General features: G+C 38.2%; 1 protein-coding gene across 1 annotated transcript; it reads right to left on the bottom strand.

Moving 5' to 3' along the window:
• Positions 1-1,880: 1,880 nt before the first annotated feature.
• On the bottom strand, positions 1,881-24,840 carry ZNF483 (zinc finger protein 483). Its single transcript, XM_072598041.1, has 7 exons — positions 24,661-24,840; positions 24,136-24,295; positions 22,231-22,781; positions 21,286-21,374; positions 13,192-13,318; positions 12,511-12,609; positions 1,881-4,546 (listed from the first exon to the last, which is right to left on the bottom strand). Exons 3-7 carry the CDS (start codon positions 22,625-22,627, stop codon positions 3,252-3,254), a joined length of 2,007 nt encoding a protein of 668 aa, XP_072454142.1. The 5' UTR covers positions 22,628-22,781; positions 24,136-24,295; positions 24,661-24,840; the 3' UTR covers positions 1,881-3,251.
• Between the last annotated feature and the right edge of the window lie 47,249 nt (positions 24,841-72,089).

Below are 72,089 nucleotides of genomic sequence, written 5' to 3' on the forward strand. Positions count from 1 at the left end.
TGCACAGCCCTCCCTCACTCAAAACAAAATAAAGTGCAAGTCATGTCATCATTTCTCTGATGGCATGGTCTTTTTCGGCAATGAAGGATGAACACAATATACACACAACCACACCTATATTTATCCCTACCCCTTCCAACCACACCATCCCATACCCCTCACACACACTCCCCCACTACTCCCCCACTCCCATACACACACCTCTCTCACACACACCAGCAATTCCACCACCACTTCACCCCCAACTCATTCCACTGAGACTGCTGCTGGGTCACAGAGAGGCCTTTCTTTTCATCTGTATTTTTTTTTTATTAAATTTATTTATTTAACTTTTAACATTCATTTTCACAAAATTTTGGGTTACAAATTTTCTCCCCTTTTATCCCCCCCCCCCCCCCCAAACACCAAGCATTCTAATTGCCCCTATGACCAATCTGCTCTCTCTTCTATCATCCCTCTCTGCCCTTGTCTCCGTCTTCTCTTTTGTCCTGTAGGGCCAGACAGCTTTCTATACCCCTTTACCTGTATTTCTTATTTCCTAGTGGCAAGAACATTACTCGACAGTTGATCCTAACACTTTGAGTTCCAACTTCTTTACCTCCCTCCCTCTCCACCCCTTCCCTTTGGAAGGCAAGCAATTCAATATAGGCCAAATCTGTGTAGTTTTGCAAATGACTTCCATAATAGTTGTGTTGTATAAGACTAACTATATTTCCCTCCATCCTATCCTGTCCCCCATTACTTCTATTCTCTTTTGATCCTATCCCTCCCCATGAGTGTTGACCTCAAATTGCACCCTCCTCCCCATGCCCTCCCTTCTATCATCCCCCCCACTCTGCTTATCCCCTTATCCCCCACTTTCCTGTATTGTAAGATAGGTTTTCATACCAAAATGAGTGTGCATTTTATTCTTTCCTTTAGTGGAATGTGATGAGAGTAGACTTCATGTTTTTCTCTCACCTCCCCTCTTTATCCCTCCACTAATGAGTTTTTTGCTTGCCTCTTTTATGAGAGATAATTTGCCCCATTCAATTTCTCCCTTTCTCCTCCCAATATATTTCTCTCTCACTGCTTGATTTCATTTTTTTTAAGATATGATCCCATCCTCTTCAATTCACTCTGTGCACTGTCTCTATGTGTGTGTGCGTGTGTGCATGTGTGTGTGTGTAATCCCACCCAGTACCCAGATACTGAAAAGTTTCAAGAGTTACAAATATTGTCTTTCCATGTAGGAATGTAAACAGTTCAACTTTAGTAAGTCCCTTATGACTTCTCTTTGCTGTTCACCTTTTCCTGGTTCTCTTCATTCTTGTGTTTGAAAGTCAAATTTTCTTTTCAGCTCTGGTCTTTTCATCAAGAATGCTTGAAAATCCTCTATTTCATTGAAAGACCAATTTTTCCCCTGAAGTATTATACTCAGTTTTGCTGAGTAGGTGATTCTTGGTTTTAGTCCTAGTTCCTTTGACTTCTGGAATATCCTATTCCATGCCCTTTGATCCCTTAATGTAGAGGCTGCTAGATCTTGTGTTATCCTGATTGTATTTCCACAATACTTGAATTGTTTCTTTCTAGCTGCTTGCAATATTTTCTCCTTGACCTGGGAACTCTGAAATTTGGCCACAATGTTCCTAGGAGTTTCTCTTTTTGGATCTCTTTCAGGCAGTGTTCTGTGGATTCCTTGAATATTTATTTTGCCCTCTGGTTCTAGAATCTCAGGGCAGTTTTCCTTGATAATTTCATGAAAGATGATGTCTAGGCTCTTTTTTTGATCATGGCTTTCAGGTAGTCCCATAATTTTTAAATTGTCTCTCCTGGATCTATTTTCCAGGTCAGTTGTTTTTCCAATGAGATATTTCACATTATCTTCCATTTTTCCATTCTTTTGGTTTTGTTTTGTGATTTCTTGCTTTCTCATAAAGTCATTAGCCTCCATCTGTGCCATTCTAATTTTGAAAGAACTATTTTCTTCAGTGAGCTTTTGAACCTCCTTTTCCATCTGGCTAATTCTGCTTTTGAAAGCATTCTTCTCCTCATTGGCTTCTTGAACCTCTTTTGCCAATTGAGTTAGCCTATTTTTCAAGGTGTTATTTTCTTCAACATTTTTTTGGGTCTCCTTTAGCAGGGTGCTGACCTGCTGTTCATGCTTTGACTTCATGTCTCTCATTTCTCTTCCCAGCTTTTCCTCCACTTCTCTAACTTGATTTTCAAAATTCTTTTTGAGTTCTTCCATGGCCTGAGCCCATTGGGTGGGCTGGGACACAGAAGCCTTTACTTCTGTGTCTTTGCCTGATGGTAAGCATTGTTCTTCCTCATCAGAAAGGAAGGGAGGAAATGTCTGTTCACCAAGAAAGTAACCTTCTATAGTCTTATTTCTTTTCCCTTTTCTGGGCATTTTCCCAGCCTGTGACTTGACCTCAGAATATTCTCCTCACACCCACCTCGCCTCCTGATCCTCCCAGCCAGCGTTTGGGGTCTGAGATTCAAATGCTGCTTCCAGCCTCAGGGCTTTTGGTGGGGGCAGGGCTGCTATTCAGTGTGAGATTAAGTTCAGGTGGTCAGGTCAGGGCAGGGCCGCCTCTCAGGCTCAGTTCCCCAGGGGGTTTATGCACAGACCTTCAACAATGGATCCAGGCTCCTGCCTGCTTAGGGAGCCCTGGTCTGCCACTGCCTCTCAGCTTCTGCCTCCCGAGGGGGCCTGAGTTATGGGGGCACCCCACTCCCCTCTTGACCTGCCAAAGAGACTCTCTCACCAACCCCCATCACCTGTGGGTGGAGGGACTTGTGCGGCCGCTGGAGATCCCGTCCCTGAAGCCTGCTCGGATCTGTTCCTCTCGGTGCCGCTGCCACGGCAGGTCTGGGCTGGGCTCCGCGTCTGCAGCACGACGGACCTTTTGCGAGAGGTTTGCAGGTCCCTCTGGAACGGAAATCTCCTTCGCTCCACTGTTCTGTGGCCTCACTGCTCCAGAATTCGCCGTGAGTTACTTTATATAGATGTTGTACGGGTTGTGGGTTCGGAGCTATGTGTATTTGCGTCTTTCTACTCCACCATCTTGGCTCCGCCCTGATCATCTGTATTTTTAATAATGTTAATCTATAATACGAATTCTTTGATGGTAAGTAAGATGTGACCTGGTGGGAAAGACTTTCCCAAATTCATAAAGTTGCTCTTTAGCATGAATTTTCTGATGTTCAGTAAGGCATGACTTGATAGTAAAGGCTTTCTCAAATGGATTACATTTATAGGATTTCTATCAAGAGTGAATTCTATGGTGCTGAGTAAGGCGAGACCTGATGGTGAAGGCTTTCCCACATTCACTACATTTGAAAGGTTTTTCTCCAGAATGAATTTTCTGATGTTGATTAAGATTTGCCTGTTTGGTGAAGGCTTTCTCACATTCACTACATTTATATGGTTTCTCTCCAGAATGAATTCTTTGATGAAGAATTAATTGTGAAATATAGCTAAAGGCTTTTGTACAATCACTACATTTAAATGGTTTCTCCCCAACATGAATATGCTGGTGTTGATTAAGGTTTGACCGCTTGGTAAAAGCTTTCCCACACTCATTACATTTATAAGGTTTTTCACCAGCATGAATTCTTTGATGTTCAGCAAGCCGTGATCTGACAGGGAAGGCTTTACCACATTCACTACATTTATAGGGATTCTCTCCAGAATGAATTCTCTGATGAAGATTAAGTTGTGAAATTAGACTAAATGCTTTTTCACATTCAGTACACTTAAATGGCTTTTCTCCAGTATGAGTATGTTTATGTTTATTAAGGTGTGCCTTCTGAGTAAAAGCTTTCCCACATTCATTACACTTATAGGGTTTCTCTCCAGAATGAATTCTCTGATGTTGAGTAAGGTGTGATCTGATGGAGAAGGCTTTTTCACATATACTACATTTATAGGGTTTCTCTCCAGAATGAATTTTCTGATGTTGAGTAAGGTTTGTCCGTTTATTAAAAGTTTTCTCACATTCATTACATTTATAGGGTTTTTCTCCAGAATGAATTTTTTGATGCCGAGTAAGATTTGCCCGCTTGGTGAAGGCTTTTCCACATTCATTACACTTATACAGTTTCTCTTCTGCATGAATTTTCTGATGAAGATTAAATTGTGAAATCTGGCTGAAGGTTTTCTCACATTCAGTATACTTAAAAGGTTTCTTTCCTGCATAGATTCTTGGGTATTTAATGAGGTACAAATCATTTTTTATATTCTTTCCATACATATCACACTTATTGAAACTCTTTACTGTAGGAACTCTCTCCTGTGTAACTAGGATTGACCTTAGACTGAAGTTCTTCCCAAATTCATTTCTTTCAAAGCTTCTCTCCTTATCTGATGTTTGTTCAGATGTGACTACTGATTGCTTTATCAGTTTCTCCTGGTGGATCTGTTGCTCTACTAATGTATCATATTCTTCCAGTTCAGAGTACCAAGAGCAATGCCTCGTGGATCTTTCCATTATCACCCCCGGAGATGATTCTTTCACAAAAGTATCCCATTTTGTAACTGACTCTTTGGCTTCTTCCCAGTCTGAAAGAAATAATATATATACATATTGTAGTGTTAATAGAATAGGAAGATCTTCCCCACCCATGAGTATGCCTTACACATGGAGCCTGTGATCACATGGAGCCTGTGGTCACACAGAGGCTGGGTCACATGAAGCTCAGACTGGGAGGAGCTTGCCCACATTGGAGAAAGAGAAAGAACACAGAGAGTGAAAGCAAGCAAAGCAGAGAGAGAGAAGCAATCTGTGAGTGGGTGGAAGGAGGAATTTGTCTAGGGGAACTTGTTTTTGTGTGGAGGTCTAACAGAAAGAAGATTTAAGATGGCAGCGCTCCCTGGATTAATGATAAGTACCCTGTTAAATCTTACCTCCTGGTATTCTAATGATGTCCTAAATAAATATCTTGGTTTTGCCTCTGAAGAAGAGAGTTTATCATATTTTATAAATTTACCCAGAAACATGCATACATATTCAAAGCAGCTGCTATGGGTATTGAATTGGCATTACAAATGGTGATGAGGATGTAGCAAAATATAAAACCTCTACCTGGAGACAGGAAGGCTGTAGGGAAGAAAATGGGTATCACAAGATGGGAGGATTTACCTTATTCCTTCCTGGCAAGAGAATGAGCTAAAAGCATAGGACTTTGTGAAAACTGGGAACCAAGGCTACAGAAGGAAGAACTCACAGATTTAGAAAGATGTTTGCAAGGAATACCAATAGAACCGGGGAAAGAAATGGCAGGAAAGAAATGTAGAAGAGAATGGATGTTGCTAACAAGTTATCATATTATATGTAAAAGTAGAGACAAACTGCTGGAGGAAAAGGTTCAGCTGGAAAAGGAGTTAGCTGATTTGCATGAGAAGTTTTCTATGCTACAGCATCAGAACTTCCCTTTAGAAGAGCAAGCTAGAAAGTATCAGGTGATAGCAGAAAAGACAGCTGTGAGTTTACCTCAGAAAAAAAAAGAGAAAAGTTAACAAGAGGAAAATGTATGCAACCCTTGCATGCATGGGACCTGATTGGGACCCAGACTCTGAGAGGCATATGTGTGGGAAGAAAATGAAACAAATTTAGATGAGCAGGCTTCTAGGAATGCGGACATTAATCTAATACTATGAAGGAAACAGGAGAACCAGGGGGGCCACATAGTATTTAAGGAAGTAACTAAGGATTTTACTTCGTAGGAGGTCACAAATATTTTAAGTCGATTCACCCAAAATATTGGAGAATCACTAGTATATTGGATGGTAAGAATCAGCGATGAGGGTGCTGGAGGTGTATGGGTAGATAACTTAGACTGTTTGAAATTTATAGCCTGTGGTCACATGGAGCTCAGACTGGGAGGAGCTTGCCCAAGGGTGACAGAGAGGGAGGGAAGGGGAGAGAGGGAGAGAGAGGGAGACAGAGAGAGAGAGAGAGAGAGAGAGAGAGAGAGAGAGAGAGAGAGAGAGAGAGAGAGAGAGAGAGAGAGAGAGAGAAGCAAGCTGTGGAAGAAGGAATCTGTCTAAAGGAACTTGTTTTTGTGGGGAGGCGTGACAGAAGGTTTACGATATCAGTGCTCCCTGGATTAGTGGTAAGTACCCTATTAAATCTTACCTCCTGGAATTCTAATCATATCCTAAATAAATATTTTGGTTTTACCTTTGAGGAAGAGAGATTATTATATTTTGCAAATTTACCCTGGAAATATGCGTGCTTATTCATAGCAGCTGCTATGGGTATTGCATTCCCATTACATACACACACACACACACACACACACACACACACACACACACATATGTATACATATGTATTTGTATATAATTTTTCCTCATGCCAGAAGGAAAAAAAAAAGCTGTTGCCACTGGAATGAAATAACAAATTGGAAAAAATATCTAAGACAGGAATTCTTAACTTGGTAGTCTATGAACTTGTTATTAACAATATTTTAATAATTATATTTTCATAAAATTGATTTCCTTTGTAATTCTATTCATTTTATTTTAGGTATTTAAAAATTTATTTGACAAGGTTTACAGGCTTCACTAGATTACCAAAAGAATCCATGGCACAGAAAGTGTTAAGAATCCTCGACCTAAAGTGAAATACTTTAAGTTTATTTAAATTCCTTAAAGTTAAAAAGAGTTCTGAAGAACGGGAATCTTTGATTACCTGATATGATAGTATAAGTGTTGTCACAATTGCCATTTTTTTCTTTTATGAGGAAAGTAAGACTTAGAGAGATTATATAACTTGCCCATAGTGTGGCAGAGACATGGAGCAGAACTTTAACTGCTATAGTCCTTCTGTCTGGTCTTTGGTTCCATACCCTTTAAATAATGTATATAAGGATATGCATACTATTTAGGATTTTTGTAACTTGAAGTAACAACCTTCTTCTATTTACATAAATGAATTCATACTGTTTGGGAGAGAATGTATACCTGCATCATGGCTATATTGCTAATTTGAGGCCCTTTTCTTTTTCACATTAGAATTCTTTAAGTTAGTATTCATAATGCATAATCCAAGAGGAAAATTTTAATTCTTTAAAACCAAGTCTTCATTGTTGTTCCTTGAGAAGCTTCAAGGCCTTTAACCTTGGCATAGATCGAGCTAGTTAGCAACAGAGGGGAAAAACAGCTTAGAATGCTTGGTCTTCTGCTTACCTATGTTATTTCACTATTTTCCCTTCAATCCATAAAACCCTTTAAAAAAACCTCTCTATTTCTGAAACTGTGATAATTTTCAGGCCAGTCCAATTTAAGAAATTTTTCTAGCACCCTAGTTCTCAAAGGCAATAGCTTTAATATGCTAAACATAGAGAAGACTGATGAGCTTTTTACTCCCACTCTACCCATCCCATTGAGATAATTACTATATTAGAATCTCTGGAAACTGGAAAACTGAAATATGTACCATAGAAGGAACTCTTTATGTATAAAAAGGGAAAACTCATGAGCTTTCTTCCATTCCTTCTCTACACTTTCTCACTTTCTGACCTCATCACATTCTATATGTTTAATTATCATCTCTAGGCCAATTAGTCTCATCTCTATATCTAAATCCAACCTAGCAGATTGAATTCACTACAAATTTATGTCATCTAGTCTAAACTGAGCCTTCACCACAGGAAGACAGTTAATTTACTTTTCTCTAACTGAGTCTCTATCTCACTTGCCTCAGCAACTGTTCCAAACTTTTCCTTCTATCCTTCAGATAATCCCTTCTCCCTCAGCTGGGGATGTTAACTCATACTTTAGTGAGAAAACAGACCATTCATCACAAACTCCCCTTTTCTATATCACAAAATCACTTGACATCATCATCCATTTTCTCCTTTATTCTAGTCTTAAATAAAAAGATTCCTTGTCAAGGCTAACCCCTTTACATGTGCCCTTGATTGCATCCTTCCTATATCCTCCAGCAGACTGCCCCCATTATCATCCCCTCTTGGTCTCTAATCTTCAATTTCTCCCTATATATTGGTTCCTTTCCTGCTGCCTTTAGGCAATCTTGAAAAGTTTCCACCTTGAAAAAAAAAACCTCACTAGACAATGCCAACTCTTAGATAATCCCTACATATTTTTTTCCTTTCACAGTCAAACTCCAAGCAAAATATTGATTGTCTCTACTTCCTCTCTACTTTACTTCTCAGCCTTCTGCAATCTGACCTTATCACTCAACTGAAACTGCTCTCCTCATGGACACCAAGGATCTCTTCATTACCCAATCTGTTGCCCTTTCCTCAATCCTCCTTCTTCTAGATTTCTCTGAAGCAATTAATACTGTTGATCTCTTAGTTTCTCCCTCTCTGGGTTTTCATGACATTGTTTTCTTGGTTTTCTTCTTACCTTTTTTTCAGTCCCTTTTGTTGGTTTATTAACCTTATCAACATTACTAACCTTGGGTTTTCTTTCTGTCCTGGGTCTTTTATTTTCTTTCTATTCTTTCATTTGGTGAACACTCGGGGTTCAGTTATCATCTGTATACAAATTACTGCTCAGTCCAATCGCAATCTCTCTTCTGAGTGTCAGTCATTCACCTCTAACAGCTTATTACATGTTTCAAACTAAATGTCCCATAGGCATCTCAAACTCAATATATCAACAAATGAGCTCATTATCTCTTACCGCCCTCCCCCAAACCTATCCCCTTTCCAAAATTTTCCATTTCTGTTGAGAGCTTCCTAACTTGTGTCTCTGCCTCAGGTTATTCCCCCTTTCAACCCATTCTCTGCATTAGTAACAAAATACTTTTCCTTAAATTGTTGTTTTTTCAGTCATATCTGACTCTTTGGAAATCAGAAAGACTCTTCACGACCCCATTTGGGGTTTTCTTGGCAAAGATACTGGAGTAGTTTCCCATTTACTTCTCCAGCTCATTTTGCTTGTAAGTGTCTGAGGCCAGATTTGAACTCAGGAAGATGAGTCTTTTTGATTCCCAGTCCAGTGTTCTATCCACCACAACACCTAGCTGCCCTTTTTCCTTAAGTATAGGTCTGACTACATTGCTCCCTCACTAAATGGACTCCAGCAGCACCTTCTTGCCTTTAGGATAGTGTTTTTGTTCAGCTTTCAAAGCCTCTTCCAACCTGGCCTCAAACTACTTTTCCAAACAAGATATATTACTCCTCTTCATGCCAAACTAGTTCCAGCCAAACCAGTCTCCTTGCTGTTCCTCACATATGAGACTGTATCTCCCACCTCTACAAGCTGGAGTAGTTGTGCCCCATGCCTGGAATATACTGCCTCACTTCTACCTCTTAGAATCCCTTAATCCCTTCTGTTCAGCAATACCTTCTACAAGAAGCCTTTCCTGATTCCTCCAGCTGCCTCCCCATTCTCCTTAATGGCCTTTGTATATTTTGTATGTACAATAAAGCCTTGGTTTATGAATTTAATTTGTTCTGAGTTTCTGTTCATTATGTGATTTGCTCATATTGCAAAGTGAATTTTCCCATAGGAAATAATGTGAAGTCAGATGATCAGTAACACATCCCCAAAAACATTCATATAAAAATAATGATTTATAATTTTAAGTAAGTTTTTGTCCCTAATGCGCCTGAAATACAATAGCAATAATTAGTAAACAATATAAACTGAAAATAAAATATATTAACTTCCACTTTACCTTTAAGAACAGTAGCGGCTGGTGTGAAGGAGACAAGAGGGAGGAGGAGGAAGGGTTATTGCTTGGAAGGAGAATCTCTTTCTATGAGAACGTTGGAGATTTCAACATCAGGAGTGTTCTCTCTTATGCTACTTTCACTAAAAGTAAGACTAACACTACTGCCTTCACTTATTTTTTGTTTTTTAGAGTCGCTTCCATGTTTTGACTCACTTTTTTTCCTTTATGTTTGCTTCTGACTAGGAATCTATCTAACGACACTTGTTTTTGACGTTTTTTCAGAATGTCATGAAAATGTGACATTGCATTATTTAAAAAAAACATTCGTGGCTCTCATTGCTACAGCCTTATTTGGGTAATGTTTTTCAACAAAATTTTGATGTTTGTACTGTGAATTTTTGTTCATCCTGCAAGACAAATTTTGTGAAAAATTTTTCCTCCTCCAGTAAACCAGGTTACTTGTAAACCAAGGTTCTATTGTATTTACTTATATATATGTTGTGTCTCTGTAATGGTAATGGATTTATGTTAACAGGAGTTAAAGATCTTTTCTGCCCATTAATACGACTCACATGGAGCCCATTGCGGGAGGAACTTGTTTAAATGGAGAGCTTGCTTTTCGGGAGGTTTGCTTGCTTGAAGGCTTTCCTACCTTTGGTTAATTAGGCACCAGAGCATGAAGGTTGTGATGCCTTCTCGTTCTGAAAAGTGTATATATATTCTGAGGTGAGGTTTTGCTTTGGGGCTCAGTCTTTGGAATAAGGTTCATGTGTCAGATGAGACTCTGGGTAGTCACTAAGGAGCCCCCAGCTTTGGGAACCCAGATGCTGGTGCTTCTCTCTCTCTCTCTCTCTCTTTATATATATATATATATACACACACAGACAGTTGGATCTGTCTGTTGATCTGTGATGTATGTATTGCTTATGGTAGGATAGTTAGAAGCCTTGTCTATTGGTCTTTATTTCTATGTATTTTTGTAATTAAAAAAGATTCTTGTCCTCCTCAAAAATTGCTTTCCTTTTAGAAAAGCAGATCCAAGAACCTGTGCCAGCAGGTCATCCTGTGTATGCTAGGGTGCTTGCTGATCCAGTCTCCCAAAAGAATCTAAGTTCTTGAGGAAAGGAACTGTTTCCTTTCTTTTTCTGTATCCCCAGGGCCTAGAACAGTGCTTAATTATTGGCTGGCTGCCATCTTTAGAAGAGTTTTTAACTGCTATTCTCCCTCTTCTTCCCTCTTCTTCCCTTTTCTTCATGCTGTCCAGACAGCAGAAGGAAACCCTTCTCTGGTCCTGCAACCTTCTTTGAAACCTATGGTGGTCACCATCCACTACTTTATCAGTAGAAATCCTTGAGGAACTGCTGCCCTCTCCCATCCTCCTTTCCTCTATTGGCTGATCTGGCATAGTGAGTTTCTGTGGTCTCAACTGGTAGAGACCAAACTTATCACACAGACCTGAGGAAGAAGTCATCTTAATTTTACCAGAGCTGAGGCCTCTATTGTCTACAAAGGACATCCTTCAGTAAAATTTAGATTTCTAAGGTTCATACATGTGGCCTGTTTTTTTTTCTTCATTAGGCTGAACTGGAGAGTTAATTATTACAAATGACTCACTTGGAGAATAATTGCTGTTAAATGGAGAAAGTAATGTGAATATAAGAATCTGATCAATTCTTAAAATTAATTATTTTCTACAAACTCCCAAAGTAACCCTGGCTCTTCTGGAAAAATGAGTACGGCACTAAAACACATGGTTACATTGAACAGAGCTAGAATTTATATGCATTTATATTATAGTGTCAAAAATTTAGAACAGAAAGGGACTTCAAAAGTCATATAGTCCATTCCCTTCACTTAAAAGGTGAGGAAAAAGAAGTCCAGGAGGCTAAGTGATCAAAGTCACACAGATCATTAGTGGCACAGCCAAGATTTGCAACTGAGTTTTCTGACTCTGAATCATCACATTGTCTCAATTACAGCATAATGTGCAGATTTTTTTTTTTACTAACAACCTCAAGACAAAAGAAGTTGTTAGTAAAAAGAGCTTTAAAAAGCAAAACATACCATATAATTGTGAGTTATTGTCATTACTGACTGTTCCCACGTATAGACTTTCTATCTATGAAGAGACTGACAAGGGGGAAAAGAAAAGAAAGGAAGAGGTTATACAAAATAGATATAAAGCAAATATTAATGAGATCAGGATCAGAATGTAGGACCTCTTCACCTTATACTTGTATTCTTCCAATGTATCTTATGCTCAAATGTCAGATTAATTATATTACATCAGATTTATTATACCATCATCCACCAGTGGTACTCCACTTGACCTAAAAGGTCAATTAAAATACCTCTCCCTTAAGTAAAATGAAGATTCTTCAGGAAGTAGTGAATTCCTTTTCAAAGCAATTCTTCAAATACAGATAGAGTGACAACTCCTGAGGGAAATGGAAGATTCTTTTTCAGGTATAGGTTGGACTAGATAGCCTCCAAAATCCCTTTTAACTTATCTGTGATTCTGCTCAGAACCATCAAAGGAGGCAGGGAGGTTAAATATAAAAAGAATACACAGAGGAAATCAATGAACTTCAAGAGCAGTCCCCATAGAATAAATGGAGGTTTAAGTCAGCTTTCAGGAGGTTAAGAAAAGAATGGTAATTTGGAAGCAGGGGCAGAGAAATAAAGTCTTTTCTGACAATAAAAAAAGACCATGTGGAAGTTCAAAGGAGCCTCTGCTCTGTTTCTCACTCCTGAAAGACTTTGAGGAGAACTTACTGGGCCAGTATTTCAAAAATGAATTCTCCTTCACTAACTACATTACCCAGTCTGTTGCTTGTAATAAATTGCCATCTGCCAGTTTTCATTTACTCACATGAACAGGTACCTTTTGGGGTTTCACTATCCAGCATCCCTGGTACTTTCCCATTCTCCAACTGAGAGATAATATCTGGTTTGGAGGTTGTTGAAAGACCTGCTCATGGAAAAGAAAAAGGAAATAGACATTGTTTTTTCAACCACAACAAAAAAAGACACTCCAGAGTATAATTCTGGCTCCTTCATATTTAAAGAAGAGTGGATACACTAAAAAGGTCCAAAGAATAGTTCAAAGCACTTCTGAAGAATATCCAATATCATGTTCCCACAAAGTCTTAGCAGATAGGTCCATGGAGTTGATTTAGGTTGAGAAATATACTTAAGTTACTAATCTTTCCTCCTAGGAGGGTATATGTACATTTCTACCTCTGAGGTATCTGTACTCAGTATCAGCCAAAAGTACTTGACATGTAGATGAGTAAAGCATGGGGAAAGCACACCATCAGGGTTATCAATGAGTTCAATTGTCTCATTTTTATTTCTTTAAAGAAAAGAGATTTTTCACTTAGAAACATACAATAAGTATCTTGTCAACTAGTCCAAAAGCATTTTAGAACCTATTTTCTATAAATTAAGTCTAAACTGAGCTAAATATTTTCAACATTCCATTGTTTTAAAAAATTTATAAAGTAAAAATACCATCAAAGTGAAGATTCCGGATAGTAAGAGAAATATTTACCAAGAAAAACTAGGTTCCTGTAAGTTTCCAGTAGCACTTCCCTGCAGAGCGCCTGCTCAACAGGGTTCAAGTGTGTCCACTCTTCCCAGGTAAAATCTGGAGCCACATCCTTGAATGTCACTGATGCCTGAAACACCAAACACATTTTTGCTCATTCAGGAGACTCCCCAAAATACTTACAACTTCTCCTCTATCACTTTCCTCCTACCAAGAGAATTCCCCCTTTCAATTTCCCTATTTCTTTCAGTGGTTATATAGAATCAGTGAAGAAAGGAATATGAACTCAAAAGTAATAAGGATCATCCTAGGAATAAAGTCATAACGTAAACACTCTGAGTTATAAACTAACAAAAATTTCTCTCTCTACACTCTTGTTACTGCCCACTCCTCAGATTCTAATATATAATTTATTTATTTTTCAGTTCTTACCATTCACTTCCATAAGAATTTGAATTCTAAATTTTCTCCCCCTCTCTCCCCATTCCCACCCCAGGACAGCATGCACTCCATTCACCCTTCCTCCAGTCTGTCCTCCCTTCTATTACCCACCCTTCTTCCATTCCCCTTCCTCTCTATTTTCCTAGGGCAAAATAGGTTTCTATATTTCATGGCCTGTATAGTTTAACTTCCAGGTGCATGCTAAAACAATTTTTAACATTCATTTTTAAAGCTTTGAGCCCCATATTCCCTCCCTCCCTCCCCACCCACCCTTATTGAGAAAACAAGCAATTCAGTATAGGTCATACATGTGTAACAATGCAAAGCACTTCCATAATAGTTATGTTGTAAAAGACTAACCACATTTCCCTCTGTCCTATCCTGTCCTTCATTACTCCATTCTCTCCCTTGACCTGTCCTCCCACAATAGTGTTTGCTTCTGATTATCCCTTTCCCCAATTTGCTGTCCCGTCTATTATCTTCTCTCTCCTATTCCCTTCCCCCTTGCCTTCCTGCAGAATAAAAGAGTTCCATATCCAACTGAATGTGTGTTATTCCCTCCTTAATTCAAATCCTGTGATGGTAAGGCTCAATTATTTACTTTCATCTCCCCTCTCTTCTCCTCCATTGTAAAAGCTCTTTCTTCCCTTTTGTATGTGAGATGATTCACTATATTCTACCTCTCCCTTTCTCTTACTCCTAGTACATTCCATTCAACAGTAAATTTTATTTTTTTAGTATTCTCTCTTCATATTCAGCTCACCCTGTGCCCTCTGTGTATAAATACATGTATGTGTATATGAATATATGTGTATATACACATACAAACACACACATGTACATACACATACCCACACATATATAATATACACATACTTACACAGCCATACCCACTACACACACACACACACACACACACATACATATCTATATCTATATCTATATATATCTATATCTATATCTACATATACCCTAATACTGAAAAAGGTCTCAAAGGTTACAAATAACATCTTTCCATGTAGGAATGTAAACAGTTCAACTTTAATGAGTTCCTTAAGTTTTCTCTTTCGTGTTTACCTTTTCATGTGTCTCCTGATTCTTGTATTTGAAAGTCAAATTTTCTATTCAGCTCTGGTCTTTTCAACAAGAATGCTTGGAAGTCCTCTCTTTCATTGAAATTCTGTTTTTTTTTCCTCTGAAGTATTATACTCAGTTTTACTGGGTAGGTGATTCTTCGTTTTAATCCTGTCTCTTTTGACCTCTGAAATATCATATTCCAAGTCCTTTGATTCCTTAGTGCAGAAGTTGCTAAATCCTATGTTATCCTGATTGTATTTCCACAACACTTGAATTGTTTCTTTCTGGCTGCTTGTAATATTTTCTCCTTGAACTGAGAACTCTGGAATTTGTATATAATATTTTATAGGAGATTTTCTTTTGGGATCTCTTTCAGGAAATGATTGGTGAATTCTTTCCATTTCTATTTTACCCTCTGGTTCTAGAATATCAGGGCAGTTTTCCTTGATAATTTCTTGGAAGATGATGTTTAGGCTCTTTTTGTGATCATAGTTCTCAGGTAGACCAATAATTTTTAAATTATCTCTCCTGGATCTATTTTCCAGGTCAGTTGTTTTTCCAATGAGATATTTCACATTGTCTTCTATTTTTTCATTCTTTGGGTTTTGTTTTATAATTTCTTGGTTTTTCATAAAGTCATTAGCTTCCATCTGCTCCATTGTATTTTGAAAGAACTTCTTCTTCACTGAACATTTGAACCTCTTTTTCCATTTGGCTAATTCTGGTTTTTAAAGCAATCTTCTCCTCATTGACTTTTTGGACTTCTTTTGCCATTTGGGTTAGTCTATTTTTAAAGGTGTTATTTTATTCAGCATTTTTTTGGGTCTCCTGTTGACTCACTTTTCATGATTTTCTTGCATCACTCTCATTTCTCTTCTCAATTTTTCCTCCACCTCTCTTACATGATTTTCAAAATCCTTTTTGAGCTCTTCCATGGCCTGAGAACAGTTTATTTTTTTTGGAGGTTTTGGATGTAGAAGCCTTGACTTTTGTGTCTTCCTCTAATGGTATATTTTGTTCTTTCTCATCAGAAAGGATGGAAGAAAATACCTTTTCACCAAAAAAGTAACCTTCTATAGTCATATTTTTTCCCCCTTTCTGGGCATTTTCCCAATCAGTTACTTGACTTTTGAGTCCTTTGTCAAGTGGAGGGTATACTCTAGGGACCTGTAAATTCTCAGTTTCTCCAAAGTAGCACAACCAAAGGTAATCTCCTCTCCTGACCTGTGCTCTGGTCTGGGAGCAACCACAAGCACTCTTTTCTGCCCTGGATCTGGGAGGAGGATTCCCTCTCCAGAACCTCCACCATCTCTACTACACCAGTGCTCCTCTTCACCCCAGGACCGCCACTGAGGACTGAGGCCCAGATCAGCAGCTCTATTCCCCCAGGGTCTTTAGGCTGAGGGCTCCAAAAGTGGATGCTGCTGCAGTGGCTGCTGCTGCCCTGGGGCCAGACCACACACCCTCTCACCCAGGCGAAAGAGCTTTCTCACTGACGTCTGAAGCTGCCTTTGGCATTTGTGGATTGAGAAACCTGGGAACTGCAGCTGCTACCTGTGATTCCGCGCCCTGAAGCCTGCTCTAGTCCTGTCCTTACCTCACGGCTCAGGCTGAGTGCGCTCCACTCCTAGCCCAGTGTGACAGACCTTTCCTGTCAGCCTTCCAGACTGTCTTATACTGGAAATCTCTTCCGCTCTGTTGTTTTGTGGCTTCTGCTACTCTAGAATTTGTTTAGAGTCTTTTTTTACAGGTATTTTATCAGTTATGGGGGGAAAGCTAGAGCAGGTCTGTCTTTCTACTCTACCATCTTGGCTCCGCCCCCAACACTCCTCAGATTCTTAAATGCAATATGGCCCACTGTCCTTAACCTATTCATTATGGAACTTAATTCCAACTCGCTATCCATCTATAGGTGTAAGATATGATTATTTAGGCTGCTTCATAATTTTCTATGGCTCTCTGTGATTAGCATAGTGTTATCTCAAACAGGACTATCTAGAAAATACTCCTCACTGGAAGATGAGTTCCTCACAAGCAAGAGTTCCAATAATTGTATTTCTAGCACCTAACACAGGCACACAGCAAGCACTCACTAAATACTTGTTGATTGATCTTTAGGGTATCTTTCTTTGGTATGATATGCAGAGCATATCAAAACATAGCCCTATTCACTTTATGCTGGATCTGATAATGCATCTATCAAAGAATTGTTTGATTTTATACATGAGAAATATCTTATTAGCTTTTTATTAGGCAACATATCAAATTATATCAAATGCTTTTTAGAGAAAGAATAAAAGAATCTCAGAGTCAGAAGGTAACTTCAGTGGTCATTCAGTGGATCCTTACAAGTAGAATGAAGGGGAATTCCTCCTTAAAAAATTCCTGGAATTTTTTCCTCCTGGAAAAATTCCTGGAAAATTGCCTTTTAGTGTTTGCTTAGAGACTATCAGTAAAGAGGCATCTTGAGGTAGTTCAATCTATTTTGGGACACTTAATTATTAATAAGTTTTTCCTTGTGAGACTGGACATGTCTTTTTGCAAAGTCTGCCTGCTAAGGTATAGCAGAATTAGGTGCTCTTTCAAGTGATAATGCCATGAATAGGTGAAGACTATTGTCATATCCTCCCTAAGTCTTCTCTAAGTCTCCAGGCTAAGCGTACACATAGAAAAATAGATTAGTAAAACTCAACAGACAAGCAAGACCTAAAAGGAAACCTAGAGATTAGACCATTTCTGCATAACCCAGCACCAGAATCAAAACTTGAGACTTGGTTAATTTACAAAAGAAATAGAAATTATAGAAATAGTAGACCTGACATTTTAAAGCTTGAAAATACTTCAGAGAACCTGTTCACTCCTTCCTTTCACAAATGTACAGGGTGGAACATACCTAGGAATGGGATTATAGGAGACATTCCATGGAGCAAGCACGGAATTGATCCCTTGCCCTAACCTCTTCTAGTGACACATGAACATGTGTTCTGGATATGCTAATTTCCTTGCCAAGGAATATGTACCATAAACCCTTCTACTGGATGGGCCCCTTGCTAAAGGACATTAACAACCAGAGACTTCTGGTTGGTCTCCGTGTATTGAAGAAAATTGACAAACGAGCAAGAAGAACCTCTCACTCAGTGGACTTTTAAAGAGACAACAATCTCATTCTCTATTCCCCTTTGTTCCTCCCTTCTACCCTGCCTCTCCCCTTCCCCCAGTATCTGTGGCCATTACATATATAGGGAAGTAAGAATGTGATGTATAGTTTGAGACTGTTATTAATATGGTCTATTATGTAGCCAGTTTTCCTAATCAAAACCCAACCACCTATTTCTGGTATAAATCTAACCTAGCCATAGTATATAATCTTTGTGATGTACTTCTATAGCCTCTGCTAATATTTTTATTTGAAATTTATATATTAACATACATGAGGGCTATTGGTCTTAATTTTTTTTTCTTTTTTTCCCTCCCTCTGCTTTGTCTCTCCTTAGTTTACATACTGAGATGACAGTTTTATCCTAGAATTTGGTAAGATATTTTTGCAAGCAGTTTATATAATACTATAATTAATTGTTTTCTGTTTGACAGAATTCCCTTGTAAATCCATCTCATCTGAGGAATTCCTACTCCGCACTCCCTGGGAGTTAGTTTATGGCTTATTTAAAGTCTTCATTCTGAGATTAGATTATGACAGTTTTCTATTTTGGTTTTCTTTTAATGTGGCCATTTTATATTTCTGTAAATGTTCATGCATATCATTTAAGTTTTTGGTTTTATTGGCATATAGTTGGACAAAATACCTACTAAAAATTGTCTTTGTTATTTACTTGTGAATTCTTTTTCTTTTAACTCTTTAAAAAATCAAATTAATTTTTTCAGAATGTCTATTTCGGTGTTTGGTGGGTTTTTTCTGTGTGTTGGTTTTCTAGTTTTTTAGCTGCATGCCCAGTCCACTGCTCTGTTCTCTCTTTTGTTGATGAAAGTTTGTAGCAAACTAAATTTTTCTCTCATTTTTTTTTCCTCTATAGGATCACACTCTGTTTTACTTAGTAAAATTTACTAAGTTGTTATTGTTGGTTATATCTTCTGCCTTTTGGAATACTGTATTCTATTTCTTCATTATGGCAGCTATTAAATCTTTGTGTGGTTCTGATGACAGCTCCTTATTATATGAATGTTCTTTCTAGAAATAGGAATAAATTTTCTTTGAGCTGGGAGCTCTGGATTTTGGCTAGGGTGATCTTGGAAGGTCTCATTCTGTGGTTTCTTTCAGAAAGGGACCAGTAGATTCTTTTCTGTTTTCATTTTTCTCTCTGTTTCTAATAGGTTTGGGCTTCATTATTTTTTAAATATGGTACTAAAAATCTTCTTTTGGGAGGGTCCTGGCTTTTTTGTATCCAATGACAGACTTCTCTTTGATCTGATTATAGGTCAGGTTTTTTTTTTGATATTAGGTACTTTATATTTTCCTTTATTTTTTCCAGCTTTTTAGCTTTGTTTACTTGTTGTCTCATGGATTTATTAACTTCTGTTTGGTTCATTCTAATTTTCAGGGAATCTGTTCCTTGGGTAAGGTTTTGTATCTCTTATACTGCTAACTTGTTACTTCTTCTAAGTCTTTCCTCTACTGCTCTCAATTTTTTTCTAAAGCTTTCATTTAATTTATAATTTTTAAACTCTTACTTCACTTCTTCCAAGAACTCTACATGACCTTGTGACCAAGTTTTTTTCTTTGAGGCTTTGCTTATAGATGTTTTGGATCATTCTCTTCTTATAGTTTTGTGTCTTGAGCATCCCTGGCTCCATAAGAGCTCTTCTTTGCGGTTGTCTTTGTTTATTCATTGTTCCAACCCTACTTTCTGAATTGAGATTTTTGTGTTAGGAACAGGCTCTGCATATTGTTGTTGGGAATGTTGGGGCCTTGATATTTATTCTCTGGGGTTCTGCTGCTGCTTTTTCTGGGTGAAGAGTACTGTGTTCAAAGATCTGAGTGGTAGCTCAGGCTGCGCACCTATAAATTCTCAGCATGCACTAAGTAGTCTGATATAGGGCAAAGTCTGATTGCTACCTTGGCCCCTTTTCTGCCTCTTCCCTGCCCACCGCCATGGTTTGAACTTTTCATGCTCTCAGTCCCAATGTGAATCTAGGTGATATAAGTACAAGTCTGCTCTGGTTGGAGATATACTAGATGACTGCTTGCCCATGTCAGTTAGCTAGAAGGTTCAAAGCCACATAAATGCAGGCTTGTCTAGAAGAACTGAAGTCTGGGTATGGAAGAAGCATGACCTGCTAAGGGTTGGTAAATGTTCTGTTCTCAACAGCCTGAAATAAGTCAGTCAGACAAAGTCAGGAAAACTACACATAACATCATTATTCCAGGGAAAAAATTCTGGAATTTGACTCTTCCTTATCCTACACTCTACTATCCAAACAATCACCATTTATTCCTAACACTTTATTTTCATAATTTCAATTCTCTTCTCAAAAAACTTGAATGGTTCTTTACTGGCTCTAACATAAAGTCTAATGGCATTTGAGAGACTCTCTTCAAACCTAGCTCCCCACTATCTTACCTTTCTAATCTAGCCAGGTCAGTATATTATAATGGCTACTGCAGAAAACATGTCCACATCTACTTCTGTGCATGAGCTTATGGTAATCCCTTATGGACTCCACTTTCCCATATTCCTTATCTACTTAAAATTTAGCCATCTTTCAGGACCAGTCTCTATCTTCTGCTCTGCAATCCAAACAGATCTCTTCATTTTTTGATCTCATATAGCACTTACTTCCTGTACCACACCTTCTGGTACCTCATCATATACTTTGCATTTCTTTTTGATTTTTAAAAATACAGGGTGTTCCAAAAAGTCTCAGTGTAGTTGTAAGTTTAAATAATTAGTGCTTAGACTTTTGGAATTTCCTGTATGTTTTGTCCTTTATTCTTCAAAGAAGATGTAAAGTCTTGGAATACAAGTACTTTATATTTCTTTTGTAAACTTCAGGATGATTACCATGTGTGTTCAACCTTCGTTGCCAAAGAAGACCATGCCATCCGAGAAATGACATGACTTGCACTTGACTTTGTTTGGAGTGAGGGAGGGCTGTGCAGGTCACCAGCCTCACTTCTTTTCCAGAGCCATCTGAATCCAGTGACCAGATATTCATCAGGATGACTGGAGATGACCCAGGATGAGGCAGTTGGGGTTCACTGACTTGCCCAATGTCACACAGCTAGTGAGTGTCAAGGTTTGAGGTGAGATTTGAACTCAGGTCCTCCTGACTCCTGCACTAGTGCTCTATCCACTGCACCACCTAGCTGTCCTGATTACCATAGTAGTGAGCATAAAGAAGACAGAGGTAAATACTGGGTAGAGAAGAGAAGGAACCAGTAAATGAGTTTGCTCTCTAGTGTCCATCATCTACTAAGATAGGCCTAGTCTCTTGTGACCCAACAAGAGGGGTTCAGATCGCTCTACAGGCTTTTTTTGGACAGAGACACCCTGGGGGAAAAGGAAGGAAAAGTGTCTACACTCCTAATCAACTCTTCAGAAGAGGTTGAGAAAATTAACTTACCTGAGATCTATTTACTGGGATCACAGTCAGCATTCCTTCTCTTTCTCTGTCTTCCTCTTGGGGAAGGACAGAATCCTGAGAGCATAGAGCTGGGAAGGAGGAAGTTTGGAAATAAGATTAGCCTAGAAGCTCAGAAAAATTCAAAGAGGATACTGCTACCTGGGGCCCTGAGTTTGTTTGATCAGAACAGGTTTCCAATGACAGAAGTCTGGTTTGGGATTTAAGACACGCGATTTAATTTCACAATTCTGTCTCTAATCTAATGTCCTCTGGAAAAAAAAATTCTCTGCAATATAAACAGCTCCATTCGATTAGGAAATATGAAATGATCAATCTGCTAGGTTTCTTAAGGAAAATTAATTCAGAGGAGTTTAATATCTTCCATTTATCATAAAAATAAAAAATAAAGGGTTGAAGACCTGGGATCAAGACCAACCTGAGCAAATGAATTGATTACCTTAGTTCTTCCAATCTGTAAAATTGGGGTAGTTCTAATTACTTCATTTAGCCCACAGGGATCTTCAAAGGATAAAAACCATTATAATTACAACTCAATGTTCAGAGTCATTGGTTGATGGATGGCAATTCCAATAAATCTTTGGAAGTAACCTGTGAAAATTCACAGAAGAGCTAAACAGTTTTACTGTTACCTGTTTTTCCTCCAAAAAATAGCCAGTGAAAAACATGCTTTGTAAAGTTGTAAGGAAGGGAATTAATTAGGTAACTTGAGATAGTGGACGAATGCTGAAACTAAAAAAGGTTCTCAGTACCCAGAAAGTAGATGGTACTTGCCTCCTCTCCCCCATCAATCCAGAGATCTCCCTTCTCCCTTACTGTTTCTTCCCTTCACTACTATTTTTCCAAGGACATCTCAAGTTATATATTTTCTTTTCTCATATCTTGAAGAGACTTCACTATCTTCCTCTATCCTTCTGTAAATCTCACCTTCCTCCTCAAGCATCTGGGTCAAATACTCCACCAACGTGACCACCTCCTCAATGTTCTCCGGATGCTGTGACTTCACCCAAATCCTGATCTCACTGGGCAAGATGGTCAGGAATTGCTCCAGCACCAGGAGCTCCAGAATCTGCTCCTTTGTGTGAATCTCTGGCCTCAACCAGTGAAGGCAGAGTTTCCAAAGCTGGTTCGCAGCCTCACGGGGTCCAGCTTTCTCTGGGTATGGAAAACATCTGAAGTTCTGGCGAGAAGCCTCATGGTTAAATTTCTCTTTTCCTAGAATGGTTACTCTTTCCTTTGGGGCATCTGCTCTCTGTAATCTATCTTGTTCATACACAGTCAGGATCTGGGGACTTAGAGTCATCATCTTTCCACTGGAGGCCATCACTAGGGACTTCAAATGGAGTCATTTCCTTTCAGGGTGAACACCTGCAAACATTCCTGATGCATACTGTAGGTAGAAATTTATCATGGCTGTTGGCTGGAGGGACCCAGAAGCACCAGTTATATCACCTGACTCTGTAGAGATCGATAAGACACTGTAGATATACAAACCGTAAAGAAAGTGATTAATAGGCAGCAGTGGGATATTGTTATTAAAAAAGATATTTAGTTTTCAGCATTGGCTCAAGTACACATAATAATTGCTCATAGGTATTCAATGCTTTACAGTTTACATAAATTTTCTTATAATCTACACCATCAACTACATAGTACAAGGCTAATCATCTGCATCATACAGATAAAGAAACTAAGATTTAGCCAGGATAATTCACTGAAGTTCATACAAGTAAAAACAGAGCTAAGACTTGAAATTAGATCTCAAGCCTCTTGGTCTAATCAAATATACAGGGATCTAGTCAAATACATCTAGGTAGGTCTCTAGGTCTATAAAAAAATACAGATGGAGACAAATACAGAATTTGATTCTGCCTCCTACCACATCTCTGCCACTCAGAGCTGAAAAATACATGCATTTCCCTGTGTTATAAACAAACTTTACAAGGACAGAGACTATCTTATTCTTCCATTACTTTGACATAGCACCCAGTATTATGCTTTGCACACATAGTGGGTGCTGTATAAATGTTTGTTGAATATATGAATGTCATTGCAAACAAGACAAAAATATTGGCAAAGAATACAGGTTTGGATCAAAGAATCCAAAACTGGGAAAGCATGTTCTTATCTACCAGGTGATAAACAAAGCCATTAAAAAATGATGTTCAATAATTGCACATGTTATAGGGCAACCTGTTGGGAAACTACTTTAATAATCAAGAAAAGTACCTACTATTTGGGGGATCCCCACATTCCTTTACTATAAAAACCTAGGTAGTTCAGGTAGGGGAGGTTTCTAAATGGACACTTCTGTGTAAAAATGAGAACCAACATTTGATCTGTCATTTTAAAGCAGGATTTAGCAAATTTCAATTTGTGTACTGAAAGGAAGCTCTTTCAAAATTTCTTCTGAGTAGGACAGAATCAAAGGCAATATTGAGGAGTGACCCAAGAGACTGTGTGCACTCACAATCGCTTTGCATCCTAAGAAGCTACCTGGCTCTGTGGATAGGAAGTCAGGCTCCCAGTCAGGGAGATACGGGTTCAAGTCCTACTTCTGAGACTTACTGGTTATCACCCGAGGTAGGTCATTTAACCTCCCAAGGTGCCTTCTTTTGTATCATGCACCTCTTTGGAAGTTGAGTGACAGCCGTGGAGTCCTTTTCTGAATAATGTTTTAAATGCATAAAAAAGATTTTAAAAGACATCAATCATATAATTATAAAATACAAGGATCAAAATGTTTGTTGTTTTTTTAAATTTTTATAAAACCATACCCGTTCATGACCTACTGATCAAGAAGCCCTCCTGCTGTGACCGAAGGGCCAGTACCTGGAAGGGGGGGTCCCAGCCCCAGGGAAGCTCCGGGCTGGGGAGTGGTTTAGGTTAAATGACGGGACTCAAGGGCCAAGGAAAGGGGGAGCAGCGCCGCGCCCCTCGTGGCTCGGTGAAGCTGGGGTGCTCCTCGGAATAGTGCTTCTACGTGCACCCACTAAAAGAGGGCAAAGACAAAACCCCCATTACGCTGAGATACAATCACAAATAAAACCTTTGAAACCCCACCGTCCGGGGCCTTTCAGCAGCTTCTTTTGGAGGCCCCAGCCGTCCAATCCCATTGTCCCCCACCCGGGGCGGGGTACAGCTTCACACCGCGCTCCCCCTCCCCTCCCCCTTCTCTGGGCACCCCCGCCAGGGATGGATGGCCAGGGTCCTGCGGCCAAAGGCAAGGCGGCCGGAGAGGCCCACGACCCCGGGCTCGGACGGCTCCCCAGCCAAGCGCACCCGGCCTCGAGCGGGACGCCCGGGCGCGCACAAGGGCGCACGCGCACAGCACGCACGCGGGAACGCCTCACTTACACTCCGGGTGATCCCGCCGCCCCGAATGGCGCTGCGGGGAGTCGAGGCCAGGGGTGGAGCGCCCGGACGGGTCGGGTCTCTGACTGCTCGCTGGAACCCGGGCTGGGAAGGCGGTTGCCGGAATGGGTAGATGCTGCGCACGCATCTGCATCGCGGCAGCCCGGCTTCGCTCGCTGAACTACAATTCCCAGAATCCTCCGCCGTACTCTCCGAGGTCCTGCACGGTTCAGTCTTCTGAGTCTTGTCCTACACTTCCCTCGACGCCTTTGGGGTTTCCTTGATCAAGATGCTGGAGTGGTTGGCCGTTTCCTTCTCCAGCTCATTTGACAGAGGATGAAACTGAGGCAAGACTTTCTTTCTTTTTTTTGTTAATTAACTTGTTTTCAGTTTTCTCCATACGTTTTCCATAAGTCAGATTTTCTGCCCTCCGTTCCCAAGAAGCGTACCATCTTATCTGGGTCCTACACCTATCTTCTTATTAAATACACTTTCCCCTCAGTCATGTCTCATGGAAGCATTAAAGTGAATGGGAGAAACCATGAAACAAGAAACATAACAGGAGAATATTCTGCTTCATCTGCTTTCCAATCCCATAGCTCTTTCTGTGGATGTGGAAGGCATTTTGCCTCAAGAGTCCTTGGGGAATGTTCTATGTCCTTGCCTTGCTGTGAAGGGCTGAGTCTACCAGAAACGGTCCTCACACACTGTGGTTGTACTGTGCACAAAGTTCTCCTGGTTCTGCTCCTTTCACTCAGCATCAGTTCATATACGTCCTTCCAGGACTCTCTCAAGTCTTCCTCTTCATCATTTCTTATAACTCAATAGTACTCCATGACATTCATATACCACAACTTGTTCAGCCATTCCCCAGTTGATGGGCATCCCCTTGATCTCCAGTTCTTGGCCACCACAGAGACCTGCCATAAGTGTTTTTGTACATGGGGGACCCTTTCCCATTTCTATGATCTCTTGGGGATACAGTCCTAGAAGCCGTATTGCTCTCACTTCCAACTTCTATCCTCACTGACTTCCTCTAAGGTTCAGCTCAAAGCCTATCTCCTGCAGGAAGCCTTTCCAGGTGCCAGTCAGTCCCTCTGTGATTACCTTCTGTCTACTCTGTATAGACCTTTTATGTACCTAGCTATTTGGATCTCCCTCCTTCCATTTCACATAGTTATTTGCATGCTGTCTCCCTCACTTGAATGGGAGCTTCTGGAGAGCAGGGCTGTGTTTTTGCCTTTCTTTGTCTCCTGGGTACTTGACACAGTAGAAAACAGATAGTAAGCACTTAAATAAATGCCTGTTGACTTCACTTGACTTGATCTGATCTATTTACCATATATTCCCCAGCTTGGGAACCTTGGGGTACTGAGGAAGAGCACTGGACAAAAACTTAGAGGCTATACTACAGAGCTTGAAGACTCCATCAAGAATGGTGGAAAACTGGAGAAAGAAACACAAATGTTATTCTATCCTCTTGAATTCATTCAACAATCACTTACTAAATGTGCCAGGCACTATATTAGGTGCTGAGGAGATAAAGACAACTACATCCCAACTGTCACCCTCATCACTTATATTCCATTATGAGGAAAAAATATGAACATAAATAAGTAAATTTTAAAATATATGAAAAGTAAATTCAGAGTAATTTTGATGGGGAGAAGACATTGACAACTGAGGGGATAAGGAAATACATCATATAGCAGGTGGCACTTGAGCTGAGCATTGACGGAATCTAAGGATTCTGTTTTTAAAATAAAATTTTATTGATATCTATTTTTTACATTGTCTACATTTCCCAATATCCTCAGGAGAGGAATGTTAATCTGCTGTAACCAATTCTCAATTAATAATACAAGTTAAATTTAAAAGTGTGTTGTGCACTCATTTTATCCCCAGAAAGTGAGTTGTTAAACACTTATCAGCACACTTTCTACTCCCACTTTCTTCTAGATACATCCCTTATAACAAAAAATTGAAAATTGAAAAACAACGGTTCAAGAAAACTAATCAACACATTGAAGAAGTCTGAAAAACATCACTCTGCATCAGTTCAGATATGTACTGTTTCACACATTGTCATTCACCTCTGTTTAACTGAGGGAAAATATTAGAATTAAGAGAGGTGGGAAAAGAATTTATGTAGAAGATGGGATATTACTTGGAATTTGAAGGACGCCAGGAAGTAGAGATGAAGAGCGAGGGTGTTCTAGGCATAGTGACAAGCCAGAAAAAATTCCTCAGAGATGGAACAGTGTATTCATGGAACAAAAAAGAGGCATGTGTCATTGGACTGAAGAATACATGGTATAGAATAAGGTACAAGAAGGGAGTGAGGGTCTAGGTTATGGAGAACTTTGAATGCCAAACAGAAGATTTTGTATTTGATCCTGGAGGTGATAGGAGTCCATTTAATGGATTGGTGACCACATGGCCAGACCTGTGTATTAGAAAAATCACTTTGGTAATTGGGTGGAGGATAAATGAGAGTGGGGAAAACTTGAAACAGACAGACCCACCAGTAAGCTATTGTAATAATCTAGGCATGAGGTAATGAGGGCCTTCACCAAAGAGTTAGCAATATCAGAGGAGAGAAGAAACCAGGGGGGTGGAGCCAAGATGGCAGAGTAGAAAGACACACATATGCGGGCTTTCCCCACACAGCCCATAAAATACCTGTGGAGAAGGACTCTCAACAAATTTTGGAGCAGCAGAAGTGGAGAACAACAGAGTGGAGGAGATTTCCAGCCCAGGATGACCTGAAAGGCCCATGGGAAACATCAGTTGCACCAGATGCAGAGCAGAGCCCAGCCCAGCCTTGGCCACGCAGCACACTTGCGGACAGCTTTTGGGGGCGGAATCTCCAGTTGCAGTAGCAGCAGATTTGCAAATCCTTCAACCCACAGGTGCCAAAGGTCAGTAACATGTTTGTTTCAGCTGACCGGGTAGGGAGAAGGGCCTTCCCATAGCTCTGGTCTTAGGCATGAAATGAGAGAGATGCAAGAAAAACATGAAAAGCAAATCAACAGCTTGCTAAAGGAGACCCAAAAAATGCTGAAGGAAATAACAACTTTAAAAATAGGCTAACTCAGTTGGCAAAAGAAGTTCAAAAAGCCAATGAGGAGAAGAATGCTTTAAAAAAGCAGAATTAGCCAAATGGAAAAGGAGGTTCAAAAGCTCACTGAAGAAAATAGTTCTTTCAAAATTAGAAAGGAACAGATGGAGGCTAATGACTTTATGAGAAACCAAGAAATCACAGAACAAAACCAAAAGAATGAAAAAATGGAAGATAACGTGAAATATCTCACTTGAAAAACAACTGACTGGAAAATAGATCCAGGAGAGACAATTTAAAAATTATGGGACTACCTGAAAGCCATGACCAAAAAAAGAGCCTACACATCATCTTTTATGAAATTATCAAGGAAAACTGCCTGGATATTCTAGAACCAGGGGGCAAAATAAATATTGAAAGAATCTACCTCCTGAAAGAGATCCAAAAAAGAAAAGAGAGAAGAAACCATATTGGAGAGATGTTGCAAAGTTGAAATCCATAGGTCTTGGCAACAGAATGGATATGAAGGTGAGAGTGAGTGAGGAATGAGGGATGACACCTGGGTTGCAATCCTGGGGAATGAAAGGATTGTTGTGCCCTCAACAGTAACAGAAAAATTTGGAGAGAGGAAGAAGGTTTAGGGGAAAAGATTATGAGTTCAATTTTGAATATGTCAAGTTTAAAACATCAACTGGGCATCCAATTTGTGATGTCTGTAAGACAGTTGGAAGTGTGAGACTAAAGGTCAACAGAGAAGTTAGGACAGGATAGGTAGATTTGAGAGGCATCCACATAGAAATGAGAATTAAGTCCATGAGAGCTGATGAGATCCGTAAATGAAGTAATATAGAGGGAGAAGGGAAGATGACCCTGGACTGAGCCTTGTGGGATACCTACAGTTTGAGAGAGTCACCTAGATGATCCAGTAAAGGAGACTAAGGAGTGGTCAGCTAGAGAAACTAAGAGAACTAGGAGAGAGTGGTTTCCTGAAAACCTAGAGAGAAGACAGTGTCAAGGTGATCAGTAGTGTCAAAGGCTGAAAAAATGTAAGAAGAATCAGGATTGAGAAAAGAATATTGGATTTGGCAAGTAAAAAGCCATTGGTAACTTTGGAGAGAACAGCTTTGGTGGAATGATAAAGTCAGAGGCCAGATCATTAGGAGTTAAGAGAGATGAGAGAAAGTGGAGGCACCTACTGTAGACAACCTTCTCAAAGAATTTGACCACAAAAGGCAGAAGAGATTGTAGGATGGTAATGGGGATGGAATAATCAAGTAAGGTTTGTTTTTTTTTTAAGGATGAGAGAGACATGGGCATATTGGCAGACAGTAGAGGAGTTATTAGACAATGTAAAATTAAATATAAGTGATAGTATGGGGATGACTATGGGAGTAATTTGTTGCAGGAGATGTTTGTGTGCGTAGAAGAACTTGCCTTGGTAAAAGAGTCAGGCCATCTCTTTGTGTGAGACACGAGTGAAGGAAGAGACAAAGGGAAAAAGCATATGAGACCCTTCCCCCGGATATTTTATTCATTTTGTGGTTATTTCAAAGGGGACTTCCTTTTCTATGACTGTTTTTTGGATTTTTTTGTTATTATATAGAAATGCAATTATTTTTTGTGGATTTATTTTGTAGCTTACAGCTTTACTAAAGCTATTGTCTCAATTAGTATATTTGTTGATTCCTCAAGATTTTCTTGAGGAATATGTATACCATGTATGCCTTTATATCACCAGTAAATAAGGATAGTTTTATCTCTTCTTCATCTATATTTATGCCTTTAATTTCCTTCTCTTGTCTTATCATTGTATTTCCAGAACTATTTCAAATAATAGTGGGGAGAGTGGACATCCTTGTTTTACTCTCATATTTCTAGTTTTAGTGTATCGGCATTGCTTTTGATGATTGCTCTTGGTTTCGGGTAGATGTTTATTTTTCTATTAAAAGAGGTCCCTCTGTGCCTATACTTAATGGGGTTTTTAACATAAATGAATGTTGTATTTTGTCAGACTTTTTCTTCATCTATCGATCTAATCATGTAGTTTTGGATGTTTTGGCGTTTGATATTATTAATTATATTGCTTATTTTCCTAATGTTGAACCATCCTGGAATCCCTGATATAATTGGGAAAAAAAATGATTTCTTGGGTAAATCACTGTAGTATGTTTGCCAGAATTTTGTTTAAAATTTTTGAGTCAATATTCATTAATGATATTGACTTATAGTTTTCCTTTTGTGTTTTATCCTTCTTTGGTTTAGACACTAAGACTATATTTGTTTCATAAAAGGATTCTGGTAGGGTGATTTCTTTCTCAAGTTTTGAGAATAGTTCATGAAGTATGGGTATGAATTGTTCTCTAAAAGTTTAATAGAATTATCCTGTAAATCTATCAGGACCAGGACGTTTTTTTCTTTTGATAGTTCCTTTATACTTAGATCTACAGCCTTTTATGATATTAAGTTATTTAAGGTCTGTATCTGATTTTCTGACAATTTGGATGTTTTATATTTTTGAATGTATTCCTTTATTTCTTTTATGATATCTGTTTTGTTAGCATATAAATGTTAATATGTTCTGATTATTTTCTTTCTTCTGGCTTTCTTGTGATTTTACCTCGTTTTTTTACTAACTTATTGATTTGATTTTCTGCCTCCTTTTAAATGAGATTAGCTAAAGGCTTGTTAATTTTATTAGTCTTTTTGAAGAATTGGCTTTTAGTTTTATTTATCATTTGTATGACTCTTCTGTATATACATACATATTTTTTCTGGCTTGACAAACACCAATTTTGTATGTATATGTATGTATGTATTTTTGTATTGTATGTATATTTTCATATACAAAAGAACCATGATAGAGTATCATATGTGAAACCATGAATCTAAATTTCAAGAATATTTTTAATTCTCTATGAGTTGCAAAGGCTATCTCACTTGTATTTCCATCTGAAACTCTCTGTTCTCTTCTGTGCATTAAAAAAATACTTCATTAATGCTCCTTTCTCTTTCCTTCCTCCCTCCCTTCCTTCCCTCTCTCCCCTCCCTTCCTTTCTTCTCCCCTCATTCCCACCTTCTTTCTTTCCTATCACTTTCATTAACACTTTCAGCTTTCCCAAATCTGTCACTCCAAATTAAAAAACAAAGCAAAAACCCCAAACCCCCAAGCTCCTCTCATATAAAAGCAAAGTCATGTAAAACAAATATTGATCGTTTGCAAATGTATTTCTAACCCATCTCTTCTCTGTCAGGATATGAGAGGCATGTTTAATCCTCAGACCTTCAGAGTTATGATTAGTTGTTGCATTGATGAAAATACTTGTCTTAAATTTCTAAAAGTCTCTTTCTGAAAAATTCTTAAAATTGTTTTTCTTTACAGTGTCATTGTGTAAATTATTCTGGTTATGCTCACTTTCCTCTGCATCAGTTCATTTAAGTCTTCCCAGATTCCTCTGAATCCTTGCCTTTCATCATTTCTGATGGCCCGGTAATGCACCATCATGTTCATATACTGTAATTTAGTCACTCCCCAAATGATGCTCTCTCACAGTATCAAGTCTTTTAGTATATAATAAAAAATAAAAAAATAAATAAAAAATGCTTTTTTGTTACACATGCATCCTTTTCCCTTGTCTTTGCTCTTTTGGGGCTGTGTGCTTAGCCGTAAATACACATATTTCCTTACGCAAAGTAGTAAAGAAAAAGAGGATTATATTTGAAACCATGAACTTCCATTACATATAGATTGATGTATAGCTTCCGGCAGTTTTGTCTCTGTGCCCTGTATCTGGCCAAATGATGTGGATGATGCTAACCAAACCTTATTTGTTAAATGAGAAAAATGGAATCGATGATCTTGTAAGTCCCTTCCAGTTCTAGAATTCCATGATTCTTTTAGGCTCTGAAGTCTAGGAGCTATCTGGATGCAATTTTAGGAAAGCAACACTAGATGGCGGGCTTGCTCATACTGGTCAATGAAAATACTGGTAGATGATAGTCCATCAGGTCAGATGTAAGGTTTTTAAGAATATAAAGACACCCAAATTTTAATCTAGAAATTCTACATAATCAGTCGCTCGATTCCCACCACAATCTGTGGTCCTAGAGCTTCAGAAACAGCCACTGTGGAGGCTACCACTGGCTCTGCTGCCTGCTCTGCTGCCCTGGGGCCAGACCATGCACCTCTCTCAAATAGGTCCTACAGGCTTTTCCTTCTGACCTTCCAAATTGTCCTGGGTGTTTTGTGGTTGAGAAATCTGGAAACTGCCACCCCTGCCAGTGATTAAGTGCCCTCAGGTCTGCTCAGGCCCTGTCTGTACCAATGTAGCCCACACTGGACTCAGCTCCTCCCCCAGACCCATATCACAACCTTTCCTGTCACTTTTCCAGGTTGTCTTGGGCTGGAAATTCGTTTCACTCTGTCATTTTGTGGATTCTGTTGCTCTAGAATTTATTTAGAGTCATTTTTACAAGTCCTTGGAGGGGTTCGGGGGAGAGCTCAGGCAAGTCCCTGCTCTTACTCCACCATCTTGGCTCCGTCCCTGGCAAATAATTTTAAAATTTACGTTCAGTGTGGTATTTGATGCTAGCCTCACCTTTTCCTTATACATTGTAGTTTATGAAGCACATTTCTCAAATGTAAAAAAATTAAAAGCCATTAGGTTTAGTGCAACCTTCATATTTCATTTGTTTTCCTACATTTTCTTACACATTTTCCTACATTTCAACATTTTAGCACATGAACTTCTGTAAGATGGAACTGTCTGATTCTCTTAACTCAATACTATATCTTCTATGTGAGCTCATATAGAATACAATGTCTACTACCTGTATTTTTTTGTTCTGACCTATGATTTCATTGCTATATGGAGCTCCCAGTGAAGCAAGTCCCCATTTATGCAGATCAGAAAAATGCTCATAGCTCACATTCTTAGATGTGTGTATGTTCATCCTTTGTTGCCTAAGAAGACCATGCCATCAGAGAAATAATGACATGCCTTGCACTTGACTTTGTTTTGAGTGAGGGAGGGCTGTGCAGGTCACCAGCCTCACTTCTCCTCCAGAGCATCTGAATGCAGTGACCAGATATTCATCAGAATGACTGGAGATGACCCAGGATGAGGCAACTGGAGTTCAGTGACTTGCCCAAGGTCACACAGCTAGTGAGTGTCAAGTATGTGAGGTGAGATTTGAACTCAGGTCCTCCTGACTCCTGCACTGGTGCTCTATCCACTGCACCACCTAGCTGCCCTACATTCTTAGATAGTTGCTTGGTGGGGGAAGGCACTTTACAGTTAAGTGACTTCCCCATGGTAACAGTCAAAACATATTAGAGCCTTGAACCTAGGTCTTCCTATATGTAAGGCTGGCCATCTACCCACTATAGTACATTGCCACTCATCAGATATAAAGACTTAATACATAATGGTAGTGATAATAATGATAATAATATAAGCATAAATATATAGATGGCACCATCAAGAAACAAAAAGCTTATTTACATTCTGATAGTATAATGGACCTGATGTTTACATATGACTATGTTAAATAAAGAACTGATATATACCTATCAATTTAATATTGACCATGATCTCACTCTGATCACTTGATGTACAATGAAGCCTCCTTGGCTACTCTCTGTCATCCTTGGTAATATCAGAGTTGACAAATGAATCTTTTAGCTGTTTGAATGGACCTACTTCCCATCATTATAGGAATGTTCCTTAAAGCGGTCACAGGATTGAGGGGATAATTTTTTATTATGAATAAGGCAGGATAACCTTGGTCCAGACGTAGGGAATCTGAGGAGTCAAGTGGAGTGGATTGAGGAAGGCAGTTTTATGTCCATTGAATAGATATAGTACTCACTTCATTCTAAACTGATTTCTTTCACCGACAGTTAAGTCAACAAGCATTTATTACATACCTACCATGTACCAGAATCTGTGCTAAGCACTGGAGATACAAGAAAAAACAGCTCCTACCCTCAAGAGCTTTAGATTATGATGAGAGAAGCAGTACACATACAACTATGTACTAACAAGATATAGATAGGATGAATTATAAATAATCATAGAAACATTAGCATTAAGGGGAAACTGGGAAAGGCATCTTGCAGAAGATGGATTTTTAGTTGAGAAGTTAAGGAAACTGGGGAAGCCTGGTTTGGAGCCAGGGTAGAGGTGAAGCTGGAGAGAATTTTAGGCATGAGGGACAGCTAGTGAAAATGCCTAGAGTCAGGAGATGGAGTATCTTGTCTGAGGAACAGCAAGGCCAGTGTCAATGAATCACAGAGAATGACATGGGGTGAGTGAGGTATAAGGAGACTGGAAAGGTAGGAAGGGGCCAGATTATGAAAGGCTTTAAAAGCCAGAGGATTTCATATGTTATTCTGGAGGAATACATCTTAGTTTATCGAATGGGGATGGGGGTGGGGGTGTGTGATGTGGTTAGATGTGAACTTTAGGTTAAAGGGAAAATGGACTGGATTGAGAAGAGGCTTGAGACAGGGAGACCAACTAAAAGGCAATTGCACTAGTTATAGGCTCAAGGTGATGAGGAACTGGATCAGGGTTGTGACTGTTAGAGGAGAGAAGGGGAAATATATGAGAAAAGTTGTGTTGATAAATCAATAGGACTTGGCAATAGATTGGATACAGGGGTGAGACAGAAGTTTAGGATGATACCTAGGTTACAAGACAAGGTGACTAGGAGGATGGTGATGCCTCTAACAGGAAAATTAAAACAGGGAAAGATTTAAGGGGGAAAGAAAATTGAGTTTAAGATATTTACAGAATATGCAGTTCAAAATGTGGTTGGAAAGTCAGCATTGGACTGGATAAATAGATCAGAGAATCATTTGCACAGATATAATTGAATCAAAGGGAAGTAGTGGGATTGCCAAAGGGAATAACAGAGAAGAGAAGAGGGCCTAGGTACAGGGGTGAGGAACCTGGGGCCACAAGTGACCTTCTAGGTCCTTGGGTGCAGCCTATTGACTAAGTTCAAGTTTTATAGAACAAATCATTTTCTTAAGGGGATTTGTTCTTTAAAATTTGTATTCAGCCAAAGGGCAGCAATTAAGGCCTTAGAGGGTTGTTGTTGTGTTTGTCCTTTGTTCTCAAAGAGGACCATGACATTAAGATGGTGACATGACTTGCAGTTGACTTTGATTTGCGTGAGGAAGGGCTATGCAAGGTCACCAACCTTACTTTTTTCTTCTATCTGGATCCAGTGGCCTGATATTCATCAGGACAGCTGGAGATGGCCCAGGATGCAATGGGAGACCCTGGCCCTTTCAGGCTAAGGTCTTATAGCGTTCTCACTTTGAATGAGATACACCCATTCAGTCTTTAAGGTCGCAGGTTCCTCATCCCTGGCCTAGGACATAACTTTGGAGGACACTTAAGTTAGTGGGCATCAAAATCCAGCAAAGGAGATTGAGAAGTCTGGTAGGACAGCCAAGACAGCAGAGTCATGAAAACCCAGAGAGAAGATCATATAAGGAAAAAAGGGTGACTGACAATGCAAAAGGACGCAGGGAGATCAAGAAGGATGAATATTTGAGAAAAGGCCATCGTATTTAGCAATTAAGAGATCACCAGTAATTTTAAAGAGAGAACTTTTGGTTGAATAATGAGATGAGAAGACAAGACTGCACAGAGTTAAGAAAAGTAAGAGGAAAGGAAGTAGAGGAACTAGTTGTAGATGGCCTTCAAGGAATTCAACCATGAAAGGAAGGAGAGATAATTAGTAGTGGACAGATCATACAAATGTTTGAGGATGGGGGAGAAATGAATACGCTTGTAGACAACAAGCAACCAACCAGTAGATGGAGATTAAAGATTAGCCAGAGAGTGGAGATGATGGGAGGGCAATGTGCTGGAGAATATGGAATGGAATGGGATCACTAGTGCATGTTGTCTTGGCAAAGAGAAGGGCTGCCTCTTCATCTGAGACAGGAGTGAAGGAGGAGACTGTGGGGGAAGGTAGATGTGAGATACAGAGGTGATGAGGTAGCTTTCAGTGAGAGGCTTCAGTGAAATCACCTCAATTCTCAGGTGAGAAAGTGAGAAAAGGTAGATCCATGGGAGATTTGAGGAGGAATGAAAAGATTTGGGAAAACCAATATTGTGAGTAGAATAGTGAATCAATTAGGGAGGTATCAAAGGATTGCTTTGTTGAAGTGCTTTGTTGAGTTTACATAAAATAAATTTGAAGTGTACCCAGTTTAGTATAGTTCTGTGATTTTCTCCAGCAGAGAAATTGGAGTCCACATGTAGAAAGGCATTGCCTTAACCTTAGAGGGCAGGCACTGAAGGCATTTGGTCCTAGCAAGAAGGCACATGACTAGAAATATAATGTGGTTTGACTGGTAGTAGGCATGGTTTTTGGATATATTTCCCAGAGTTCCTCTGTTATTCCCTGTCTTTCATTCTAGTAGCACTGCTCTAGCTTTTCCCTTCCAGTGGCTAAGGAAATCAGAATCCTCAAGGCTCTTTTCTAGCCGTGCTCTTTTCTCTGGAGTTACAAAGAACAGTGACCTCTCTTTGTTTTCATGCTTGATCTGTCATTCTCTTCTTTCCCCTGGACTTGTGCATTGGTGAGGCCACTCTGAATCTTCTGCTTCTGATGGACAGATTGGCAGAAAACCTAGAAAACACCTCAACTTGGGAATGGCAGAAGGAATGACCAACAGTCTGTTTCTATCCAAATAGCTTTAACTCTATGTAGGCTCCACTAGGTCTAGGACAGATATTGACTTTAATGCATGAATATATTTTTAGGAGTATTGGTAAAGATTCTATTTTCATTATACAGAAGCCATTGTAGACTTAACAATTTTAATTAATTAATTTAATTATTAATTAAATTAACCAATTTTTAATATTAATCAGTAATTTACATTTGTTTCAGATTTTATGTTTTGTCTTAACAGTTCATATGATTGGTAGTTCCCTTTAAATATTTCTTGACAAAATGATATACTTACTTTATAAGATTCATCATTGTTGTAGCTAAAGATCTGTGGAATCATGGCACCAAACAGATTTCTGTCACATCAGGCTGACATTTTCCAGGATTTTTTTCCCAAGAGAAATTTAGGGACAGTATTATATCTTGGCAGAGTCTCCTTTATGAGTTCATTGTGTCCTTGGACATCTCTGAGAGGTCATTGTTTGTATTCCATGGTAGGTCAGATTTGGCAGTGGTGTAACAAATGTTCTTTCTACATCTGTACAGATGTAGTAACTGGTTATTCTGAGACACATGCATCATTTTTTTGGCAGTGGGATGGAGTTCTTCAAACAAAAAGAAACAAACTTTTTCACCATTTGGATTAAAAAAGAATACTAAACATATCCCAATAAGCAGGACTATCATGGTTGGATGGAGGAAAAGGCACACAAGAGTGAAAGTGACTATAAAAGAATGGCAAATATCTCTACCAATAAAATTCTTGTGGGAATCCATACAAAGACTGTGGAAGAGAGAAAAAACAGGAGAGTGGTGGAACTATAGTATCTAGTTTTATGCATATAAAAATATAAAATTATTCACATCTGCAAAAATAATTTCTTTTGTCAAACATTCTCTCTGTCAATTTTTTATTCCTAAAATTGGAGTCAGGATGGCTTGGGTTCAAATCTTGCCTTTGATACTTGCAGGTTGTGTGATATTTACTGGGTAAGTCACTTAATCCCTATGCTCAGTCAATTATCTAAGATTTATCTATTAAGTCATAAATGATTTAGGTTCTACATTTGTGAAGGGAGTTCCCCATACTAATAAAAATAGCAACTTCTTCCAGCATTTATATTTATTCATTCGTGTATTCATTCTTGCATGTATGTATTCATTCATCTGTTTATTTACTTATTCATCTATCTACTGTCTATCTATATGTAGGGAAGGATCTGCCCAAACAAAGTAGGCATACCAAGCCTTTATTTGGAATAGTGAATTTTCAGGTAAAACTACCTAGGAGAAGGAGACTGGAACACAAATCGCTAACTTAGAGATGTCAGCTCTTCCACTTCCTAAGACAGCAGTAGACAGATCTGAAACTTCAAAATCCACCTGAAAATTCTCAGATAAGCAACCAGGTGATTAATTGAAGGAAATGGGAATGTTTAACTTCAGAAGCAATACAACAAGCTGGTAGGAAGAGAGGAGAGAGAGGGAGAGACAGGTTATTTTCAATATTGCCTTGTAAATGAGGGATTACATTTTATCTCATTTGTCCCTGAAAACAGAACTGGGACCAATGAGTAAAAGTTAGAGGGAAGTAGCAGACATGAATAAGAAGTTAAGGAATCATTAATATCATTGAACCATAAAAAAAAGAGAAAAGGATTTGTAATGGAACTTTATGCCAGGTTGAAATCAGAGACAATTCAGCTTTGCTGATTATTTTTGCATTGTAATATGGTAAATACCTACACACAAAGAAATGTGACTATTTAAAAAATTGTTATGATCTTTGACTATCATGATCTATTATCTGATTGTTATGTAGTGTGCCTTTCAGTAAAAAAAACTCAGCATTTAAAAAAAGGAATTTGACTCCTTATTTGACTACGACATTGATCAAATTATCTGTATAATTACTAATAATTGTTATTTATAATTTTGTCTCAGGAAATAAAGAGTTTAAAAATAATGAAACATTCAACACATTGCTTGCACTAAAATATTATTATTGACAATATCTTTAATGAGAGCAAAAATTTTTTGCACTGCTAATAAATACTTTAAAATATTATGTACCATCCTTTTAAATTTCTATTTTTGAGTATATTTTATAATGTATGAAATATATTAATATAGTGGTACATGTACATCATTGGTAAATATATGTTGTTGTTCAGTCATGTTTGACTCTTTATGATCCCATTTAGGGTGTTCTTCTTCTCCAATTCATTTTACAGATGAAGAAACTGAGGTAAGCAAGGTTAAGTGACTTGCTCAGATCACACAGCTAGTAAGTGTCTGAGTCAGAATTTTAACTCATGAAGAGAAGTTTTCTTGACTCTAGGCCTGGCACTTTATTCATTATACCACCTAGCTGCCATGTAATCCTAAAATATCTTAGTGTAGTTTTAAGCTTTAATAGTCCAAGTGCATTAAAACTTTTGGACAACATGTATAAGTAGACATACAGTGGGAGATTCATCTTTTTAAAAAAAATTACTGATAGAGATGCATAATAAAAATATTTGTACATCATTGCTGTAGAAAATAGAAGCACAGTAGTAGGAATGCTCAGTAGTTAGCTGGAAACAATGACAAGGGAGAGAATATTCACCAGGTATTTGAAGAGGTATCATGTAGAAAAAAGATTTCTCTTAAGTTGCATGGCCTCAGAAGGGAAGGACTAGGATGAATGTCCTAGTCAAAGATTTGGGCTAACAGTTCCCTAAGAATTAGAACAGTCAAAATTGTAATGGGTAGCTCATTTATATCCGCAAGTTCTTTTGGTTCTCAGGAATACCATTCATATGAACTAGGCAATTTGAATTAAATGGAGGCAACTAGGTGCTCTCTCATTTTTTGTAACTTATGTTGGGTCTCACTATTTTGTTATCCATTTTTGTTCTATATTACCTAATCATTCTCTTTTGGTACAGAAAATAAAATCAAAATAGGGCTATTAATTCAATATTCTCTCCATTGGAGGTTTTTGTCTTTCCATCCAAATGAAGTAGATGTCTTAGGCTTTTTAAAAAGTCATTTTCTTTAGCTAATTCTTTAGCTAATTTCTTCAGCTATTTCTGGTCTTTACCCTTCTTGAAACTTTTATTGTAGGAGTTTGACACTCTTGTAGTTATTCCCGGTTACCTGCCTTCTCTTTGATCTTTTCAGATTATGATCATGTTCATCAGTAAATTTACTGTGCAGCCATATTAATCTTTTAGATGCTTTTCTTTTTTTCCTTATTAAAATCATATGCCAGAATCTTGCTCTTGAGTTCTCTCATCTTATTTTAGTTGACTTTCATTTTAGGGTACTAGCTCATCAGATCCTGGTCATTTGATTTCTGAACTCCTTAAAATACTCTTAATATCTTGTGTTGTGTTGTTGTGTTCATCCTTCATTGCCAAAGAAGACTGTGCCATCAGAGAAATGATGACATGACTTGCACTTGACTTTGTTTTCAGTTGGGAGGGATGTGCAAGGTCACAAGCCTCACTTCTCCTCTGGAGCCATCTGGGTCCAGTGGCTAGATATGGATCAGGATGACTGGAGATGACCCAGAATGCACTGGGAGACCTTGGGCCCTTTAAGCCAAGGTCTTTGTAGGCACTCACTTAGGGTAAGGTAATGTCCATTCATTGAATAGGGCATTGAATAAGAAGTAGCCAGGGGATGGCCCCTTTAAGGAGGCAAAGAAAAGACATTAGGCTGGGAGGGAAACAACAAAGGTTACTATTAATAATCGCTATTAAACCAGTAGGGTCCAGAAAAGAGCCTTTAGGCAGGGGTCAGGAGTCCCATGGTGTCTGAGCTTCCCAGTGCAGTAGATTTAAGGTTCAGGGAAAGAAAGGGAAGAGAAGAAAAGGGAAGGGAAGGGAAGGGAAGGGAAGGGAAACTAGCCAGTAAAACCCAAGTCAACTGGGCATCTTTTGGCCATCTGATTACCTTTCTTTGGAGAGGAGAAAATGTCTAGTGTATATGGAGCAAGGATAAACAGGGTCTGACAACTATCACCCTTGATATTGGGTCACCTCTCAGACTGTTATTTAACTTATTTCCATATCTAATCTTACTTTGAGCTTCATGGTAATCCAGGGATATATTTCCATATTTTCTTAGTATTAATACAGTTTCGATCTCTTTCTCATAATTAATCAGTTAGCTCTAACCTCAGCCTCGTTTATTAAATATTATTTACTTAGTTAACTAGAAAAACCTCTTTCCCTGTAGTAATTACTCTTACTTCTTTGTCTATTAAATTCTTTAATCTCCTCAGATAAATAAATATTAAAATTACTGAATATATAACATATATATATACATATATATATAAAACTTATTAATAATGAATTTCATGCTAAAACAAGTCATAGCCAGGACAGCCTCAATCTCTCACTATAATGGTAGATGATTTTACTTCTGCAAATGCAATTCCACTATTCAGTTCTCTTAAGGTAATAATTAAAACCTTTCAAGGATCCTCTTCATATATCTTCTCAATCAAAAATTAAATTCAGTCTTTCAAGAAACAAGTTATTTTTGTCTTTTTTCTTTGTTCTCTTTTCTGCTGTCACTGATATCAATTACTCTAAAATGTACTGTACTAGTCAGTTCACAGATTTTTCATAGATTACTCTTTATGGTATATCTTCTTAACATAATGGTTATAACAATTCTAATAGGAAAGAAGTTTCTCTTCACCTTTTTCTTCTCTCTCTTCTAAATGTTTTATCTTAGAGATCCTTTAATCAAGGGTTAGACTCACATATACTCTTCCTGACTCCACAGGGAGAATCACCTCGAAGAATGACGGTTGTAACTATAACTCCAAAATGCCAGTCAAAATTGTCCTTCTCAACATTCCACTTGGCTCTTAAAGATATAGTAATAGTATCTGTGGTCTCTATGAGTAAGTCTAGTAAAACAAGTGTTATGTATATATATTAGAAGATTCCTGCTTTTCTCCTATTGATCTATTGTAAACTCTGAAATAGCATGGCCACTTCTGGAGGTTCCCATTATGATTTCTCATTATTAGTCAGAATCAGATTTTGAAAAACAGTTCCCTTTATTGCTTCCTCTACTTTCTGAAAAAGAAGTTATCAGCAAAGCAAGACTTAATTACTGCTTTACCTGAGTTAAAGAGAGCTCTTTAGCATTTGAAGTCCTGTATCTCAAGATTTTTGCTTCTTTGCTGTCTTGTGTTCAGGAGCAGGAGCTTTACATCTATTTCCTCCATCTGCCTGAGCAGTTTATAGCATCTTCCCACCACAACAGTGTATTCCTCCTTCAGACAGATGCTTTCCATTGTGCTTTTCCTTCAGTTTCATGAACTTTAGGCCTCAATTCTTTTATCTCTAAAATCAGAGGGTCATATAATAATATTAATAACAGCTAGCATTTTATATAGTATTTTGAGATTTGCAAAGTACTTTATAAATATTATCATACTTTATCTTAACATTCCTCAGAGGTGGAATCTATTATTATCATTTGTTGTTGTTATTGAGTTGTTTCAGTTGTATCTGACTCTTCATGTCCCCATTTAGAATTTTCTTGGCATAGATATTGGAGTGGTTTGCTATTTCCTTCTCCAGCCCATTTTACAGATGAAGAACTGATTGGCAAATAGGGTTGTTACTTGCTCAGATGAAGAAAACGAGGCAGAAAGAGATTAAATGACTTACCCAGGGTTACAAGATTTTTAAGCGTCTGAGGACAGATTTGAACCTAGGTTTCCAAGACTTGAAGTTTTTGCTGTATCTACTGCACCGCCTAGCTTCTAAAATCTAAACTCTAAAATCTCTTACATCTAGAAACCTGTGATCCTAGAGACAATGTTATCCATCATTCTTTCTATCTCATCACTTCTCTTTGAAAAAAGTATACTCTTCCATGACCATATTCTAAGCACCAATAGCATTCCAACTCTCAGATCAAATAAAACATCTTCAAGTATCAAATTTGGCCGTTTAAATCCCTTCATATAATGTCTCTTCCTATCTTTTCAATCATCTCACAACTTACTCACCTCCATGTACTCTGCAATCCAGTGATACTGGCCTCTTTGCTGTTCCTTATATACATCATTCCATCACCCGAATCCTTATATTTTCACTGGGTTTGTAACACTCTCCTTCCTCATGTCCTGCTCTTAACTTCTCTAGATTCCTTCAAATCTCAGCTAAAGTTGCACCGTTGCAAGTAGTCTTTTCCAGTTCTCCTTAGTCTTAGTGTCTTCCCTCAGAGAATATCTCCAATTTATCTTCTATATCTCGTTTATACATAGCTGTTTGCATACTGTCTCCCCCATTAAGCTGTGAATTCCTGGAAAGCAGGAGACTGGTTTTTTCCTTCATATGCTTAGTATAACACCTTTCTTTGTATCTCCAGCACTTAACTCAGTGCCTGGAGGTAACAGGCGTTTCTTAAACATTTCTTGACTAAACAGAGGCAGCATAATTATAGCTAGTATTTGCATAGTGTTTTAAGGTTTGCAAAGCATTTTTTAACTGTTATTACATTTTGTCTTCATAATCCTAAGAGGTAGATACTATTATTATCCTCATTTTACAGATGAGGATAGAGGTTGTGACACATGTTAGTATCTTGTGGGTATCGGAGGCTGACTGAACTAAGGTCTTCCTAACTCCAAATTCAGTTCTGTATTGTGTTACCTAGGCAGCTAGGTGACAAAATAGAGTGTTGGACGTGGAGTCAGGAAGACCTCGGCTTGAATTCTCCTTCTGATAATCCTTAGCTGTGTAGCCAGTAGCAAGTCACTATTTTATCATCTGTAAAATGGAATTGTCAAGCTGAAAAAGGAGAATTATGTAAAATACTTAGCAAACCTCAGAATACTCTTTGGGTAGGAGTGAGTGTGAGTGTATGGGGGTGGGTGGGGTGTACGTCAGTTATTGTTATTCATTCTCCCTGGGTTGGGGTCTAGGCATCAAATACGATGAGTACTGTTTTTATCATTCTTCCTTGTCATTGCCTCCAGCAAATTACGGAGTAGATCTGCTAGTTTTCTTCTTCCTGTGTTATACCTGTTGCTCCCTATAATATCTAATTAAGCAAATGTATGTACTTTAATGCCTCCTCCTTCATTTTCAGTTTTAAGTCATCTTAATAAAATCAATTATCCTCCTGGAAAATAAATACATTCTCCTTTGCCCTTATGAAGTGTACTGCCTAAGTGGTCAAAAGACCATGAAGTGGTCCATTGTTAAAGTTTAAGAGGGACTTTGGTGGGGAAAAAATCCCTCGTCTAAAGGATATTTTATTCTACTAGGGAGATAGACCATCTACATAGATCTTTTGAAATTATTACCTTAATGATTTCAGATTTTCCATGACAACCAGAAGCAATTCCTTTAAACCATAACCCATGCGCAAAGGCATACAAAATTTATTTTATAGTGAGGTACAAATAATACCTTGGATTTATATACTAATTACTTTCCTAGATGTCCAAGTACTTTCATTGGTATGTTCTTTAAAAACAAAACAAAGTTTCCAGAGAATTTCTTTGAAAGCAAAGTGAAGTAGCTATTTTAACCCTCATTTTAACAGAAAAAAAAAAAACCCAAGATGGGGGAGTGTGATTTAGCTTTGTACTAGGAGTCAGAAAATCTGAGCTCTAGCTTAAGTTCTCTCACTAACTTTGATTTTGGGCAAGTCACTTTATTCCTCAAGGCCTTAGTTTTCTCACCTTAAAATGAGAAGATTTCTTTAAATTGTTTTTTTGAATCTCTTTCACTGGTGATTCTCTGTAAAACAGGATCTTTTCACTCAACAGAAGCATTGCCACCCAGATTCATAGTAACACTTTGCTTAGCTTTGTAGATCATCTTTCAAAGGAAAATGGAAGAGGATGCAGTGCACCTAGACTATTTTTTATCAAACATAGAAGCTTTACACATCTACTATTTACAGTATTTGAAGGGTCACCAGACTGGAAAAGGCACTGGCTTTTGAACCAAAAACTGATTTAAGTTATTAATATGCTCCAATGGGTCACTGCAGCCCAACACTTTCCTCAAGTAGAACTCTCATACAAATGCACAATGTGTAGACACAATGGGAACTATTTCAAAGTGCTGTTCTGCAGTCTTTGTATCCATTTTGTGTAAGACTGTTCTGCAGTCTTTGTATACATTCATAGAACATTTGAAATTTCAAATCTTGTAATTCAGAAGCAGTCAAATCCAAAATACTAAAAATAAACCAAATACACTTTCTTTTGTGAATATTGGATATGATTCTGGTGCCCATTCCTACCCTTGGGTTGTGTAATGTACTGATCTCATCTCTTGATACCAGTTATTTTAGCCCTCTACTTTTTGAGAGGCATGTAAGTGGTGTAGTGGATGGAGTACCTGGCCTGGAGTCAGGAAAACGCATCTTTTTGAGTTAAATCTGACCTCAGATACTTACCTGTGACCTTGAGCAAGTCGCTTAACCCAGTTTGCCTTAGTTTTCTCATTTGTAAAATAAGCTGCAGAAAGAAATTGCAAACCACTTCAGTGTCTTTGCCAAGAAAACTCCAGATGGGGTCACTGAAACAACTGAATAACAACACAATACTCTGTATGTACTTATTTGTGTACATGTATCCTCCAGAGTGGAATATAAGTTCTTGGAGGGCAAGAAATGCTAATACAAATGGTCTTTGTATTGATAGTGCCTCTCAGAGCCTTGCAAAGAAAAAAAATATTTTTTTGGTCCAAATATTTGATTTCATTGGTATAGGAAATCTGTGAAGAAACTCCCTTTATCAAAGCTGTTCAATGACTGTTCCAAGACTTGTCTTGGAGAGTTACATGAGGCAAAATGAAAGATTAAGTGACTTATTTAGAGTCATCAGCAGGATGTATCAGAGAAGAGACTTGGACCCACTTCTTCCCAAATCTAAGGACAGATCTCTAACTCCTATACCATGCTACTTGGCACATGATAGGAGCTTAATAAAAGTTTCGTCCGTAGTAATATTTTATGGAATGCTTGTGCTATGTCATTTAATGCAACATGAGAATGCCAGCCTCTCAAACTGTCTTATGCATTAATGCCAATAGAAGGTAGATTCCTCAAGAGGAAAGACTGATTCTTCGTACTCACAACTGCCTTGCACATAGCTGGAATTTAATAAATGCTTGTTGATTGATTGACATGCCAAAAGAATCTTAACCAGATGGGTTGTTATGATTTCCAATAAGGATAATTGACCAATTGCTTTGCTTTAATTTACAAGGCTATGTTCTGAGAGACACTGAATTTTTACTCAACACATTCTGTAGGAGAAAGTGCAGGTGGGGAGGGGCACAAAGAATCAGAGCTCCACCTTGAGTAAGATAACAAGGACTCAGGAGAAGCACCACGTGCTGGTCAGCACTGCAGCGCTTGCACGCAGCAGAGGAGGCACCCCACCCTCCAAGAAATGGAGTGAGTACTGATGCTCTCAGTTTGCTTCTCCCCCCTTCCCTTCAGCATGTTGCTATGGTGACATTTGTCAGGGTTGATTTACTGGGGCCGGTAACCATCTAATTCATTTTTGTTTTATTCTTATAGTAGTAGGAGAAGGGGGAGGAAGAGAAATAAGATGGTTTCATTTTATGTTATTACCCGCACTTAGGAATCTATATCTCTTGGGGAAGATGTTTAAAATTTTATTTTTTTTAGGTCGAGGCAAGTTTGTTGTTCATTCTCATCTCTGCATTATACTTCCAGCCTTGCATTTTCCTCTTTAAGTGGCTGCAAGAACCATTATTTCCTATTCATAATCATGTCAGCATTAGTGGTCTGCAGCTGAAAAAAAATTAAAAGAAGTATGGCTCAGCAAAAAGCTTAAGCTAGAAGAAACAATTTGTTGTTAGGGCTGTAAAGTCCTATCCACCCCAAACATGGCTAGACTACTCTAGGAATTTTATTTGGTCTGGAACCTGAAAAAGAAAAAAGGAAGGAAAGTGTGTTTGGTAATAGGAAAGAAATAACATAGAAACAAGGACTGAATCACTAGCATTCAGCACCATGGTCACTGAATAGAAGGGGTCGGGATGAGAAAATAGGAGAGCAAAGGATAAGTTAAGATAGCAAGCCACAAAAATGAAAATGCTGCCAAATGATGAGTCATGATTTCCTATTTCCCTTTCACCTCTGTATTTCTCTTCTTCATCACAGAAATACTGCTACTGCAGCATCACTCTAAGGCATTGGTATTGAGGAACTCTAAGAAAAAGGTCATTTTTTTTCAGCCAGTTATTAGAGGCCATTCCCTTTATCATGTCTTCATTCTTTTACTCCCCAGTGATTCTTTCCAGTCCTGTGACTGTATTACATCCTACTTAAGTCAGTCAGGAGAGTATAACATGGTTTTCTGGGTGCACAACCTTTATGTCAAACCAAATCAAACTTGGTGTAGCCTTTTGCCTTCTCCCTGCTCCAGGTCAGTAGATATAACTTGATCCTCAGAGGAAATGCAGAAGAGCCCCAGCATCGTTTGTTGCCAAAACAGGATTTCTTTGGTTGACACAAAGCAATTTTTTCAGGCAACGTCCAAAAGAACACATCCCCCCAGCGAAAAATTTCTGATAGGTGGACAGGTGAAAGAATTCTCCAGGCACTCCCACAGGCATGGTTAACCAACCAGAGGAAACCAGCACGTTTGGAGATGTGGAATAGAAACTGTAGGCACCCTGATTTCTAATGTCTTCTTGTTTTCATTTGCTTTGAGACTATAATTGCCCTTTACAACAGATAAAATTTCAGTAATTTAGCTAAGATACAAGATTGCTCCTTGTTCACACTCATTGAGGGAGAATGAGCTTTGGACTGTCTTTTGCCTTAATTTGTATCCCCAGCGCTTTAGAAGCAGGTAGGTGGTGTTTGATAAAGTTTGGGGCTTGGAGTTAGGAAATTTAGCTTTAGACACTTTCTGTATGACCCTGGGCAAATCACTTAATCTATGCTTGCCTTAATTTTTTCAACTGTAAAATGAGGATAATAATAGAACCTACCTCTCAGAGTTATTGTAAGAATAAAATGAGATAATATTTATCAAGTGCTTAGCATAATGCCTGGCCCATAGTAGGTCCTTAAAATGTTTATTGATTAATTGACTTTGACTATACAGCATGACTTTCTGATTTGTTTCTTTAGACGTTAATTTCATTCTCAAGACCACCTATATTAAGTCAAAGCTAGAATACTATATTCCACTCCTACCATAACACTTTGATGCTCAAAAGGCACACTTCAGTTAATCAACTTACAAAGATCCTCATTTCATCTCAATTCCACATTCCCCTCCCCAAGCTATTTTTGGTTTAGGTGCTATTTAGCTCTGGTCTAGACCACTATATTGCCCACAGGCTCCTTGCCCATCTAGCGATCCATTCTAGCAGCCCATACCATTGCAAACAAAGATCTCCTCCCTGTCATGTACTTTGACATTATCACAATCAAACCCCTCCAAAAGCTTTCTATAGCACTTTCTATCAGTCTCAAAATAATATTTGTGATAATATTGGTAAAATACTTAATATAATGCCTGGAGTATAATAGGCACTTAATAGATGCTCATTCCCTTCCCTATCTCCCCCCTTTCTTTATCCTTCAATTACAAGACTAGCTCAAGTCCATTTTGTCTACCCTTATCCTTCTCCTGTTCTATTTACAGTTATCCCTGTCAAAAAATCTGTTAATGCCCTCTTGGGCCCAGTCCAGAATCTGTACTGTTAGCTCCTGTGCCAGGAATAATGTCCAAATCCTCTTCTTAATGACCCTCCTAAAATCTCTACGATCCCTTCCAATTCTAAATCTAATAGTTCAATGATTTCATTTTATGTAGGAAAGCTTCCTCAGGTTAAGAATCTTAGCACTCTTGTTCTGTCAAAGTTAAAAATAAAAACTATATTGATAATCTGCTGGGACACCCCAACTACTAAAGGAATGATTTGGAATACCTAGGAGGAGGCTTCTGGATGAGATGGAGATGATCAACTAACTGAAGAGGGACTACTCCTTAAAGAGCTAGGATTACTTTGCCTTTGTCCTGAGGAAGTATCATGACAGGAGAGGCTGCAGAGGTTGGACATGCCAACTGGGGGGTCCCCCATAGGGCAGCCTGTTTGAACAGCCACTGCAGCTAAGCCACTCCTGCTGGTGATGCTCACCGTGGCCAAAAGAGCAGCCAGGTGAAAGGCTTGTGTCAATGAGTTGGATTGGTCATTACTGAACTTGCCATTCAGGAGAAGTGATAGGAGATGGTGGTTTTCCTCTTCTCTTCCCACCGCATTGCTTTCTTGTCTAGAAGAGTATCTATTAAATCCAAAGTCTACCTACTCTTTAATATTTCTTTATATTTCTGCTCAATTAATGTTGAAAGCGTAAGATGAAAGTCCAGTTGATCATAGCATTTCTGATTTGTGTGTGCTTCATTAATGGATGTGGCATATGAGAAAGAGAGGAAAGTGATGTGAACATTATAGATATTGTGAGAATAAGACAAGAAAAAATAGACTGGAAATTTCTTGGCACTTTATGGTTGGAATCTCTGAAGCTAAATGAGAAAGAATCTTACTAATTTATATTTCATAACTTCCTAAAATGTGGTAAAAGTGTGAATTTGTTTTTTTGATAGGTAAAAGATGAACCCAGCAGCTGTGGTTGTGGTAAGGGGGATGAGCAAGCTCTAACAATAGACTATTGGTGATGCCCCATTGTTCTACTTTGAGTATATTCAAGGAGATCCTTTCAAAGAGTTGATCCAAGAGTAGATTTAGTAGATTGGCCAGAGTCCCACATTGCATCTTGGGTCATCTCCAGTTGTCCTGATGAATATCAAGCCACTGGAACCAGATGTCTCTGGAGGAGAAATTGAGGCTGGTGAGCTTGCACAACCCTCCCTCACTCAAATCAAAGTCAACTGCAAGTCATGTCATCATCTTGATGTCATGTTCCTCTTTGGGAAGGAAGGACAAATACAACCTGTGAGTGAGTAGCAGGTCCTTCCCTCCCCTCCCCTCTCCTCTCCTCCTCTTCTCTCTGTGCTTGCCTGGGGTGCTCTACCCAGGGAAACATAAACTGCCATGGCCAAAAGCTACTTTTTTTCCTTTGGGTTTATTGGCTAGATTTCTTGCTCAAAGACCAAGCCTTAAGCCCAATTCACTCTGGAGCTCATTGATTGGACAACAGATTCCCGACCACCTAGCAAAGAATGAATGTAAACACTAAATAGTAACAGTTTCTCTTTTACCCAGAAACCCTTAGGGTCTTCCCCTCCCAGTTTGATTTTTTAATTTTTTTACTAAAAGGGGCCATCCCTTGAGTAACTACTTAAAGAGGTCTATTCATTGAATGGGAGTATATCATTCAAAGTGAGAATCTGATAAGACCTTAGCCTAAAATGGCCAGGGTCCCACACTGTATCCTGGGTCATTTCCAGGTGTCCTGATGAATATCTGGCCACTGGACCCAGATGGCTCTGGAGGAGAAAGTGAGGCTGGTGACCTTGCATAGCCCTCCCTCACCCAAATTAAAGTCAAGTGTGAGTCATGTCATCATCTTGATGTCATGGTTCTCTTTGAGAATGAAGGACAATCACAACAACAACCTGATCTAAGAGTAGTGACTAGAGAGAAAGGCATTCCTGGTAGGAGAAGTAGGGGAGTGACTGGAAAAGACTGGAAACTAAGGGTGGGGGCCAGAGTAAAAGGGTATAAGAATCCTAATCCTTCTTCTTCCTCAACAGACCAGCAGAACCTATTCACCTGATACAGACAATCTCTTTTAAAAGCACACAGTAGTATGAATATGAGCTATAGGGAATAGTGTAGGAACAAATTTAGCAGCTAATCATCAGTGTACTATAATTATACACAAGTTTTACCTCATTACTCTTCTCACTAAACTCTGTGTTCAACTAATCAGCCCTACTTACCATCTCTACTACACTTTCTGTTGTGATTTCCTACTTCTTTCTTTTGATAATTTGAATTTTTTAAAAAAAAATTCAGAAACTTTAGACTGCTTCTTCCTTAATATTTTTATTCAAAGGATACACATTTTTTAAAAAAGTAGATAACTAAGACTCTTATGGAACTAGTACATATATAAAATTTATGATTTAAAATAATTGATATCTTCCAATTAAAACAATTTGATCACTTATTATAGTAATGAATAATCAATTTTAGAGAACTAGAGGGCATATCTATATCTATATCTATCTATATCTATATATCTATATATATACATATATACATATAGTATTTCTTGTACACGCAGATTCATGTGAAATCAACAGTCTTCCAGATTGTCAGTGCCTTGGCATATAGTAAGTGCTCCATAAATGTTTCTTAAATTAATGTTGCAATGTTGTAAGTTATAGAATTATTTGTGCCCAGAAAAACTATTATTATGTATAAAATAATAGAACCTTACAGATGGAAGGGGTCTTAGAGCTCATATAGTTTAACTTTCCATCATTCCCTACCATTTTACGAATAAGAATACTGAGACTCAAGAGAGGTTAAACAATTTCCCAAATATCACACAGTCATTTAATGGCAGAGTGGATAAGGAGCTGAGTCATAGATGGTAGCAAAGTGCCCCTATGCCCCATAGGATTTTTAGTCTACACGTTCTTAGCAGTAATCTAATTTTGGATAAGTCTTGGACCCCCTTATGTTTGGATGATAGCAGTTTCCCCAATCCCAACTGCTACAATTAATGGATTACCCTGGTAAGTGGGTGGAATCGGGAAAAGGCACCTTGCTGGAGGTGGTGCTCATTTATCCCACATTATCCCCTAGGTAGCATCATTTCAATGAGGAGAAGTCAGGTACTTTAGAGTCTTGAAATACAAGTTCCACTGATGTCAGGGACTTGAGAAGATATCTTGAGTCAGAATTTAGAGACTAGCAAATTTTACATTATAGTAAGAGGAATCTTCAGGGCAAATTAAAAGGAATCCCTTTAGGGAGGGGAAGGGAAGGGAAGAGAAAGGACTGGAAGGGACTTCAATATTTAATCTAGATCCATCAGTTTTCTGTCTGAAGGTCTTATAATTACTGGGCATGACCTGTAAAAAGATATAGCAAAGACACTGAAATATTTTGAAGTGAGGAATTCAAAATGAGAGTGGAAATGGAAGGGGCTGCCTTGAAAGATGGTGACTTCCCCACCTTGGAACCCTTCTACTTGGCATTCGAAATCCTTTAAGTTTGTGCCACTGTACTTTCCCAAACATTTTTTGCACCATGCATGCAATCCAACTGGACTACTTTATATCTAGTGAATGCATTCTATACTTCTACTCTTCTACGTAATTCCCTATCCCTAAAAGGAATGCCCATCTTCTCTCCCTCCCTTTTTGAATTCTTAATCATTTTTTGAAGATCAGTTATACCAAGACTTCTAGGAATCCTTCCATTTGCTTCTCATGTGGTAATGACTTTGATGAAATCAAGAGCTACTATATCCAGGGCATCTGCTTGACTTTATTTGATTCAAGAGCAATTTATTAGGTGCCTACCATTAGTATTAGTAGCAGTATTACTACTTTGCGCTGAGGATGCAAAGAAAAAAATGATACAGTCAGGGCCAAAACTTAACGAATAACCATAGTTGAGCTGGGTAGGGGAGTATGACAGTCTAAAGGACAGTACAAACATTGATTTAAATAGTCATGCTCAGAATGGGAACACTTTTCCCCTAGAGAGTTAACCCCTCTGGGGTGGCAACCTAAGAACTATGAAAGGGGTATATGGTACTAGGAAAACATTGAAGGTGGTAGCCTACAGAGAATTGTGTTATATGGCCAGATGGAGGGAGTTTTCATAAGGAAGAAGTCTATTATACCACAAAAGAAATGAATCTCTCTGGGGTAGATTCTCCTCCTTTACCCTCCAGTGTCAGTATTTTCAGATGCAGTCCAATTTGTACCATACTAATTCCAGCTTTGGCTACGCAGCCCCTGCTCTCAAGTAACTTATATTCTATTATGAGAATTACAACATAGACACAGTTAAGTGTAATACAAAGTAGAGAAGGAAGATTAATTCAGTTATGGACCATTTGAGTCTGAGATACTTTCAGGACATTCAAATGGGGATATCCAGCAGATACTTGGAACTGTGGAACTCTTGTTCAGGAGAGGGAATAGGACTGGGTATATAGTCCACCCATAAAGGTCAGATTTAAACCCATAGAAACAGATGAGATCATCAAAAAGAGTGAATGTGAAAAGAGAAGAAGCCTAGGATGGAACCTTCAAGAATTCTTTCCTTTAGGATGCTGAAGATAGATGATGATCCAGCATGGATAGCCGAAGAACCAGGAGAGAATAGTGTAATGAAAGCCAACAGAGAATGAATTATCCAGCTGGAGTGGGACCAGAGATGGTCAATAGTTTTTGAAAGCTGCAGAAAGGTCCTACGATCTTCAGGTTACAAGTTTAGAGCTAAAACAGATCTTAGAAATCAAATCAAGGGGGGCAAGAATTGAAAGTAGGTTTGAGACATAGCAGTTAAAGGACATTGGAAGACAGTTTATTTGAGTAGTTTCAGAATAGTATTGGAAATCACATTGACAAGTAAATGGGTAGGAGGCAAAGAAATGGAAGCAGCCGGTATAAATGATGATAGAGCAACAGAACTTGATGGGATAGCAAAGATATATAAGGTTTTCTAAAAGGTGAGAAAGATGTAGACTTGTTTAAAAGGAATGGAAGAGTCAGTAGATGGAAACAGATAGGCAACAAGCACTTATTAAACATTTACTGTATGCCATGCACTGTGTAGAGGGAGTGAAATAGAATATGAGAGGGAAGGAATGAAGAATGAAACAGAGAGGAATATGATAAAAGGTATAAGTAGAGAAACTGGTTTAAGCAAAGAGGACTGCCACTTTCCTCAGATACTGGAGTGAAAGAGGAAAGGATGAATAAAGATGAAGATTAAGACATTTAGAGGAGTGAAAGGGGGAAAGAAAAGAGCTCGTAGTGAATGATCTCAATATTCTCAGTCAATAAAAGTTGAGGTCTTTGTTGAGAGAATTTGGGAATTAGGGAAATATGTAAGAAGCTTGGCAAGAGAGGAAACGATTTGGAACAGTTTCTATAGGAAGCATAATGATTTATTAGGAAAGAATAAAAGGGAGAATAGTTCAGTTGAAATCAGATAATACAAATTTTTAATACACAAAAACAGTTGCTATAGTGTAGTAAAAGGAGTGCTGGCTTAGAATCAGGAAGCCTGAATTCAAAACTTGTTCCTAACACTAACTATATAATTAAGTCACAGCCTCTCTGAACTTAATTTTCTTATCTGTTAAATGGGAATAATGATGTGCATTATTTGACTTGTTGTCTGGAAGTCCCTTCATAAACCTTAAAATGCTATACAAGTGAGAGTTGTTGTTTCTCCTATAATTATGTAGCTACCATGTGGTAGGATGACAAGGACAAGGATAAAAAGGATAAAAACACAAAAACAAAAAGAGGATAAAAAGACAAAAACAGTGACTTGGCTGCTGATTGGACATGGGAAGTGATAGAGGGTGAAAAGTCAAGGAAGGATAAGTACCAGATTGGGAACCTGGGTGATTGCAAGAGTGGTGGTACTTTTGATAAATATAGAGAGTCAGAAGGAGGGGATGGAGTTTTGGATGGAGGGGTGGTGTTTCAGAAAGATAAGTTCTATTTTGCAGTAAAGGTTGAGATGCTTGCTGGATGTTCAGTGGGAGGTGTCCAAGAGGCAACTAGTAGCTTGGAAGTGGTATTTAGGAGACTAGGGTTGAATGGGTCACAAAGATCTTGCCCTCCAGACCTGAAAAGAGTAAATATACTCTGAGGTGAGGTTTTGTTTTGGGGCATATTTTTTGGAAGAAGGTTGAGTGCCAGATGAGGCTCTGGGCAGCCACAAAGCCCTGGCTTTGAAAATCCAGATGTTGATGTTACTCTCTGGTAATGATGTATTACGTATTGTCTGGTCAGACAGTTGGAAGCTCTGTCTGTTGGTCTTTCTGTTTGTAATTTCTGTTTGTATTTTCTCTGAAGTTCAGGGTGCTGACTTTTCCTCCTGAGCTAAGGGAATGATATATGTGCTTGATTAAAGTAGATTGTTGATGCCTCAAAAGTTACTTTTAGAAAAGCAGATACAAGAATCTGTATGGCAGGCCCTCCTGTGGATGTCAGGGTCCTTGATGATACAAGGCTTTAAATGCTAGGCTAAGAGTTTACATTTTTTTCCTATAGGCAAGAGAGAATCACTGAAGTTTTCTGAGTAGAGGTGTTGTATGATCATATCTATATTTCATAATATCATCATGGTAACTTTATGGAGGATGAATTAGAGATGAAAAAGAAGAGAGATCAATTAGGAGGCTATTACATTAGACTAGATGAGAATTAATGAGGATGTGAACTGGGATAAAGTATGGGTGGAGAAAAAGAGACAGATGTGAGAGATGCTGGGGAGGTAGAACTGACAAGAGTGGGCAATTCATTGGATATGGGGTTGAAGGAAAGGTACTGGATGATTCCAGTGTTTCAAACTTGAGAGACCAGAAAGAGGCAGTATCTTTAGCAGAAATGGGAAAATTTGAATGAGTGATGGATTTGGGGAGAACTAGAATGAACATGTAGAGTGAGAAATGCCTATAAGATATCCAGAGTAAAATGTCCATCAAACAACAAATAATACAGGGTGTTCCGAAAGTTAGTGCAGTTTTATGCTTTTGCACTTAGACTTTAAAGACATCTTATAATGTCCTAAAGTTCAGGCAGGAGTATGTTGGTAAATATTTAACAATCAGTTCTGGGTTGAGGGGAGAGAAGAATGTGTGCATGGCGCATATTTACTTTTAATTTTCATTATTAAATATTTTCTTTATCACTTTCTTGAGACTAAACCAGGTGTCAAACACCCTTCCTGAAGGCCCATGAGACTCACAATACTCCCAAACCAGATTAAAACGTAATTGAAAAATATTTAACAAAATAAATAAAAAACAATAAAATATATAGTGTATAATATTAATATGTGGTTTTCCAAATAAAGTTTCTGTTTGAGTTTGATGCCAGTGGTCTAGATAATCAATAAAATAAGAAATAAAGCCCTGATTTATAGAATTTGCTGATTTCCAAGATACAAATGCTCACACTGACTATTTCGCAATCAGTTTGATTTGAGCTAGCTCCAGTATGGCCCTGAGGTCAGGAGAGATTAAAGCCTGGATATACAGAACTTAAAGTTAACTTCACTAAGAAGATAATTGGATCCACAGGAGCTTATTAGAACACCAAGGGAAAGAATTTGAGGATAAAAGATCTAAGAATGGAAACTTACTGGACAAGAGAAAGATGATTCTTTAGCAGAGGATTATGAAAAAGAATGGTCAGATAGGCAGGAAGAGAACTGAGAGACAGAGACAGAGAAAGAGAGCAGTATCACAGTAGCAGGGGAATACTGAGTGTTTAGTGGGAAAAGGCAATTGACCGTCTAAAGCTGTATCAAGGTAAAATAAAATGAGCAAATGATAAGCCATTGGATTTGTCAGTTAAGTGATCATAACCTTGGAGAGAGTCATTTCTTTGGAAAGGTGGAAATGAAAGTCAGAATTGAGGAGTGGGAGTTTTGGGCATAGAGACAAATAGGTGTTCACAAGTCTTTCTAAGGATAATTCAAAAGGGAGAAGAGGCAAAGGATGATCATTTGAAAATAGGGCTGAGTAGAGATTTTTTTTTTTACAGTATAGAATCACATGATCAGTAAGATGGAAGAGTTGTTAATTTTCTCAGACCTCACCAATCTCAAAACCTTAGAATAAGAAATTGTGTTTCAACTATAGAATTTCTAAAGCTGAACCCACAAGATAAGGAGAAATACCATGCTATGTCTGAGGGAAAGTAGGCTGGAAACACAGATAGGGTCATTTGAGTTTAACTTTCTACTTGAATTTTACTCTGGAAAGGAACTCAGGCTGGAGTCCCAAAGTCCACAATACAAGGAGTCTGAGAACACCCAAGTTTTGGGGAGAGAGGCCTGGGCAGCACTGGAAGGGGGGAAGGAACCAAAGAATAAGGTAATCAATCAGCAAGCATTTATTAAATGCTTTCTATGTAAAAATAGCCTCTTTTTCCAAGCATCTCACAGTCTAATGTGGGAGAAAACAGGCAAATAACTACCTTGGCATAAGAACAGATGGGAGGTTATCTCAAAGGTGAAGGCATTGGACGAAGTGAGGACAGAGAGGACAGAAACTTGGATCTGAATTGAGTCTTGAAGGAAGGCAGATAAATTGAAAGGTAGAGGCAAGGAAAGAACTCATCCCAGGCATCAGGGATGGCCAACACAAAGGTAGGGAGATGGGAAAAGGAAAAGGGAGATGTTACATTCAAGCCGCATCAGGTTGTCAAGTATAGTTAGATCATATGGTATATGTAAGGGAGAGAAGCAGAATATGATAAGAAATGTAGAAAGGCTGTAGAAGGCTTAAAAAACCAAACAGAGAATTTTATATTTGATCTTGGAGGTAATGGGGAACCACTGGAATTTATTGAGCAGGAAGGAGGATGACATGATCAGACCTATGATTTAAGGAAATCATATTGGCAACTGAATGGAGTATCTACTGACTTGGGGAGAAACTTGAGAAAAAGAGACCAATTAGAAGGCTATTACATAAATCTAGGCAAGAGGGGAGGAAGGCCTGTAACAGGGTTGTGACTGTGTGAGCAGATAGAAGGGGAAAGACATTGTGAAGATTTTAGAAATGTCAAGATTTGGCAATGGATTGGATATGTGCAGTGAGTGAGAATGAGTAGTTGAGAATGACATCAAAGTTGTAAATCTAGGTGACTAGGAGGTTTAGAAGAGGGGAAGGTTTGAGGGGGGAAGATAATAAATTCTGAATTGGACACAATGAGTTTGATGCCCATGGAACAACCAGTTTTAAATGTCCAAAAGGCATTTGCTGAGGTGGGATTGGAACTTAGGAGAGAGGCAAGGGTAAGGGAGAGAGGGAAAAAGTCCCTTAGTCCAGAAGTAGTTATAATAGTTAGATATTTGGATCTCATCCACCTCACCACCATAATCTATCAAATAGTGCTTCACATAAAATAGAAATGCAATAAATCTGTTGAATGAATGAAAGCAATAGTGAATAATATTTCAAGTGTTATAATGTTCATTGGAGTTTGTTATAACCAAATAATGTGAAATAAATTTGACTGTATTTAAGTGATACTATGCTGTACAAATGTTTTAAATAAAATTTTGTCTCTTTTTTTTTTTTACATCACCATATAAAACCATCTTCCAACGCTTAAATCTTTTCTTACTTATGGCTCAGGCACACCTTAGGGTTGGTAGTGGTCTGGATTCATAAGGTTAATTCTCTATTATTGGTAAACTTGTAAAAACATTACTAAATCTAAACTCACTGAGACTCTCATTTAGTTTGACCCCCAGCCATGGAAAAGCTGGACATTTGGACTGAGGTTTGAACTTTATTCTGTACCCCCTTCCCTTTTGTTTTTGTATATCACAAGCCACTCATTGACTATCTCTTTTTGTAATCTTTCAATTTAAGAATAAAGATGTAAACAATCAGAAGCAATTAGGATTGATCATATTTTTTCCTGGTGAGTTTGTTTTAAGTTACTAATTAGTTCAGGAATTATAAGCAGAATTAAGAACAGAGAAACTTCAGAATATACTTCTGCTCTCTAGGACAGAAGGAGAGGGAAAGCTAAATCATGTCATTGCTTTTCTCAATGTCCCACAGAGAAGCAGTTTAGCCAGCCCCAGCTGTAGGGCCAACTGGGTTGGCTCTATCACACCTTCTATCAGGATCCCAGCAGGTTGGAGGCAGAGGTCAATATGGCCAAGCTGCCTCAAATAACCAGTATTTAGTCCCTCAATCCAGCTTCCATTCCCTCTTGGTGCTCACTCAACTTCATTTCAATCCCCGTGTTTAGCGTAAACCCAAATCTCCCAGACCCAAAACAGCCACTCTGACCTCCCTATTTGTTTAATTGTAGACAAATTCAGCTCAGGATTCTCAATAGACTCAGTCCCTCCAAGAAAGGTAAGAGACAATATGAGCTTTTCCCAGAAGTTCAAGCAGCTAGTCCTTGAAGGCTTCCCTTTACCTGAGGAGATCCATCTCTAAAAGCCTCTCTCCTCCCCTCCTTTACCCTCCTCCTGTCCTCTCTTGTCCTCTTCTCTCTGTCTCCCCACTCCTGCCCCCACATATAGCTAGATGTAGGTATATATTTTTTATTAACTACTTCCTATGTGCGAAGTATGGTGCTAAACTATTTACACATAATATCTCAATTTGATCCTCACAATGATACCATGAAGTAGGTGGCATTATGATCTTCATTTTGTAGTTGAGGAACCTGAGGAAGTTAAATGACTTGCCCAGGGCTGCTCAGATAGTGAGTGAATGTCTGAGGCTGGAATTGAACTCAGGTCTTCCTCACTCCTAGCCCAACACTCAATCAAGCCACTTAGCTGCCATAAGGCTGTCTCTAACGTTGGCAAATTATTCTCTTGGTGTTAGTAGGGTATGAAATAATTCCCTCAGCGTGACAGGCAGATTACAATGGAGAGAGGTCCCTCAGAGAGGATAGAGCAAATTTTTAATAGTATTTGGGCTTTCATGGCTCAGACAGCGTTCAATTCAATAATTATATATTAAGCACCTACTATTTTGTAAGGCAACATGGCATAGGGATTAAAGAATAGGATTCAGTCACAAAGACCCAGATTTAATTCTTGCCCTTACATGTGACCTTGACTCTATGACCTTGACTAAATCACTCAAACTCTCAGGGCCCCAGATAATTTTCTAAGACTAGAGGTGACTAGATGTTTATAGTGGATTAAACACTATCCTTGGTGCTAGAGAGACCTGAATTTAAATCCTGCTTTGGTCATTTACTAGCTATGTGATTCTGGGCAAATAATTTAACCTCTCTCATTCTCAGTTTCCTCATCTGTAAAATGAGGACAATAATAACTCCTGTCTTCTAGGGTTGTGGTGAAGATCAAATGAGAGAACTGGTTTTTTTTATAAAGTGGTTTGTGAACCTTATAGTGCTGTGTCAACGTTATTGTTGTTAAGTTGCTGAACAATTGACCTTCTGCATTGGTAGAGGGAAATTCCTCACTCATAGACTGAAAACTGGAACAGACTTTGCAAGTTATCTAATGTAACCATCTCATTTTATAGAAGAGGAAAAGTAAGGCTTAGAGAAATCAAATAATTCCCTACACAGATAAAGTCCCAGCTCTTGATCCTTCCTTCTCCCCCATCCCTACTGTCCCAAAAAAAGGAAAAGGAAAGAAACTTTGTTTCTGGGATGTGGGGAGGCAACACTATGTTTTGTAGAGATGAGCATCTTTCCACTAATTTTTTAAAAGTATAAAGCTACAAGGATTTGACAAGACTGAGTGAATGAACAGGCTGATTCCATATGGTTCTGTACCTTGCTTGGCAAGATTTTCAGGTCCTTGGGGCTTGTTACTAGATCAAGGACAGTGAGGTTCACAAATTTCTCTCCTTACTGAATACCATATGGCTGTCTTCTTAATTGAGACCATAAATTAAGCAATAATCATGATACTTATGTATTAATCATTAAGCCACTATTCACAGCAAAATGTGAAACTGTAAGCAGATAGTCACCATTTTCTTATCAATCTCCATAATTTTTCCCTTAACTGCTCTTTCCTGCTTTATATCAACTACAATGCTTTGCCCTGTGCCAGAAGTATTCTGGACTGAAATTAGATGCCCAGGAGCAGCCCAATTTGTGAAATGGACAATTGTTTAAACTATAGTTACCATCCCATTTATGACTTCAAGTATGACATATAAGAGCAAAGGTAAATAATTTGCCTCCTTCAGCCTTTAGGATTGGTAGAATTCTTTGCTAGTCTTATGTTTAAGTAATTTTTTAAAATGAGAAGTCAGCATAGCATTGTAGATAGACTTCGAGTTAGAAGACCTAGGTTCTTGTCCTAAGGTAATGCCATTACCTTTCCTGAGATGGCACAGGACGTCTTAAAAATGATAAATGAGGTATTCACTCTATCTCACCTATGGGTTTTACCCAGGTCTACTACTTTCAGAAGTGGAAAAATGGATCAAATAGAGTATTAGCTTAGTGCTCATTGGACAGGATTTGTTTGCATAATACTATACTAGTTACATGGAGGATACAAAATAAGTTTGCATGCAAGTTGAGAAGATAAATACAAATACACACACATAGTCTATTCCCCCTTTACTCAGAAGAGTTACGTGTGCTTCATCAACATTCATCTGGAACCAACAATGGTCAATGCATTTAACCTGATTTTTAATGTCTTGGTGCTTTTTTCTTCATTTCCATTATGATAGTCATTACTTCTATAACTCTCCTGGTTAAACTTTCTTTGCTCTGTTTCAGTTCATCTAAGTCTTGCCATCTCAATTTCTCATCTTCATTTCTTAGAATGAAATCACATTTCATTATATTCATATACCACAGTTTATTCAGGTGTTCTGTATTTAGTTCAATTTTTTAAGACCACTTCTTTGATTTTGCCAGAGGTAAGATATTGGCAGAATCTTTTTTTGTCCACTTCTAACTGCAGTCTGTCAATTCTTTCAACTCTGTTTAGGCCAAACAATTGGCTCAGTTAGCACCTATTCTGTCTTCTTCTGCTTTTCTAAACATCTTCTTGTAAACTATTATCCATATCTGGCAAAATCACAGAATCACAGAATTTGAGAGTTAGGAAGGACTTCAATGACCATCCTGACTCATGTATGAAAGAAATGCTCACTCTAACATACCTAGTAAATGATTATCCATCTCCTGCTAAAAGAACTTAAAGGAGGTTCTTTTTGTTTTCTTTAAATATTCTGAGCTATAGCACTCCTGACATTACTTTTATCTGACTGTTCCATGCTCTTATATCCATTTGGCATCCATCTTTTGTACTTTTCTTTTTGAAATCTAAATTGGTTGGTGACTCCTCTGTGAATCCACATTAGCTTCTACAGAGAGATTCCATTTCTCCTCCTCCTTGGAATGTTTTTCTTTCTATGTCTTCAGGATTTTGTACTTAAGCATTTCTAATGCCTCTTAGTCTGTCTTCCACCATGGGACTTTTATCTATGGAAACCTGCCTTTCTTTCCTTCGAACCTTTGCATCACACTAAATTTAATTACTATATGTAGAATATAACAGATAATTTAGAGGGGAGAAAATTAGGTTGATTTCTTTATAGTCATGATATTCCCTTAGCAGGGTAGCAAAGTAGATAAAGTGCCAGATCTGGAGTTAGGAAGACTCATCTTCCCAAGTTCAAATCTGGCTTCAGACACTAGCTGTCACTTAACCCTGTTTGCCTCACTTTCCTCATCTATAAAATGAACTGGAGAAGGAAATGGCAAACCACTCCAGTATCTTTGCCAAGAAAACCCCAGATAGGGTCACGATGAGTCAGATGATTAAAAAAATGACTGAACAACAAAAATTACCTGATTTTATTCCTTCTCTCCCTCTCCCACCAAAAAAATTCCTTTCCCAAAATGATTTGGTAAATCTATGGTGAGGAATAAGTTTAGTAGTGATTTTAAAGCCTTGTCCCTTACAGTACCCAAATATGGGAAATGTCCTCTTAGGTTCCTTTATTTTCTCAAATATTCTCCAATGATGATAGAGTTCATAGGCTTTAGGTATCAAGATGGGAGGATTCATAGCCTTCTTTCTATAGTAAAAGAATGATCCATATTCATGCTATATCTTTAATAGCTCCCCTGACTTCCATATCATAGACTGAAAACTGGAACAGACTTTGCAAGTTATCTAATGTAACCATCTCATTTTATAGAAGAGGAAAAGTAAGGCTTAGAGAAATCAAATAACTTGCCTGAGCTTACACAGCAGGTTGGGATTCAGGTCTCCTGACTCCAAAACCATGCTGTTTCTTGCTGGCTTGTGACTTTCATTAATATTTTGTAGATTTCTCCTGTAGTTCTTTCCTATCATATTTCATTTTCTGTCAGACAGTAGTTCCTGATAAATCAACAGAGGGATTCAGGATACTTTTATGATGACTTGTTACAATTAGAGTATTTCTTTATACAATACTTATAAAGTACTCTACCATAATTTTAATTTACATTCTCCCTCACCCTTAAATCAATGAAGGAAGAACTAGTTTTGCATTCCAGGTTTTGCTTGGGTTTTTGGACAGTATGTGTGATAGTAATGTCCTCTACCAATGTAGATTGGTACTTTCTTTACAACTTATAGTCTTAGATTACTGGGGACACTGAGAAATTAAATGATCTACCCTGAGTTGCAAAGCCAGTGTAAGTCAAAGGCTGGACTTGAATTCAGGTCTTCTTGACTGAGCACAGAAATTAAATTTCCTATGCTTCAGATACTTTTCCTATTATTATGCAAATCAATTAGATAACTGATATAGAGTTGTAAGAGACTTTAAAAATCTGATACAACCCCCTGATTTTGCAGAGATGAGAAGCAAGTTCTAACAAGGGGGGAGTGATTTAGCCAGAGTCACAAAGATGGTAAATGTCACAGTCAAGATTTGAACCCAGGAGATTCTCTGGCTCTCATAATACAGTTCTCAAACTGTTAATGACTGTGGATTCAAGTGAGATAAGGAGGGCAGTTTTGAGGAAATAAATTGAGACAGGTACATCTTTGGTTTGCATTATTTAAGTCAAATGGATTCTATTTTTCAGGGTATAATAATATGTTGGAGATCTTACTATTTTTTTCTGACATTCAAAATAGAGGAGATAATAGGCATTGTACAATATAAGGAAATTGAATTCTCAGAAGAGGAAATCATACCTGACTCCAAAATTTTATTTGGTGGAAAGGAGCTTTACCCTTGTGAGAAATAAAAGAAGGAATTCTGGATTAACACTATTCCCAGCTTTGCAGGAGTGATAACAGGATGTGAATTAGAAGTAACTGGTTCTACTAGAGCTATGACCTAGCAGAACCAGGCTCAAGCATGCTTAATGAGATGTTTAATATTATTCAATATACCCCCAGGGTGGAGCTAGCTAATTTAAATGCACATGCTATATATGACAAGGTAGGAGGAACATATTTAGGAGAAGAACATGAAATGGGCAGGTCAGGAAGTTGCATCCTGCCAATGGAGAACAAGAGGGGAAATGTGAATCAGGAACAGAAAATAAATAGCCTTATGAATGAGAGTTACCCATTCACAAGAAATGTAAAATGAAATAAAAGCTTTTCTGGATTCAATAATGAGTATTGTTCTTTCTAGAGCAAGCATGCTTCTCACACCCTTTTTGCTAGAGTTTGGTTAAAATTTTATTAAACTCTTGATGGTAGCTTTGTGATAAATTTTAATAAAAGATAAATCACATCAGTAAAGAAATTAAAGGACCCTTGCAGAAATAATTACATTTTCCTTTTAAATATTGAAAGAAAATTTTGGATTAGAAAACTTTTTGTCCATCTCTCTCTGAAGTCCACATCATTCTTGCGCTGATTAACAAAGCAGATATCAATATTAAGCATTTTAAAATTTAATTTAAATAAATTCCATTCAACAAATGTACTAAGTACTAAAAACTATTATGTTCCAGGCACTGGGCTAGGTACTAAGGGACACAAACACAAAAATGGAATAGTCGCTGCCCTCAAATAGTTTATATTGTATTGGATGTGGAGGGACAGGGGAAAACAGAGTCACACCATTTGCAATTTTGAAAGGACCTCGGTGGCCAGCTAACATGGAAAGATACCTATACTATTATATACCCTCTAAGTGGAAGCCTGGCCTGTGTTTCTAGACTCTTTGGGGAATCTCTAATTGTTAAAAAAAAAGTTTTTGTGGCAATTCACTTTAAAATGATTTTTTTAAAAATAAAACTTCATTGGTAATAGTTTTCAAATATGTTTAAATGCAGTACACTGATAAAGAGAGTCATTCCCCTAAAGCAATTTGAAGCATGTAGCCCACCTTGAGTGGGGGAGAAAGGAAACAGAAAGTGCCACAGTTTCAAGGTAAAGAACTTCCTTTTGCCATGAGAATTCTGATTTTTATTAACCTTATAGCCTCATCCCCATTCCGCATTCCTAGAAGCATCCTCCATCTGGTTTGTCAGATAGCTACCCAACACTCCTCCTACTGAGTTATCACAATTCCTTCCACACCCCCACCCCCAACCCTAGGAAGTAACTCTGGTGGAGAATAGCCCACTTCTCTTCACCGCTTTCTCTCTGGTTTTTTTTTTTTTGTCCCTCTCTCAATTTTCTCCCATCCCTAGGGGGTGGAGGATACCTAGGAGTTTAAATCTATATGATTTGAAGAAATTTGTTTCACAGAAATGACTTCCTCTTTATACTGACCTTGCAATTTCCCTATATTCCTCCTAGTTTTGCTTTCCTTTTCTTTGCCTTCCCTTCCCAAAACCTTAAACCTACTGCACTCTGAAGCTCATACATTGGACGACACTAGGCCCTTGCCTGAGGGCTCTCTCCTGGTCCCTCCTGGCTTAAGAGTGATTATCAATAGCAACTGTTGCTGTTTCTGTACCAGCCTGATGTCTTTCTTTTTCTTTGCCTCAATAAAGGGGCCATGCCTTGGCTACTTCTTAAACAGGCCTATTCAATGAATGGGTGTTACCTGACCCTAAGTGAGTGTCTGGAGGGGGCCAAGGTCTCCCAGTGCATCCTGGGTCATCTCCAGTCATCCTGATGAATATCTGGTCACTGGATTCAGATGGCTCTGGAGGAGAACTGAGGCTGGTGACCTGCACAGCCCTCCCTCACTCAAAACAAAGTCAAATGCAAGTCATGTCATCATGTGTCTGATGGCATGGTCTTCTTTGGCAATGAAGGATGAACACAACAACAACAAACTCTGTAGGATCAATTCCTGGGTCCATATATATATACTTCAAGATAGATTATCAGTTTACCATGAAGCCTTTTCTTCTCTAAAATAAACATGTCCAGATGAGGGCAGACTATCATTAAGACTCTCATTTCCCTATCCTTGGAAGCTATCCTACTCTTAAAACTGCCCAAGTTCAAAAATTTTTTTTGTTTTTTACATCACACTAGAAACTCATATTGAACTTATGGTCTGCTACAGGCCCTATATTTTAGGTGTTCAATGGATAAAATGCCAGACCTGAAGTCAGGAAGACATTTCCCTGAGTTCAAATCTGGCTTCAGACAGTTACTAGCTGTGTGACCCCAGGCAAGTCACTTAACCCATTTGCCTCAGTTTCCTCATATAAAATGAAGCAGAGAACAAAATGGCAAACCACTCTAGTATCTTTCCCAAGAAAACCCCAAAGAGGGTCAAGAAAAGTCAGACACAACTGAATAGCAACTTATTTTTAGAATAGTTGCTGTTTAGCTATGTCTTTCCCATTTTAAACTTGTAAAGTTGATGGTTTGTACCCTTTTATTGATTTTCTTCTTATTAGCTTCAGTCAGTTGACAAACATTAATTAAGTACTATAAGCTAGGTATTATTTGCTAAGTGCTGGGAGTTCAGTGTGTCTGACCCTTAGTGACCCCATTTGGGATTTTCTTGGCAAAGATACTGGAGCAGTTTACCATTTCCTTTTTGCACTTGATTCCTTAGATGAGGAAACTGAGGCAAAAATGGTTAAATGACTTGTCCAGGGTCACATAACTAAGTGTTTGAGGCTGGATTCAAGCTCAGGTCTTCCTGATTTCAGCCTTGGTACTCTATTCACTGTGCCATCTAGCTGCCCAAGTGCTTGAGAAAACAAATTCAATTATAAAGAAAGGCAGTCTGTGATTGTGATGGAATACTTCTGTGCTATCATAAATGATGAACCAGTTGATTTTAGAAAAACATGGAAGGACTTGCATGAAATAATGAAGAATGAAACAAGCAAGACCAAGAGAATGTTATCTACAGTAACTGACAGGATTGTTTGAAGAATAACTGTGAATGACTAAGCTATTTTGAATATTCTGAATATTCATATTAATCCCAAAGGACCTATGGAGTAAGGAAGATGCTATCCACCTCCAGAAAAAGAACTGATAAATAGAAGCATGTATAGTATAGTTTTACAACCACACACACACACACACACACACACACACACACACACACACACACATACGCACAGATAGCTATAGCTATATATTTATAGTTCTATCTATCTGTGTCAAATAGTGGTCTCCTCTAGTGTGCTTGGGGAGGGAGGGTGGGAGACAGTTTGAAACCTAAAATGTAACAAATTAATTTAATTTTAAAAAAGAAAGAAAGACAGTTCTTGCCCTCAAGGAACTTATATTCTAATGGGGGTGGAGATAATATGTAACTGGAAGCTAAAGGTGGGGTGGTGTTCCTGAAACATTCTGCCTAGGGTCAAGGTAGAAAGTCTAGAATAAGACTTTTCTGGTCTGAGTTCCCTCCTTAAAGGGAGATTCTGGGAGGAGTCCTTCAGTCATAGAGAGAGGCAGCAGGTATGGAGGGTACCTGCAATGTGTGAATTCCAAGCACCTTTTTGGATCCCAGTTCTGTTATCCACTATGTTAGCTACCTCCAGCTCTGGGCAATCTGCAAATCTGATGACAGAATTTGTCTCTTACTTTAAAGAGTGAATGGGCTCATTGGTGTGGCTATCCTGTTAATTTTATCTTCCTACTATTTTTTCTACACAGACCCTTCTCTCCTTTAACACTGCCCTTGTGTAGACCCTCCTCAACTCATACCTGGACTATACAATAACCTGCTCAGTGATCTCCCTCCTTCAAGTCTTTCCCAACTCCAGACCATCTTCCACTCAGCAATCAAACTGATCTTCCTACATTATGTCTAATCATGACACTCTTACCCCTCCCCATCTCAATTAAAAAACTTGAGTGGTTTTATATTATCTCTAGAATGAAATAATAAAATAATAAATATAAATGTTAAATATATTTCCATATATTTATATATAATATAAATTTATATAAAATATAATATAAATTTATATAAAATATAAATATAAAATCCTCTGGTTTTTAAATTCCTTCATACCCTGGCTCTTTCCTATGTTTCCAGTCCTATACTTTATTGGCCTCCATGTACTCTACCACCTAGTGACACTGGCCTGCTTGCTATGTCCTGGCACAGGACATGCATTTTCACTGGCTGCCCCTCATGACTGGAATGCTCTCTCTCCTTATCTCCATCTCCTGACTGCCCGGGATACCTTCAAGTATCAGGTAAAATCTCACCTTCTGTGAGAGGCCTTTCTCAGTCTCTCTTAATGCTACAGCCTTCCCTCTGAGATTACTTCTGATTTATCCTCTATCTGCTTTGTTTGTATATAGTTTACATGTTGTCTCATCCACTAAATTGAAAGCAGGGACTATTTTTGCCTTTCTTTGTATCCCCAGCACTTAGCACAATGCCTGAAAAATAGTAAACATTTAATAAACGTTTATTGATTTAGTTCTGTAAGAAGACAAGTCAGTACAAAAACAAATTTTGACTCATTTCAACTTTTAGAAAATAAGAGATTTGGATTGGGTGATCTGGATTAGGTTCCTTCCAAATCTAAATCTTCAATATTCTTCCCCTGTGTCTTCTCCCCCTTCCTTCCTCTCTTCCTCTCCTCCATCCATCCACCTCTTTCCCTATCTCTCCATCCCCCATCCTTTCCTTTTCCCTGCCTCTCCTTCCCCTCCTCCCTCTCTTTTGTCTCTGTCTCTCTTGCTCCACATCATTCCATGCTCTATTCAAAAGCAGTATGTGGTGATTTTTTATAAGCCATTTAGAGGACATCTAGTCATTTGACTAATCTGAGCAAACATCACGTTAAAAATCCCTTTTGTGAATGTTGTGAAATAAACTGATGTAGCATTCTTTTATTTCCACCCTGTTAAGAGAAGGCTTGAAACATCTACTTCAAACCCAATGATGTCAAACCAAAGCACCTCATTCAATACATACAGAACAGTAATTAAACACTTCATTGTATTTTTCTAAAGTAATTTTCTTAAATGGAAATTTTAAGAGGATTAATAACATGCAGCAATTTTGAGCTATTCTAAGGCACACTTCATTTTCCTGGACCAGTTGAAGCAATTAAAGCGAAGTCTTCAGAATAATAGCTCTGTTTGTCCTAATGAGGTGTATATTGATTTATAATGAAGGATTCTGAAGACTAAATGGATCTCAAAAATGTAATTTATGAAGTCTTATGACCAACGTATGAGCTATCAGAAAACCAGAAATAGACCATGCCCTCATTGTGTGTAGCATCCTCTGGATCATTTTTCTTTGAACACCAGACAAAATGTTGTGAGTATCAGTTATATAAAATAATTAGAATTAGAATTGCTACCTGAAATGTAATTCTTCCATTGTCATTTTTTAAAATTGTGTGCATTGTTATCTGAAGGCAAATGGCCTTTTGCCCAAGGCTCTTCTGGAGCAACTTAGACAACCAATAAACATAAATTGAAACACTTACTGGGGGACCGCTGCTGTATTAGGCTCTGGGAATATAAAGACTGGATTGAAATAGCCCCAGGCTTCTAGAATCTTACACTCCTTAGGGCAGGAGTCCTCAACTTTTTTTTTATGTCATGAGCCCATTTGACAGCCTGATAAAGCCACCCAACCTCTTCTCAGAATGCATAAAACAAAACACTTTAGATTACAGAGGAAGTCAATTATGTGGAAACACAGTTATCAAAATATTTAAAAAACAAATTCATGGTCTCCAGATTAAAAATTCCTGCTACAGGATGAGAAAACAGGTATATGTATAAGTGTATGAAAAATATGTGAAAATAAATATGGAAGTATGAAGCATTTTGAAAGGGAAAGGTACTAGAATCTTGGGGGATCTAGAAATTCCTCGTGTAGAAAGTGTTAGTTGAGTTGAGATTTGAAAGACACTAGAGATTATTGTGTTTGTCCTTCGTTGCTGAAGAAGACCACGCCATCAGAGACATGATGACATGACTTGCACTTGACTTTGTTTTGAGTGAGGGAGGGCTGTGCAAGGTCACCAGCCTCACTTTCTCCTCCAGAGTCATCTGAGATTATAAATGGCAGATGAAGAGGGTGAGAAAACTGTATTATAGACATAGGACACAGCCCATCTGATCCTCTTAACAATTCTATGAGGTAGATACTATCTTTCCTCTGTCTTCTACCTTCTTGGGAGTCAGAAGATCTCCTAACAGTGGTATTGCTGGACAAAGCGCATGTACAATTTAGTAAATTTTTGGCTGTAGTTATCAATTATTTTCAAAAATGATTGAAGTAATTCTCAAAGTCCACTGAGGATATATTAGTGTGTCTGTATGTCTGTCCTCCCACAACCCCTTGAACAACTGCTATTTTCCTCTTTTGTAATTTTTGCCAATCTAATGTATTGTGTATAGTTGTAATTGTGCTTCTCCTGTTATTAATGTTTTGGACCATTTTTTATATGGTTGTCGATAGTTTGCATTTCTTTGTTTGAGAACTGTCTGTTGTTTATAAAATAAAATAAATAAAAATTATTTGGATTGGGTGATCTGGATTAGGTTCCTTCCAAATCGAAATCTTCAATATTCTCTCTCTCTCTCTCTTCTCCACTTGCCTTCCTCTCTCCCTCTCCTCAATTCTTCTTTTTCCCTGTCTTTCCATCCCCCATCCTATTCTTTCCCTGTCTCTCCTTCCCCTACCCCCTTTCTTCTGATTCTGTCTATGATATCAGTTATCTGTTAGGAATCTGTACATGTTCTCAGAGATGTATACATCCGTTAAATATCTTAAATATTTGTTTTATCAGAGAAATGTTTTGTAAAAATTTTCCTCAGCTAATTATTTCCCTTCTGATTCTAATTGCGTTGATATTGTTTACATAGAAACTTTTAAATTTCATATAGTTACAATTATCCATCCTATCTTTTATAATTATCCATGGTTTAGGTAAGAATTCTTCCTTTAACTAGAGTGTGAGAAGTAATTTTTATTAATATTACATAGGCTTACTCCAGTTGTTAGTGTCCTTGGCGTTATCAAATACTATCAAACAACACATAGTGCCACAGCACTATATTCTATCAATTCAGGGTCATTTACCTAATCTGTTCTATTGATTAACTTTTCAATTTTTAAACTAGTGCCACATAGTATTTGTTGCTTTGTAGCATAGTTTGAGATGAGATATAGGTAAGCCCCCTACCACTCCTTTTTATTTTTTTCATTATTTTCCTTGCGATACCTGATCTTTTGTTTCTCCAATGAACTTTGCTTTTAGTTTTTTTTAGAATAGAAATATAAAGTAGTCCTTTGGTAGTTTGGAATCGCATTAAATCCATAAATTAATTAAAGTACATTGCCATTTTTGTTATATTGGCCCAACCATTAACAATTAATATCTTTCCAACTATTTATCTTTTATTTCTAGAGTCCCAACCTATTTCCTTGATGATTTTAATATATTTTTACAACAAATTCTTTGTGTGTGCATGTGTGTGTTCAACTTTCCTTTTCCTTCTTCAGAGAAGACTGAGATTGAGAAGATTCTCGCTCCCAATATCCCTACATCCATGTTAGCATATTCTTTTTCTGTTGTCTTTTAGTTTTGAGAAATAGTAAGTTCCTCCTACTTTCTCATTTCTTCCACAGTATGTTCTGCTTAAAACAAAAGAGCACAAGACTCTCTATAGGCCCTGAGTTTACCTTTCTTTGTTCCCTCTTCATCTTGCTAACATAATGGAATTTTGGAAGGACACTAACCTGTTTTCTTCCTAGTAGAATGTAAACACTTGATCACCACTTATGAAGAAAGGGTAGGAAGAAGTAGCATATGGTGTAAAATGAGAAAGAGGATGTTCCAGTGACTTGTAGAATCTAGCTCTAACCTTTTCCTCATCTCTCACTATTACAGAATGGTGATCCTACCCAGGGACTTACCAGTCAGAAGAACGGCCCTCAGGGTGGGCTTGGTTAGAAATGGACAAAGTTGCTGGTGAGAAGGTCCAGCAGTAGGGAGAATGAATTAAATTGAGAATCCCTGGAAGTATTCAGCAGAGACTGAATGACCATCTGTCAGGGATGTTGTCAAAAGCTCTCTGACCCTGGGTGCAGGGTTGATGGTTTCTGAGATCTTTTCTACTTTTAAAGTTTCAAGTTTTTCTCTTGTGGGTTAATAGAATTCCATAAACTAAAAAGGAAAGAGAAATCAAAGAGAGAATGAGAAGGGAGTTATAATTTTATTACTTATCCTGATTTGAGTCTGTTCCTGAATTTGCTTTCTCTGCCTTTTTTTTTTTGATTTCATATGCAGAACATAGGAATGAGTGAGTGATGCATGTCAGGGGGAAGGAAGGCAGCAGCACAAGTATTTCAGAATATTTGCATATTTCAGGGTGGGGATTTATTTTAACCTCCTATAACTTCATGTCAACAAGAAATCCCTCCAATGTTCCATCAGGTTTTCCTACCTTCCTATCTTCTAGATTTTCCAACACCTCTGCTGAAGACACTTTCAATTCATTTCTTTCCAGCAATTGCTGGGCGCCATGATAGTACATTCTCTTCATTTCAAGGATTCTTTACACACACCAGAAAAATGTGTGTGCAAAAGAAATTTATAAAAATACTT

This window comes from Notamacropus eugenii, chromosome 3, assembly GCF_028372415.1.
Source record: "Notamacropus eugenii isolate mMacEug1 chromosome 3, mMacEug1.pri_v2, whole genome shotgun sequence".
Lineage (NCBI taxonomy): Eukaryota > Metazoa > Chordata > Mammalia > Diprotodontia > Macropodidae > Notamacropus > Notamacropus eugenii.

What these genes read in the sequence shown, in the direction of transcription:
- ZNF483 (XM_072598041.1), bottom strand. Translation starts at nt 22,627, where the DNA reads ATGGCCTCCAGTGGAAAGATGATGACTCTAAGTCCCCAGATCCTGACT. An exon ending in TCCCAGTAAATAGATCTCAG is followed by an intron (nt 13,319 to 21,285) that starts GTAAGTTAATTT and finishes TTGGTGTTTCAG; the next exon opens with GCATCAGTGACATTCAAGGA. An exon ending in CCCAAAAGGTACCTGTTCAT is followed by an intron (nt 4,547 to 12,510) that starts GTGAGTAAATGA and finishes TATTTCTTTCAG; the next exon opens with ACTGGGAAGAAGCCAAAGAG.